We start from the raw sequence: 69,930 nt of genomic DNA, 5'->3' as shown, positions 1-69,930 counted from the left end.
TGAATTTAAACTTGGGCTTTGAGAGAGAATATGGCACATCACTGTAGAGTTACTGAGTGTAACAAAATCTACCATTGCGGTTTGGGATGCTCATAGTGGGAGAGGCTGAGAAGAGGGGCTTTGGGAGATCTCTCTGTACTTTGCTCAATTTGCTGTGAACCTGAAACTGTTCTAAAATACAAAGTTTGGCTAGGTGCGGTGGCTCTCACCTGTAATCTCAGCACTTTGAGAGGCCGAGGCACGTGGATCACCTGAGGTCAGGAGTTCGAGACCAGCCTGGCCAACACGATGAAACCCCCGTCTCTACTAAAAATACAAAAATTAGCTGGACGTGGTGGCACGCACCTGTAGTCCCAGATACTCGGGAGGCTGAGGCAGGAGAATCGCTTGAACCCGGAAGGCAGAGGTTGCAGTGAGCCGAGATCATGTACTGCACTCCAGCCTGGCAACAGAGTGAGATGCCGTCTCAAAATATAAATAAATAAATAAAGTATTTTTAAAAGGGTGGAGTCTGGGCGCGGTGGCTCACACTTGTAATCCTAGAACTTTAGGAGGCCAAGGTGGGCGGATCACCTGAGGTCAGGAGTTCATGACCAGCCTGACCAACATGGTAAAACCCTGTTTCTACTAAAAATACAAAAAATTAGCCAGGCGTGGTGGTGGACACCTGTAATCCCAGCTACTTGGGAGGCTGAGGCAGGAGAATCACTTGAACCTAGGAGGCAGAGGTTGCAGTGAGCCGAGATCGTGCCACTGCACTCCAGCTTGGGCAACAAGAGTGAAACTCCATCTCAAAAAAAAAAAAAAAAAAGGCGGAGGGAACAGGCTGCAAGGAGGAGAACAGCTCAGAAGTAAGCAAGCCAAGGTGTGCCTGGGGGTGGGCAGAGAGGGCAATGACTCAGCCTAAGGAATTCAACCGAGGCCTAGTGGGTGGCACACACTTCCCAATCAGCCTATGAGTGAGGGTTTATACGGAGACAGACTCTGAAAGGTGAACGAATCCATGGGGCTTTGAATCAAGTACATTTCAACTCCTTCCAATCCTGGGCTGCCTGCTTTTGACATTAACTTGGAGCAGCACAAGACCATGCTGGAGAAGGCTGGGAGTAAGTTTAGAAGGGAAGCTTTGGTCAAGCATTGTGGTTCACACCTATAATTCCAGCACTTTGGGAGGCCAAGGCAGGAGAATTGCTTGAGCCCATGAGTTTGAGACCAGCATAGGCAATATAGAGAGACCTTATCTCTACAAAAAAAATTTTAGGTTGGGCGCGGTGGCTCACGCCTGTAATCCCAACACTTTGGGAGGCCGAGGCGGGGGGATCACAAGGTCAGGAGATCGAGACCATCCTGGCTAACACGGTGAAACCCCATCTCTACTAAAAATACAAAAAAATTAGCCGGGCGTGGTGTAGGGCGCCTGTAGTCCCAGCTACTCGGGAGGTTGAGGCAGGAGAATGGCGTGAACCTGGGAGGGAAGCAGAGCTTGCAGTGAGCCGAGATCGCGCCACTGCACTCAGCCTGGGCGACAGAGCGAGACTCCGTCTTAAAAAAAAAAAAAAAAAAAAAAAAAAAAATTTAAATTAACCAAGTATGGTGGTGCACACATGTAGTCTCAGTTAGGAGGTTGAGGCGGGGGGATCACTTAAGCCTGGGAGGCTGAGGCTGCGACGAGCTATGATTGCACCACTGCACTGCAGCCTGGGTGACAGAATAAGACTCTGTCTCAAAAAATAAAAATAAAAAATAAACAAAAAGAGGACTCGGCTGGGAGACAGGGCTTGGTTCTGACACTTCATCTTCCCTGAACCCAGGAGAGAGCCAAAATTGGGGCTCCTCTTCAATGGGGGAAAAAAAAAAAAGAAGAAAAACAAAATGTATGTTTTTTTGCCGTGGAAAGAGGAAGAACTCAACAAAACCCAGAGTCCTGCTTGCCATCTCTAATTGCAGCCCCAGCTACCAGAAAGTTAACTTGTGGTTCCAGGGCAGTATTTTCCTAATCATCATAAAAATGAACATATATCTTTTCATTTGCCTCCCCCTCAACTAGGTCCAATTTTTTCCCCTACCAAACTGAAAAGGGAGAATTTCAGTCATTTTCTACTCTTTTACTCATGAGAATAAGGCCAGTTCATCTCCTTCTCTTTCCTTCTTTCTTTCTTTCTTTTCTTTCTTTCTTTCTTTCTTTTTCTTTCTTTCTTTCTTTCTTTTTCTTTCTTTCTTTTTCTTTCTTTTTCTTCTTCTTTCTTTTTTTCTCTCTCTCTCTTTCTCTCTCTCTCTCTCTCCTTCCCTCCTTTCTTTCTTTTTTTGTTATCTTTTTTGTTGTGGTTATTGCTGTCTCTTTCTTTCAGGGGAAAAATATGTGTTCTTGTTGCAATAGCTGGAGAAAGCTGAATAATTTTTTTTTTTTTGAGATGGAGTCTTGCCCTGTCGCCCAGTCTAGAATGGAGTGACATGATCTCGACTCACTGCAACCTCCGCCTCCCAGGTTCAGTCGATTCTCCTGCCTTAGCCTCTCCAGTAGCTGGGATTGCAGATGTGCACCACCACACTTGGCTAATTTTTGTATTTTTAGTGGAGACAGAGTTTCACCATGTTGGCCAGGCTGGTCTCGAACTCCTGACCTCAAGTGATCCTCCTGCCTTGGCCTCCCAATGTGCTGGGATTACAGGTGTGAGCCACCGCGCCCAGCCAAAATTGTTTGTTTTTTTTTTCCAGAATATGTGTAGAAAGCACGTTTCGGCCATCCTGCCGCTTATTGATTCACTTGACAAACTTGCTCTGGGTAGTTGGTGCGAGCCAGGGGTTAGCTGAGCCTTGGGACTCCAGGGATGAGTAAAACGTGAGCTCTACCCTCAAGAGGTTCACAGTATGGTTAAGACCCAGACAAGGCAATAGAAAATTCCAGACAGGAGCTGGGAGTGGTGAGAATGAGAAGGGCACGGTGTTTTCTGGGCCTGGTGTTTTCTAGGCACCTGGTAGGGGTCTCTAACCAGGACGAGCTGGGAAAGCGGTCAGGGAAAGCTTGGCAGAACAGCTGCTCCTTCCTCCTAAGGCTCATATTGGTGATCAAAAATCAATCATGGTTATCTTTTGTTGGAATGAACAAAAGGGGGACTCTACTAGTCCTACCAGAAGAAGTCATTTGCCACAGCCCGAGACTAGCTGGACACTTTGCAAATCTTAACAGGCCATTGGGAGGCTCTTGCATGAAATTCCTTCTGGGCCTCTGGGTCAGAGATTCTAGGGTATTTCATTTCTTTGGCAGAGATCAGCAGACCAGAAGGCCTACGTGTACACTGGAAAGCCCCCCAACCAAGGAATCCCTGTGCGACTTGAGGTAAACTATTTAACCACAGGCAACTGCCTCAGCTTCCTGTTTGGTCAAGAAGTGATAAGCAGCGAAACTTCATCTCCAATGGCCAAAAGCCCTGGGAATTGTGCTGCTGTGCTGGGCCTCTCTGCCTGGTGTGAAACAAACAATAACGCTTTGTTGAGCCTGCCTGAAATGCCCATGTGAAGAATGATTGTTGAATGCTTGAGATTTATGGAGATAAAAATTACAAAATGTCCTAGCTTGATTTACATTGATGGAAAAAGCAAAAAAGATACCTATAAGGCAGTGCATTTTTAAGATGAAAATTAAACCATACATTAAACAGAAAATATTTAAAATGTCAGGCACAAGTTAATACAGTGGAAGTTAACTGTTTCTCCATCTGACAAAGAGAACTTTTTTCAAAATCGGACCAGGCTATTGGACACCCAGGATGGAGTGCAATGGTGCAATCTCAGCTCACCGCAACCTCCACCTCCCAGGTTCAAGTGATTCTCCTGTCTCAGCCTCCCAAGTAGCTGCAATGACAGGCGCCCACCACTACGCCCGGCTAATTTTTTTGTATTTTTAGTAGAGACGGAGTTTCACTATGTTGGTCAGGCAGGTGCTGAACTCCTGACCTCAGGTGATCCGCCTGCCTCAGCCTTCCAAAGGGCTGGGATTAGAGGCATGAGCCACCATGCCTGGCCAAGATGTCTTTCTAATCAGAGCTAAAGTCCATCTCAGGTAGATGGGGGTTTGATAGGTGTCTAACCATTGTGGTCACCCTTATTCCTCATAGTTAGCTTGCCTTATTTATTTATTTATCTATTTATTTTTTTGAGACAGCGTATCACTCTGTCACCCAGGCTGAAGTGCAGTGTTGCAAACATAGCTCACTGCAATCTTAACCTCCTGGGCTCAAGCAATCCTCCCACCTCAGCCTCCCGAGTAGCTGGGACTACAGGCATGCACCACCATGCCCAACTAATTTTTGTATTTTTTTGTAGAGACAGGGTCTCACCATGTTGCCTAGGCTAGTCTTGAACTCCTGACTTCAAGTGATCCACCTGTCTTGACCTCCCAAAGTACTGGAATTACAGGTGTGAGCCACCGAGCCTGGCCCATAGTTAGCTTTAAAAGAAAAAACTGGGCTGGGTGCGATGGCTTATGGCTATAATCCCAGCATTTTGGGAGGCGGAGGCAGGCGGATCACGAGGTCAGGAGTTCGAGACTAGCCTGGCCAATATGGTGAAACCCCGTCTCTACTAAAAATACAAAAATTAGCTGAGTGTGGTGGTGCATGCCTGTAACCCCAGCTACTTGAGAGGCTGAGGCATGAGAATCGCTTGAACTGGGACGCGGAGTTTGCAGTGAGCCAAGATGGCGCCACTGTACTCCACCCTGGGTGACCACGTGAGACTCCATCTCAAAAAAGAAAAAAGAAAAAACTGGCAAGGTTTCCTGAGTCAAAGCACAGCCCAGACCCAGCAGGTGCGCCTCAAGGTAGAAGAGGTTAAGCTAACCTGAACAGGTAGATTCCCAGCATCTCTCTTTCCTTGCCCGCATGTCCCTGTGGCTTCCAGAAGAGCCTAATTTGAGCCTGTTTGGGGATCAGTGTTTGCACAGATCCCTCCCCCCTCACTCCTGAATGAAAGGAGGAAAAGGGCTGGGCGTGGTGACTCACGCCTATAATCCCAGCACTTTGGGAGGCTGAGTTCGGCAGATCAATTGAGGTCAGGAGTTTGAGACCAGCCTGGCCAACATGGTAAAACCACATCTCTAGTAAAAAAAAAAAAAAAAAGAAGAAGAAGAAAGAAAAGCCAGGGATGGTGGCACACAATTGTAATCCTAGCTACTCGAAAGGGGGAGGCATGAGAATTACTTGAACTCGGGAGGCAGACGTTGCAGTGAGCTGAGATCATGCCACTGCACTCCAGCCTGGATGACAGAACAAGACTGTGTTTAAAAAAAAAAAGAAAGAAAGAAAGGAAAAAGGAGCTTCATCACTTTGAGAAAAATAAAATGTCTTCAGAGCCTGTGCCAGTTGTTTGAAAATGTAGTATGTCTGCTTGTGGGAAAAGAAGAACTTATTTACCACTTTCTCTGTATCTGGCACCCCACTACATCTTTTGCAGGCATTATCTCACTGTGCATGGCTGAAGCTGTAGATGCCATCATTACCCTCATTTCACACCTACAGAAACTGAGGTATGGAAGCATTAACTGGTCTAGTCACGAGGGATTCTATGATGCCTGAGACATGTGACCTGCCCTCCAAGACCATAAGTGACAGACCAAGAATTTGATCCCATGTCCTGGTGGCTCCAGAGCCTGTGCCATTACCATTAGAGCAGTGGTTTCCTTCGGGGGTTCTCTTGTCCCCAGGGGACATTTGGCAACATCTGGAAACATTTTTGGTTGTCACAACTAAGTGGGTGCCTTCCTTTCACAAGTTTGGCAGGAAGACAGGAACAGACAGACCCCAGAGAAGGAAAAGAAGGCTGAGAGTCGGCCGGACGCAGTGGCTCACACCTGTAATCCCAGCACTTTGGGAGGCTAAGGCGGGCAGATCATTTGAGGTCAGGAGTTCGAGACCAGCCTGGCCAACGTGCTGAAAGCCCGTCTTTACTAAAAGTACAAAAAAAATTGCCAGGTGTGGTGGCAGGCACTGTAATCCCAGCTACTCAGGAGGCTGAAGCAGGAGAATCGCTTGAACCTGGGAGGCAGAGGTTGCAGTGAGCCAGATGGTGCCACTGCACTCCAGCCTAGGTGACAGAGTGAGACTCCGTCTTAAAAAAAAAAAGAAGGCTGAGAATAGAGTGGGCCCCAAAATGATGAAAATCAATTGCAGGGGCGGAACCTATTAGAAATGCTCAGGCAAAAGAGCAGAGCGTACTGCATCACAGGACAGCATTCACAGGCAGGCCTGGCGTCTGGGAGTGGAGTCCTTGAGACATTTCACTAAAGGACAGATGGTCAGTCCTCCTTCATGTTCTGACACAGCCCACCTTTTTAGTACCATCTGCCATTATGTCCCATCAAGCACACTGTGCTCCAACAAAGATGGCAGGAGATCATACAACATTGCTTTAGGAGTTGGGGCTTTGGCCTCACACCTGTAATCCCAACATTTTGGGAGGCCAAGGCAGGAGGATCACTTGAACCCAGGAGTTTGAGACCAACCTAGGCAACATAGGAAGACCCTTCTCTACAAAAACTAACAAAATTAGCTGGGTTTGGTGGCACACACTTGTGGTCCCAGCTCCTTGGGAGGCTGAGGTGGGAGGATTGTTTGAGCTCAGGAGATTGAGGCTGCAGTGAGCCATGATTGCACCATTGCACTCCAGCCTGGAGGACAGAGAGAGACCCTGTCTCAAAAACAAACAAACAAAACAACAAAAAGAAAAAGGAATGGGGGCTCTGCAGTCAGCTTTCAAGGTTTAAATCCTGGCTCCTTCCCTTTCCAGCTGTGGGACTTTGGACAAATTACTAAACCTCCCCAAACTTCAGTCTCCTAACCTTGGAAATGGGGATGATGAATTAAAAACTGTACCTGTGGCCAGGTGTGATGGCTCACACCTGTAGTCCCTACACTTGGGGAGGCCAAGGCAGGAGGATCACTAGTGGTCAGGAGTTCGAGACCAACTTGGCCAACATGATGAAACCCCATCTCTACTAAAAATACAAAAATTAGCTGGGTGTGGTGGCACGCACCTGTAATCCCAGCTACTTGGGAGGCTGAGGCAGGAGAATCCCTTGAACCCGGGAGGCGGAGGTTGCAGTGAGCTGAGATCATGCCATTGCACTTCAGCCTGGTTGACAGAGTGAGACTCTGTCTAAAACAAAACAAAACAAAAACAAACCAAAAAAACATCTGTGTCACAGGGTTTGTGCAGATGGAATAGAGAGATACTGCATTCAACCCAGAGCGTGGCCCCATAGTGTGGTCACTGAAGATAATAGTAAACCAAAGGGACAAAGGTCACTCATCACTTCCACCTGCCATCTTCCCCTTCACCTTCCCCAAGCAGCAGGACAGATGATTTCTCTATGAAGCCCTTCTTGGCCCCTTTCTCTAAACTATGATAGCGCTTCACTTGCACCTCTCTTTTTTTTTTTAATATAACAAACACTACATGCCTGCTGCCTGTGTTAATGCCTTTAAAATATGAACTCATGGCCGGGCGCGGTGGCTCAAGCCTGTAATCCCAGCACTTTGGGAGGCCGAGACGGGCGGATCACGAGGTCAGGAGATCGAGACCATCCTGGCTAACACGGTGAAACCCCGTCTCTACTAAAAAATACAAAAAACTAGCCGGGCGAGGTGGCGGGCGCCTGTAGTCCCAGCTACTCGGGAGGCTGAGGCAGGAGAATGGCATAAACCCGGGAGGCGGAGCTTGCAGTGAGCTGAGATCCGGCCACTGTACTCCAGCCTGGGCGACAGAGCGAGACTCCGTCTCAAAAAAAAAAAAAAAAAAAATATGAACTCATTTATTCCTCACAAAAGTCCTTGGGGGAAGCACTAATATCACTTCAATTTTACAGATGAGAAAATGTGCAAAGTAACTTGCCCAAGGCCATGTACCTGCAGCTAGCAGAGCTGGTGTGTGAACTTCAGCTGTCCACACTCAACCATTATGCCTCTTTCATGCCTCTTAAAATGCTGGATCTTGGACTGGGTTTTTAAAATGATCTTATCAGTATTCCTCGGATACACACACAGTTCCTCGGCAGTAGGGTCTGAGTGATCCTCTCCAGTACATGTTTATTAATGATTAAAATCACATTGTTGGCTGGGTGTGGTGGCTCACGCCTCTAATCCCAGCACTTTGGGAGGCCGAGGTGAGAGGATCACTTGAAGTCAGGAGTTCAAGACCAGCCTGGCCAACATGGCAAAATCCCATCTCTTATAAAAATATAAAAATTAGCTGGGTGTGGTTGTGGGCACCTGTAATCCCAGCTACTCAGGAGGCTGAGGCAAGAGACTCTCTTGAATCCAGGAGACAGAGGTTGCAGTGAGCCGAGATTGCACCACTGCACTCCAGCCTGGGCAACACAGCAAGATTCTAAAAAAAAAAAAAAATCCCATTGTTAATTGATGCAGTTTTTATCCAATACCAGAGGGCTGTCTACCTGGAACCTAATAAGACAGGAAACAGATTACTCCAAAGGCTAAAATGGCCAGGAATGATGCAGGAAATCTCTCTAACTGAAGGCAGCGGCAGGTGAATGAGGCTACATGGAAGACGGAAAGTAAAGTTACCTTGAAGCAGCCAGGCGCAGTGGCTCACGCCTGTAATCCCAGCACTTTGGGAGGCCGAGGCGGGCCGATCACCTGAGGTCAGGAGACCAGCCTGACCAACATGGAGAACCCCCGTCTCCACTAAAAACACAAAATTAGCCAGGCATGGTGGCACATGCCTCTAATCCCAGCTACTCAGGAGGCTGAGGTAGGAGAATCGCTTGAACCTGGGAGGCAGAGGTTGCAGTGAGCTGAGAACTGAGCTGAGCTGGGCAGCAAGAGCAAAACTCCGTCTCAAAAAAAAAAAAAAAGAAAAAAAAGAAAGAATTGCCTTCAGAGCCAATTATGAGGCCCTCAAGTAATGTTACCTTGAAGCCTAACCCTGCCTATAAGCTGGCACTAACTAATGCTTCTGAGCTTTAAAACTGAAACCAAGATGAGTGAGGTGAAATTCTGAGGGAACTCCACTCTGCTCTGTTGCTTTGACTTACGCCGTGCTTTACATTTTTACAGTGAAGTTTAGTTATGAGCCAAGCTGCCTGTGTGCAGGGACTAAAAGACACACGCCTACAATAGGAGAGCATGGGGCCCTCCAGCAAGGGGAAGGGAGAGGTGGGCAAAGGGCTGTGGGCATAAGGAGAAGAGAAGGCGACCCCTTGGCTTGGCTTTGCCCCCTCCCCACTCCCCTTTTGTTGACTTGAGCTACTGAAGCTTAAGTACTTAAAAACTGCAGGCTGTTGTAACGGTGGCTCATGCCTGTAATCACAGCACTTTGGGAGCCTGAGGCTCACTTGAGCTCAGGAGTTCAAGGCCAGCCTGGGCAAGATAGCGAGACCTTGTTTCTACAAAAACAACTACCCTGTAGTATGAGGGAGAAGAGGAGACGATGAGGGTGTGGATGATGTCATCTTACGAGTCGACTAGGGACAAGGTGCTGAGGCTGAACTCCATCAGACACACACGCTGGGTGGTCAGTGGTATGGAAGTTCGGGGTTTTTGCCCCACCACTCTACTTCTAGCCAGCGATGTGATTTTGGGAAGGTCTCTCCATCTCTTCATCTTTAGATCTATTAAATCACTGGAGTAGCCTATAGTATACAATGTTTTTAGTCCCTATTTCTTCTACCTTTTTTCTCTCTCTTCCTTTTTTTTTTTTTTTTTTTTTTGAGACAGGGTTTTGCTATGTTGCCCAGGCTGGTCTCAAACCACTGGGCACAAAGTGATCCTCCTACCTTGGCCTTCCAAAGTGCTGCGATTACAGGCATGAGTCACCATGCCTGGCCTTTTTCTAATTTTTTTAAAAATTGAGGTGACATTCTCCTAATATAAAATTAATTATTTTAAAGTTTACAATTCAGGGGTATTTAGTTAATTCATTATGTTATACCCACCTCTATCTAGTTCCAAAACATTTTCATCACCACAAAAGAAAATTCTGTACCTATTAAACAGTCCCGGCTGGGCGCATTGGCTCACGACTGTAATCCCAGCACTGTGGGAGGCCGAGGCAGGCAGATCACTTGAGGTCAGGAGTTCGAGATCAGCCTGGCCAACATGGCGAAACTCCGTCTCTACTGAAAAATACAAAAAAAAAAAAAAAATTAACTGGGCATAGCAGTCACACCTGTAGTCTCAGTTACTCAGGAGACTGAGGCAGGAGGATCACTTGAATTTGGGAGGCAGAGGCTGCAGTAAGCTGAGATCGCACCACTGCACTCCATCCTGGGCAACAGGGGGAGACTCCGTCTCAAAAATAAATAAATAAAATAAAAAATAAATAAATAGTTCCCATCTCAGCTCCTCCCAGTCCCTAACAGTTGCTGATTTGCTTTCTGTCCCTTTGGAATTACCTATTTTAGATGTTTCATATAAAAGGAAACACACACTATTTATTCTTTTGTGTCTGGCTTCTTGCACTTAGCTAATGTTTTCGAAGTTCATCTGTGTTGTAGCATGTATCAGTACTTCATTCCTTTTATGGATGAATAATATTCCATTGTGAACCACAGTACGGTTTTTTGTTTGTTTGTTTGTTTTGTTTTTTAAGATGGAGTTTTGTGCTTATTGCCGAGGCTGGAGTGCAGTGGTTCAATCTCAGCTCACTGCAACCTTTACCTCCCAGGTTCAAGTGATTCTCCTGCCTCAGTCTCCCAAGTAGCTGAGATTACAGGCATGTGCCACCATGCCCGGCTAATTTTGCAATTTTTATAGAGACGGGGTTTCACCATGTTGGTCAGGCTGGTCTTGAACTCCTGACCTCAGGTGATCCGCTCACTTCAGCTTCCCAAAGTGCTGGGATTACAGGTGTGAGCCACTGCGCCTGGCATACGTATGTACGATTTTGAGCTCTAAAATGATAATCTTCTTTTCTTTTCAATCATCTGCTTAACACAGACATAATTAAAACCAATTAAACAAACACAAGGAAGGTGTGAGGTGAAATAGTCGAAACACCTGCGTCCCCACATATCCAAGGCAGTCCTTTCCACATCTGGGGACTGGTACCCAGGGTGGCGCCTCATGATACCTGAGATGATTTTAGAAAATACACTGGGCGGCCGGGCGCGGTGGCTCACGCCTGTAATCCCAGCACTCTGGGAGGCCGAGGTGGGCGGATCACCTGAGGTAAGGAGTTCAAGACCAGCCTAGCCAACATGGTGAAACCCTGTCTCTACAAAAATACAAAAAAAATTAGTGGGGTGTGTTGGTGCACGGCCATAATCCCAGCTACTCGAGAGACTGAGCCAGGAGAATTGCTCGAACCGGGGAGGTGGAGGTTGCAGTCAGCCGAGATTGTACCTGTGCCAGTGCACTCTAGCCTAGGCGACAGAGTGAGAGTCTGTCTCAAACAAGAAAAGGGGGGGAAAAAAAAGGCCGGGAGTGGTGGTTCACACCTGTAATCCTAGCACTTTGGGAGGCCGAGGCAGGTGGATCACAAGGTCAGGAGATCAAGACCTTCCTGGCTAACATGGTGAAACCCCGTCTCTACTAAAAATACAAAAAAATTAGCCAGGTGTAGTGGCAGGCGCCTGTAGTCTCACCTACTCGGGAGGCTGAGGCAGGAGAATGGCGTGAACCCGGGAGGCGGAGCTTGCAGTGAGCCGAGATCACACCACTGCACTCCAGCCTGGGCGACAGAGTGAGACTCCGTCTCAAAAAAAAAAAAAAAAAAAAAAAGGGGGGAAAAAAAAGGAAACCAATTTAAAGAAAATAGTAAGTGATATTTGGTGATAAGAAGACTTGAAAAACTAAGCTGGTAATGGAATGACTAGTGATTGGAAAATACCAACTCAGACCAGATGCAGTAGCTCACGCCTGTAATCCCAGCACTTTGGGAGGCCAGGGTGGGTGGATCACTTGAGGTCAAGAGTTTGAGACCAGCCTGGCCAACATGGTGAAACCCCATCTCTAATGAAAATACAAAAACTTAACTGGGCGTGGTGGCAGGCGCCTGTAATCCCAGCTGCTCAGGAATCCCAGCTACTCATGAAGCTGAGGCAGGAGAATCGCTTGAACCCAGGAGGCAGAGGCTGCAGTGAGCCAAGATCACGCCACTGCACTCCAGCCTGGGCGAACAGAGCGAGACCTTGTCTCAAAAAAAAAAAAAAAAAAGAAAAAAGAAAATGATTGCAATTTGTCACACTTACTGTAAGGCCACCGTGTGCTTTTTATCTATGTTTGATGTGGTTGCTTCAAAGTACCACGCTCACCACTGAACACTTGCGCTTTACTAATTGACAAAAAACAAATTTTAAATTTGTCCCAATTTTCCCAATTTTGGGAAGAGAGGCCAAATGGAAGACCACACACAATTCTAACGGTTTTCAGGCCAGCAAAGCCTTGATGTGTCTAGCCCACTTAGCTTATTAACGGACTAAAACTGCGTTTGTAATTAATTCCATTTCATACAGAAGCCAGAAGTCTCTACCTGAGGCTGAAATAAGAAAGCGATCCTGTCACAGAAATAGTAGACACAGTAATCCACACAAGGTTAACAAAACAGTGGGAAATACAGAAAAAAATACCTAATTCCCCGCCTGGATTCGTTCTTTTTAGGTTGGGGCGACAGTAGGAAAACCACGTGTCACTTGGCCAAGCATTCAACCCTAAAGGGAATTCCTCCCTCAAGGTCCCCAGGAGGCAGGGAGGCGGGAGCTCCTCCAGCCCAGTCCCCTCCTCCGGCCCCGCCCCCCCGCCCGCAGAGGCCCTGCCCACCACCCCGTAGGCCCCGCCCCTGCGTCCCTGCCCACCCCGCGGCGCCCGAGTGCACTGAAGATGGCGGCTGCTGTAGGAAGGTTGCTTCGAGCGTCGGTGAGTGGCTGTCGGCTGGGGACAGGCGCGGAGACACTGGTGGCTTCGGGAACGTGCTTCCCAGACAGGGTCCCGCGCTTCTGGGCTTGAGGGCCATTTGCCCTTCTTGGAGGGTTTCCGCGGGTAACGGACCCAGAGGCCTCCCCCGGGGAAGGTTCCATGCGCCTGCGCAGAACCGCCCTTCTTCAGTCCCTCCTCGAGGTCTCTTCCCCGAGTCCCTCCTCGTTCGCCGTTCCGGGTCCCCAGGCCCATCTCCTGACCCTGCTTCTGCCACCGACCCTGTGACCTTGGGCAGTCACCTTCGCTTTTCTCAGCCTGTGTAGTTAAGATGGAAAGAATGATGCCTACGTCAAGGCGTTGCTGTGAACAGCCCCTTAAATACTGGATAAAAACGCGCAAAGTGCTGAACAAATTACAAAGGCGTTCCCTCCCAATCCCGCTCCCGCGTGTTTCTGCTGCTGTTTCTTGCTTAACTGTGGGCAATGCGTCGTGCTCTTTTGGTACACGGCTTTCTCTGGTGGGGTTCAACACACTCCCTTTCGTTCTCCTGAGTCATTTTGAACATTAAAGTTGAGCAAACCGGCAGAGTGCGGTGGCTCATGCCTGTAATCCCAGCACTTTGGGAGGCCAAGGCGGGCAGATCACTTGAGCCCAGGAGTTTGAGACCAGTCTGGACAATAATAGTGAGACCTTGTCTCTACAGAAAAAAAAAAAAATAGACGGGCGTGATGGTCAGTGCTCCTGGGGAGGCTAAGGTGGGAGGATCACTTGAGCCCAGGAGGTCGAGACTTCAGTGAGCCCAGATCGCGCCACTGCACTCTAGCCTGGGTGAAAGAACGAGACTCTGTTTCAAAAAAAAAAAAAAAAAAAATTGAGTAAACATTTCCCTTGAGCCTTTTCCAGACTCCCAGAGACTGAACTTGGCTCTATTTGTTTACTGGTCGCTGGTCCTGGAGGGGCCTTGTTTTTTTCTAAGGAAAACCTTGACATGGTAGAACATACTCAGCAGATAGTGCTGGGAAAAGCCTGCCCAAGTCCCCTGGCTTTTGAACCCTGTGTTGCTTTTAAGCGCATGGAGTTTGATTTTTTTTTTTTTTTGAGACGGAGTATTGCTCTGTCGCCCAGGTTAGAGTGCAGTGGCGCGATCTCGGCTCACTGCAACCTCCGCCTCACGGGTTCAAGCAATTCTTCTGCCTTAGCCTCCCAAGCAGCTGGGATTACAGGTGCCCACCACCGCGCCTGGCTAATTTTTGTGTTTTTGGTAGAGATGGGGTTTCACCATCTTGGCCAGGCTGGTCTTGAACTCCTGACCTCGTGATCCACCCGCCTTGGCCTCCCGAAGTGCTGGGATTACAAGCGTGAGCCCCTGCGCCCAGCCCGTCTTTGTTTTCTTATAGTTCCCCTCTACCTTCCAGTCTCCTGGGAGAAGGAAGCAGAAGGGAGTGTTAAGAATGTGCAGACCCAATCCATGCTCTTAGTTTGGGGTTTGCTATTTGGTTCACAGGAACAGGGACAGCTGAAACCACCCTTGGCACGATGCCCTTTCAGCCTTCAGTCACCAGTACAGAAAAACTTTCTAATAAAAAGTTTCTCTTTCCAGGTTGCCCGACATGTGAGTGCCATTCCTTGGGGCATTTCTGCCACTGCAGCCCTCAGGCCTGCTGCATGTGGAAGAACGAGCTTGACAAACTTACTGTGTTCTGGTTCCAGTCAAGCAAAATTATTCAGCACCAGTAAGTGTTATGTGATGTCTTGGCTGGAGCCAGGTAAAGGAAAAATGAACCATGGTCTTTGGACAGCGGCTCTGAACCCTGGCCATATGTTACACTCATCTGGAAGCTTTCAGAAACACAGCACTGCCCCAGTCCCACCCCAGACAAATTAAGTCAGTCTCTGGGGTGAGACCAGGACATGCTGGGTAATTCTAGTGTGCAGCCAGGGTTGAGAATCACTGAGGCAAACTGCCCTTGTCACATTTCCATGTTGGTTGCCAGAGCTTCTAATCCACTGTGTTGAGGAGGGGGTTACTGGGAGCTCAGATGCCTTCTGGATCTACTGTCTGAAGAGCTGTGAGTGGTGGGCAGCCTCTGGGGACCTGAGAGGGCAGCTGCTCTAAGATTCAAACCTGTGTACTGGCCCCATATGGCCACTTAGGAACCAGACCTGTCTAATGGTATCTTCTGTAATCCGAGTGAAATTTAGCTGTTTCTTGAGATTTACATTCCCTTCTCTAGGATATAGGCTTTGCTAAGATCAGCCTCAGATAATGAGTGATATTTGAAAATAGCTTGTCTGGATTTGACTAGCCTTTGAAAAAGCACGTATTTAATATGTAATGGTTTGGGGGCATATATATTTTAGTAAAGCCTTTGTGGGCTAAATGTTCTAAGAGGTTTTGCAATTTTACTACCGTGGAGCTTTAAAATATTTCTAGTAGTGATGTGATACCACAGGCTTAAAATTTACTCCACTGGTTTCAAATCCCCATCCCCATCCCCAGCAGCTCCTCCTTTTTCTGTTCGTGGCAGTCTCAGGCATTTTGACATCGGAACTACTCTGTCCCTCATTCCCAGGTAGAAGCAAGTCCTTCTCAGTTTTGACACTTCTCTTGCATCCATTCCTTTCTGTTCTTTCTGCCCTATCCCTCCCCTCAATATGCGTAAGAGCACTGAAATCGAGGCTGGGCGCGGTGGCTCACACCTGTAATCCCAGCACTTTGAGAGGCCAAGGCAGGTGAATCACTTGAGGTCAGGAGTTCAAGACCATCCTGACCAACATGGTGAAATCCCGTCTCTACTAAAAATACTAAAAAATTAGCCGGGTGGGTGGTGTGCTTCTGGAATCACAGCTACTCGGGAGGCTTAGGCAGGGAGGCGGAGGTTGCAGTGAGCCGAGACTGTGTCACTAGGTGACAGAGCGAGACTCTTGTCTCAAAAAAAAAAAAAAAATTAAAAAAAATCACTGAAACCACCTCCAAACATGTCTCTCCCTTTCTCCTGCTCCTCTTTCCCTCCTGCCAGACTGATCTTTCTAAAAACTGCCATCTCGGCCAGGCGCAATGGCTCACGCCTGTAATCCCAGCACTTTGGGAGGCCGAGGCAGGCAGATCACGAGGTCAGAAGATCGAGACCATCCTGGCTAACACGGTGAAACCCTGTCTCTACTAAAAATACAAAAAATTAGCCAGGCGTGGTGGCGGGCACCTGTAGTTCCAGCTACTCGGGAGGCTGAGGCAGGAGAATGGTGTGAACCCAGGAGGCGGAGCTTGCAGTGAGCCAAGATCATAGTACTGCACTCCAGCCTGGGCGACAGAGCAAGACTCCGCCCTTAACTCTTATCTTTCCTGTTAAGAAGACCCAGCAGCCTAGTATTTAAGGATTCTTGCAACATGGCCTTCAACCATTCCTGCCTGCTGCCTGCTCTTCACTCCGTACCCTTAGACACTCTCTGTTCTCATTAGACTGTGCCACAGGCTGCTCCAACACATGCCCTGTCTTCCTTCCTGCTATTTCCTCCATGCCATCTGCCCCATCCCATCTAGACTTGACAAAATCTGAACCATATTTAAAATCCATCTCTAGTCTCATGTCTTCCTTAATTCTATCCCTACTATCTTTGTCTTCCTTTTTTTAAGTTTCCATAGCACTTGGAGTTGAATTTGTACACAATCTAAAACTATAGAAGGAGAAATTACAGTCGGCCCTCTGTATCTGGGTTCTGTATCTGTGGTTGGTTGAACTGAAATTATTGGGAGGGAAAAATGGATGGTTGTGTCTGTACCGAACACAAAGACTTTTTTCTTGTCATTTCCTAGACAATACAGCTTAACAACTATTTCCATAGCATTTACGTTGTGTTAGGTATCATGAGTAATCTAGAGATGATTTAAGTATAATGGAGGGTGTGTGTAGATTATATGCAAATCACCATTTTATGTAGCAGACTTGAGCGTCTGTGGATTTTGTTATCCTAGAACCAATCCCCCACAGGTGGCAAAGGATGACTGTACAGTTGAACTGAATGTTTTGATTTATACTACTAATTATCATGAGAAGTTTAAATAAAATCATAAGTGCTTGACGTAGCAAATGATGAACTACATATGAGTGTGGGTTTTTTTCAGGTTCCTCATACCATGCACCTGCTGTCACCCAGCATGCGCCCTATTTTAAGGGTACAGCCGTTGTCAATGGAGAGTTCAAAGACCTAAGCCTTGATGACTTTAAGGGGAAATATTTGGTGCTTTTCTTCTATCCTTTGGATTTGTAAGTGTAATTTCTATGATGCTTTCGTGTCATTCTGAGAGCAAGCACATATCCTGTTCCCGCACTGAATTGTCTACCCCTAGATACTCTTGTGAAAGGAAGGATTCTGTCTGACCCTTTATCACCCGTGGCCTTGTTGATTACAGCTGGGGTCTGTAGCTGGTTTACAAGTGATAAACTTCAGGGGTGGGATAGTGTGACTCTGTGCTCTGCAGTAGTGCTTCCCTAAGCCAGCGTATGAAAGTTTTCGCTGGTCTGGGGAAAAATGAGAAAAGTAGGCATAATAAAACGATTTTTTTCAAAAAGCAACTTCATTGAACTGTAATTTTTTTCCTTAAAATGTATGTTCCCTTTCCCCATTTTTTGATACAGTTCCTAAAATAAAAAGGTGAGGGGAGATAATAGTACTTTTGCAGCGCAACACTATAGTCCAGTGAGGACGGTTAACCGTTTTGCCTTTTTTACCCTTAGCAAGTTAAACTAGTTGCTAGACTACTAGTTGTTAAAATCCTTGCTTTTGAATTATTTAATGAGAATGTCTCTCCTTTTTTTCCAGCACCTTTGTATGTCCTACAGAAATTGTTGCTTTTAGTGACAAAGCTAACGAATTTCACGACGTGAACTGTGAAGTTGTTGCAGTCTCAGTGGATTCCCACTTTAGCCATCTTGCCTGGATAAATACGCCAAGAAAGGTATCGCATTGCACCCCTAGCTTTTGCTCTTACGAACTTGCTTGGAAGAATCTAAATTTCTAGCTATGCTGCTGGACTATCGAGATTAAATTACTCAAGGGGTTTTTTTTTGTTTGTTTGTTTGTTTGAGACAGAGTCTCACTCTGTTGCCCAGGCTGGAGTGCCGTGGCGCGATCTTAGCTCATGGCAACCTCCGTCTCCCGGGTTTGTGCCATTCTCCTGCCTCAGCCTCCCGAGTAGCTGGGACTACAGGTGTCTGCCACCATGCCCGGCTAATTTTTTTTGTATTTTTAGTAGAGATGGGGTTTCACCATGTTAGCCGGGATGGTCTCGATCTCCTGACCTCATGATCTGCCTGCCTCGGCTTCCCAAAGTGCTGGGATTACAGGCGTGAGCCACCACGCCCAGCCAATTAAAAAAAGATTAAATAAATAAATAAAGAATTAGAAAAAGCACTTGTAGTCCCAGCTACTCAGGCGGCTGGGGTAGGATGATTGCATGAGCCCCGGAGTTTAAGGCTGCTGTGAGCTGTGATCACGTCACTGCATTACAGCCTGGTGACAGCGAGACTCTGTGTCTTTTAAAAAAAAAAAAAAAGAAAAGGAAAAAACAATTTGAAAAGGCCTATAGTATTACCCAGGTTTAAATCTTCCTTCTGCTCCTTTCTAGCTGTGACCTGGAACAAGTTACTTAACTTTTTTGTGCCTCAGTTTCCTCATTTTGATGATACCTACTCCAGGGTGGTTTCGAGGAGGCAGTAAGTTAATAGCAGTGCTTGGCCCATTGTTCAATTACTGTTCCCTGTTGCCATTACTGTTGGTCTCAGACAGTGTGGTACACGGTTAGGAATGCTTTGAGGCCACGCCGTCTTGGCCCATTGTTCAATTACTGTTCCTTGTTACCATTACTGTTGGTCTCAGACAGTATGGTACACGGTCAGGAATGCAGCGAGGCCGCGCCGTCTTGGCCCATTGTTCAATTACTGTTCCCTGTTGCCATTACTGTTGGTCTCAGACAGTGTGGTACACAGTCAGGGATGCGGCGAGGCCGCGCCGTCTAACAGTGGTGTTTGCGTTTTGATTAGAATGGTGGTTTGGGCCACATGAACATCGCACTCTTGTCAGATTTAACTAAGCAGATTTCCCGAGACTACGGTGTGCTGTTAGAAGGTCCTGGTCTTGCGCTAAGGTAAGATCCTGTTTCTGATGAACTTAAATTATTTTTCATGTTTAGTATCATTCTACTTCTTAGGGGATTTATGTAGACCTTGGTAAAGCATTTTTAAATCCAGAAGATCCTGGCTGGGCATGGTGGCTCATGCCTGTCACCCTAGCACTTCAGGAGGCCAAGGTGGGAAGGTCACTTGAGTTCAGAAGTTCAAGACCAGCCTGAGCAACATAGTGAGACCTCGTCCCTGTTATATTTTAAAAAGTTAAAATTTATAATAATCAAAAAATCCTTAATTTTAGTCTTTAATAAGCACTGATAAAATGCCTCTTGCAACGATTGGCGGTCTCTCAGAAATGCTGAGACATGCGTGTCCCCTCCACCACCTTGGGTCTGTTTCTAAAGTAGGGTATCTGCGTCTTGAGGCCACATTGCTCCATACTCCCTGACTATGTGGGAGCCGCTTCCATGGGGACACACACCTGACAGTGAAGCCATCAGACTGCAGAAGGGGGGACTAGCAGGGTAAGAGGTAGTCTCTTGGAATGGTGACCATTTTCAGCCCTGGAGCCAAACAGTCCTGGGTTTGATTTTTTTCTTTCTTTTTTTTTTTTTTAAACTCAGCTACTTTTAATAGCTATGTGACTTTGGGCAAGTGATTTGATTTAACCTTGTTGAGCCCCAGTTTTTCCATAACTAAAATGAGGAGGTACCTCACAGGTGGGTGTGAGGATTAAATAAGTGACACAGCTAGTTAGCATAGTTACTGGCAGCAGCTGTTAGGATTTCTGCCCCAGAATGTCATTTCTATCTGTATTCAGTCCCTTATTAAACCTTTATTCCTTTGAGTGTGAAAAACTTTCAGTCCTCAGCAGCTCCACATTCAAACATAACCTTCCTGGGAGGGGTGAGAACTTGGGCCTTAGAACTGGCATCTTGAAGTCTGCTGAGAATAGGAGTGAAGAAGGGATTGGGCAGAACTTGACCTCCAGGAAGGAAGAGAGGGCCCTCCTTTTGATATGCTGTGCCTCACAGTTTTGCTGGGGGCTGGTCAGCTTAAAGCCAGCTCACCTGCCTCTTTTGTAGGTGATCTCTGGCCTGCTCCTCTTGGGTTACACCTTGGATTTTAGTGCTGGGTGGCATCTTAGAGTTTGGGCCTTTTTCTCTCTCTGTCTCTCTTTTTTTTTTCTCTCTTTTCAAGATGGAGTCTTGCTCTGTTGCCCAGGCTGGAGTGCAGTGGCGTGATCTCGGCTCACTGCAACCTCTGCCTCCTGGGTTCAAGCAGTTCTCCTGCCTCAACCTCCCGAGTAGCTGGGATTACAGGCACGCGCCACCACACCCGGCCAGTTTTTGTATTCTTAGTAGAGATGAGTTTCACCATGTTGGCTAGGCTGGTCTCGAACTCTTGACTTTGTGATCTGCCTGCCTTAGCCTCTCAAAGTGCTGGGATTACAGTCATGAGCCACCGCACCTGGCGGGTCTTTTTTTTTGTTTGTTTAACTGTAAAGAGATTATCAAAAGAATGCCTAGGTCTTTCAGAATTGGCAATGGCCAGAGAAAGGGTACTGGCTATTTTTCTCCTACGGTCCCCTTCCCTATGAGAACTCACTAATTTTGCAGTTAACGTCCGTACCCGTTTTAATACCGAGATTAACAAGAGAGAGAAGCTGAGTCTGGCTTATAAGATAAGACTTTCAGGAGTCTGTGGGCCCTGCTCTGTCCCAGCTCTGCCTCTGCTTCTATTGGTGGACTTCAGCTGGCTGCACCCTCTGGGAACAGTTTCACCTGAAACCCCAGGCCCCTAGTGCCAGACCGAGGGTGGGAGAAGCACCTTTTTACCCTGACTTTTCTCTAACCTGCCTTTTCCATGAGTGATTGATACCTGGAATTTCCACATCCTTTTAAGACAGACCGTTAAAATCTGTAGGTTAAATAACTGGACACAGTGACACACACCTATAGTCACAGCTACTTGGAAGTCTGAGGTGGGAGGATCAGTTGAGCCAGAAGTTCGAGGCCGCAGCCTGCTGTGATCACACCTGAGAATAGCACTGCATTCCAGCGTGGGCAATATAGTGAGACGCTGTATTTAAACTAAACAACTAAAAAAACTTCTGGGCTAAACATATCTGCATCTGTCACAGTAACACCAACACAGAAGATAAACACAGACCACTGTGGTAGCGTGGTTCATCTCATTACATGCTGCTACATGATGAAAAGTGATTGGCATGGTTTTCTGTTTTGTGTAGACTTACAGCCTGTACATTCTTTCTACAAAGATTTTTCCCATGGGATTTCCCCCCATTTACCCAAGAATTCATTCATAATAAACAGTTGTTGAATCCAGATAAAATACATATCTGTCTCTTCCCAGTTGCCTATGAATTTCTTGCCAAGATGTGATACAGTAGCTCAAAGAATGCTTGCCATGTCACTAATAGTCTTCGCTCTGTCTAGTTCAGTGACTTTCCGACACTGTAACATTCAGGGCACTGTGTGAGTTTGTAAATGTGACCATACTGCAAGCTTTTTATGGTGACCTGGTCCAGTACTGCCTTTGTTAAAGCATCTGTCATCAGTAAGAGATAATATACTTTTTGCACAACAGTGAAAACCCTACCTTTAAGCATATGATTATGCTTAATATTTTAGTAAAAGAATTAAAGACCTAAAGGGTAAGAAGTTAGACTGTTCTAGTTCTGGTACTGTTGAGGCACTGACGAGGATAAACGATCATGCAGAGGTCTCTTCATAATTGACCCCAATGGAGTCATCAAGCACTTGAGCGTCAATGATCTCCCAGTGGGCCGAAGCGTGGAAGAAACCCTCCGCTTGGTGAAGGCGTTCCAGTATGTAGAAACCCATGGAGAAGTCTGCCCAGCGGACTGGACACCAGATTCTCCTACGGTAGGTTTTTTCCCCAAAAGCAGTGAGGTCCATGTTCTCTCAGCCTCGAGAGCTATTGACCTGAAGTATCCACAAAAGGGAGCCCACCCTTGGAGCAAGCGTGCAGATGATGTGCAAATGGGTGAAGCTGCTGTGGGGTAGGGGGGTGGGGTGGGGAGCCAGAAACCAATTATCAGAGACAAGCAGACTCTTTTTTTTTTTTTTTTTTTTTTTTTTTGAGACGGAGTCTTGCTCTGTCGCCCAGGCTGGAGTGCAGTGGCATGATCTCGGTTCACTGCTAGCTCCGCCTCCTGGGTACATGCCATTCTCCTGCCTCAGCCTCAGCCTCCTGAGTAGCTGGGACTACAGGCGCCTGCCACCACACCCGGCTCATTTTTTTGTATTTTACTAGAGACGGGGTTTCACTGTGTTAGCCAGGATGGTCTCGATCTCCTGACCTCGTGATCCACCTGCCTCAGCCTCCCAAAGTGCTAGGATTACAGGCGTGAGCCACCGCACCTGGCCTAGAGACAGGCAGGCCTTAATGAAACTTTGATCTTTGTGTTTTAAAGGAAATCTTTAAAAGTTTAAAGAACTTTAGGTTAAAAATTGGGGGATTGCTATTCAGTTTTGGGCATATTTACCATATTATTATGGTAAAGTCACAGTTACCTAATTAAGCTTTTGTATTTTCAGATCAAGCCAAATCCAGCTGCTTCCAAAGAGTACTTTCAGAAGGTAAATCAGTAGATCGCCCATGTGTATCTGCACCTTCTCACCCCAGAGAAGAACCACAGTTGAAACCTGCTTTTATCATTTTAAAGATGGTTATTTGTAGAAGGCAAGGAACCAATTATGCTTGTATTCATAAATATTACTCTAAATGTTTTGTTTTTGTAATTCTGGCTAAGACCTTTTAAACATGATAGTTGCTAGTACAAGGAATCCTTTATTGGTAACGTCTTGGTGGCTGGCTAGCTAGTTTCTACAGAACATAATTTGCCTATATAGAAAGCGATTCTTAGATCATGTCTTCAGTGGAAACAGTCTTCTGTCTTAGCCTTACTTGAGTCTTGCCTATAACAAAGTAGAGCAACATGTATTGAAAGCGTCTGATCAAGGGTCCTGAAATTTTCAATTTGAATGTCTTTGTATTAAACTGAATTTTCTTTTAAGCTAACAAAGATCACTATTTTCAATTAGCCGTCTAACTCTTGCAATGAATGTTTATGTGATTGAAGCAAATGTGAATCATATTATTTTTAAAAGTGGCAGAGTGACTTAACTGATTATGCATGATCCCTCATCCCTGAAATTGATAGTTTATGTAGTCATTCTACTTATTTTATTCACTAGCTAACTTTGTCTATGTATATTTCTAGATATTGATTAGTGTAATTGATTATAAAGGATATTTATTAACTTCAGGGATTGCATTTTGAAATTACAATTATTTTCTTTGCTGAAGTATTCATTGTAAAACATAAAATAAACATATTTTAAAATATTTGCATTTTACCACCATTAACTGTTGGATCAACTTATTCTGGGCTCTCCTTTCCTTCTCAGATTACATCAACAAACATTTATTGAGCATTTACCTCAGGGGCCACAAAGAGAATAAGATGCTGGTTCCACACTCAAGGAACTCGGTTTAGGGGCAAGACAGGTTTAGGGGCAAGACAGATAGGGAAACATTTACTCATTGTTTCGGTAAATCCTTGAGTGCCTACCCTGCACCAGGTGCTGTTTTCCAGGCACAGGAGGAAACAAAGGACAAACCCCTGCTTTTAAGCTCTTACGTTCTACAGGGGAAACACAATACATGTAGTAAAAGTAGAGTGGAAGGAAAATAATGTGGAGTGAAGCTCTGCTGAAGCGGAGTTGCAGGTGTTCTAGACGGGGTTGTTAAGGAAGGCCTTAAGGGAGAGCCTGTCTCTGGGTCAATTTTCTGATCCGTAAAATGAGGACCATAATTGTACCTATCTCGGGGTTTTGATGAGCCTCAAGGGAGAGTAAACGTGTAGGAAGTGAGAGTGTTACTGGGATAAGAGGCTTCTAGGTAGAGGGCATGGAAAACACAAAGGCCGTAAGGCAAGAGTGGACTCAGAGTGGATGCAGATTTACTAGGATGCCGGTGACTAGGGCGGTGGTGGGGGTCCCAGAGTGCCTTTTGGCCAAGCCAAGGACTTGAGGTTCTGTTCTGGGGTGGGGAATGTCAGGAAGGATTTGAAAAGAAGCGTGACATCAACTTGTAGGATAATCACTCTGGCTCCTTTGTTAAAGACTGGACATAGCGGTCCAAAGTGGGGAAGCAGGCCAGCGGGCTGGCTTTGTGACATCCTGGAGGGTAGAGACAACAGAATAGAACAGCACGCTACTGCTGCACCGGTGCTTAGATGGATTTCTGCGGCATAAGGGTAGAAGTGGAGGGGACACCTTACTCAACTGGGAGGGTCAGGAAGGCTTCCTGGAAGAGGAGGAACCCTTGGAGGTTAAGAAAAGTGAGCGAGGCAAACTGAGCAAATATAGAAGCAGAGTCACACAGGCCTGAAGGACAACATGAGCCGATTTCCTGTCCCAGGAGGGGCAGGGCAAGGGAAGGAATTGGCCCGCTGGAGGTTAATGGCCAATACTGAGCACTTGTGAGAGCTCAGTGCTGTGTTAGGGATATTTTATTTCCTTTGATCCGAAACAAAACCCTGAGATAGGTGCAATTGTTATCCGCCTTTTGCGGATGAGAAAATAGACTTTGAGATACTGACTTGGCGAGGGTCACACACCTAGGCGGTGTGCTGGGTCCCCCAGTCCAGGACTCCGGAGGCCCCCTGAATGACCTAGGCACGCTTGTGGCTTCCATGAATTTAAGTGCACACACACAGACCCCACCCACTCCTGTGCTAGGGAAGGGCAGGTGAAGGAACTGAATTTGCCCCAACACTGGAAAAAAAAAACCAAAAAAACCTGTCGGGCTGAGGGATAGTGCACTGTGCCCAGGGCCCTATACTTGGTTTGATGCTCTGGTGTTACTCTCTTGAAATTCTCAGTAACTTGAATAAGGGGCACCGCATTTGACATTTTCACTGGGCTGAGTCCATGATGCCGCCGGCCTGACTGCGCAACACCATGCACCCTGAAATTCGCGGGCAATCGGAGGGATTTTCCAGGGCAATGACCACGGGTAGGGCGCGGCAGGAGCGCATGGTGAGGTTGCGGAGGGCCTCACTCACAACCTTTGGGGATCTTCGCATTAGATGCTGTGATATGGGGTTCCGATATTGACCCTTTGGGGCCTGGAGACGGCCCGGCTCCCCAAATGTGCGGAGGAGGGCAAGCAGGGTTGGGAAGACATGGCCTGTGGGAGAGCTGGGCTCGCCGGAACAGCGGGCGCGCAAGGGCCCCGAGGCGCGGTGACACGGGAAGTCGGGCGCGCGGGCCTGGGGCGGGAACTGCGGGTGCGCGCGGCCCGGGGCGGGGCTCGCCGCCCGGCTCCTCCTCCGCGCGCGGCCTGGCGGCGGCGGCCACTCTAGCCAGCACAAGATGTCCCTAGAACAAGAGGAGGAAACGCAACACGGGCTGCTCCTAGGATGCAGCGACGCCGTCCCCGCCTTCATTGAGCCCAACGTGCGCTTCTGGATCACCACCGTGCGCCAAGTACGGCCCCGGGCCCCGCGCGGCTGGGGGCGGGGAGGGGGCGGGCCGGGCCGCATGGTGTCGGGGTGGCCCCGGTGACCTTGGCCAGGCCACGTGGGCGCCCCCCGTCTCCGTTTCCTCGTTCCGGAGTTGTGCGGGGTACGCGCACCACCGGCCTTCACCCCTTAGGGCGCGGGAGGGGACGCAGGGGAAACCCAAGCTGCCCATGACCGCAACGTCATCCTCCAGATCGCCCTCTTGGAGGGGCCCAGTTCGCGCAGGTGGCTGCTCCCTACTCCCTGAGCTGTGGCTGAGCAACAGATTGGGGAGAAACAGGCCCTCCCACCTTGGTAAGCCCAGCCACTCTCGGTGAGAGCCCCGAGGCTTTGGGAAGCCACCCTTGGACAGGAAATAAGCAGGACTCACCTCCCTGCGGCGTCTAGGGCAGCACCGTCCAATAGAAATAAGATGTGAGCCTTACAGGCAATTAAACATTTTCCAGTAGCCACGTTAAACAAGATAAAAAGAAAAGGTGAAATTTTTAACAATACAGTACATTTAGCCCAGCAGGTGCAAAATACTAACGTTTCAACATGTAATCAGTACAAAACATTCCTGAGATATCTTACTCGTTTTTTTGGTGCGAAGTCTTCCAATCCAGCGTTTGTTACACTCGCAGCACATCTGGGTTTAGCCGCATGTGGCGAATCAGGGAGCCAGGGCTTTACAGGGTTCTCTTTTAGGCCTCTCCTAAAGTGGGGTCCAGCCCTGTTGTTTTAGGTGGGGAAATTGAGAAGGGACAGTGAGCTCCGGTTGCTCCAGCAGAACCAGGGCTTAAAGCCAGAACCACTACAAAGTTTGGGGTTTGCTGGAGCAAACCTCGTTTACCTAGTGTGACCCCAGCTGCACCATTGAGCCCTTAATGGGGCGTCCATCCTTTTTCACTGGAGTGAAGCCTTATAGCAAGCAGAGAGTGAGGCCACAGATTCTGAGATCTTCTAGGCCGTTGCTTTGAGGTCATATGTGAGATATGAACATAGGACCATTTGAACCCCAAAGTCTGGGATTTTCGCCCTCAAGGGCAATTGATACTGAGCGGTTAAGGGCAGAGACTGCTGAATCATTTACTGGCTGTGTTGCCTTGAGTACATTCATGAGTCCCTCTAAGCCTCAGCTTCCTCACCTGGAGAATGGAGAGGTTGGGAGGATCCCAGGAGTTGATGCCAGTAAAAGGCAGATCACAGACCCTGGCAGGTTCTCAAAAAAAAAAAAAAAAAAAAAAAAAAAAAAGCCAACTGTTACTACTATGTCTTTATTTTTCTGCTGCTATTAATCTCTCTTGCTTTTCTCCCTCATAAGTCCTTTATTCGACGATTTCTTCAATGGACAGAATTATTAGATCCTACAAATGTGTTCATTTCAGTTGTAAGTATTGTCTTCAGAGCTAATGAATTTCACATTTTATTTTGAAACTTAAAGACCGCGTGTCCCTTTTTTTTTTTTTTTTTCAGACCGAGTTTTGCTCTTGTTGCCCAGGCTGGAGTGCAATGGCACCATCTCAGCTCACAGGAACCTCTGCCTCCCACGTTCAAGCGATTCTCCTGCCTCAGCCTCCAGAGTAGCTGGGATTACAGGCATGCGCCACCATGCCCGGCTAATTTTGTATTTTTAGTAGAGACAGGGTTTCTCCGTGTTGGTCAGGCTGGTCTCCAACTCCTGACCTCAGGCCCAGCCCACATGTCCCTTTTAAAAGCAGTTGAAATAACAATCTGCATATATTATTGTGTGTATTCCTTCTGAATGAGCTTGTCAGATTGGAAGGGGTAAAGAAAAGCATACATCTGACCATGTGCCATGCCTCATGCCTTTAATCCCAGCACTTTGGGAGGCCGAGGCACATGGATCACCTGAGGTCAGGAGTCCTAGACCAACCTGACCAACATGGTGAAACCCCCATTTCTACTAAAAATACAAACATTAGCTGGGTGTGGTGGCAGGTGCCTGTAATCCCAGCTGTTTGGAAGGCTGAGGCAGGAGAATCACTTGAACCCAGGAGGCGGAGGTTGCAGTGAGCGGAGATCGCGCCACTGCACTCTAACCTGGGTGACAAGAGCAAAACTCCATCCAAAAAAAAAGAAGAAAAAGAAAAGCGTACATTTGTTTAACAGGTAATATCAGGCCCAGGCCGGGTGATTCAGAGAGAAACAAATCTTCCACATGATGGAGGACAGACTGGCTAAACTGACATCCTGGGCGACAACAGTGAAATTCTGTCTTTAAAAAAAAAAAGAAAGAAAATGTAATAAAATTAGACGCAAATATAACCAGATGTTTACAGTTGTTAATTCTGGGTGAGGGGATTATAGTGTATAGCCATTCTTTGTAATTTTTGTATTTAATTATTTTTTCTCAAATTAAGAAATGGAGGCTGGCTCGTGTCTATAATCCCAGCACTTTGGGAATCTGAGATGGTAGGATCTCTCGAGAATAAGAATTTGAGACCAGCCTGGGCAATATAGCGAGACCCTATCTGTACAAATAAAAATAGAAAGTTAGCCAGGTGTAGTGGGTTGTGCCTGTAGTCACGACTAATTGGGAGGCTGAGGCAAGAGGATCACTTAAGCCCAGGAGTTGGAGGCTGCAGTGAGCTGTGATCACACCACTGCACTCCAGCCTGGGCAACAGAGGGAGACTCTGTCTCTTAAAAAAATAAGAAAATAAAGAAAGAAAAAGAGGTAAGACTGAACTGATTAGACGTGGAAGTGGGTGAGGGAGAAAGACTTCCGGGTTTCTGACATGCATAGCCAGGGGATGGTGGTAACCATTCAGTGAGACAGTTGACATCAGAGAGTGGGGGAGGTGACAGCACGATTGCGGGCAGCTGCTGGAGCATCTAGGAAGAGGAAGGCGTAAATCTGAATGGTACTCAGGGCTATCCTAATGGCTACAGAGCCTAGGGCACCTTGTGGCTTGAAATCAGGCATGCAGTTGAAGTCCAGTGCATGCTAGTGAGTGAGCTGGTGATTCCTACATCTGGGGATAAACCTGAACAATTTGAGATCATTACTTGATTTCTTGATGTCTAATTTTAGGAAAGTATAGAAAACTCGAGGCAACTATTGTGCACAAATGAAGATGCTTCCAACCCCGCCTCGGAGGACCAAAGGGTATGTTCCATGTGCCCAGGTCTGGCTGGTTGAAGGCTGGGTGTAGTTGCTCTCAGATGGTTCTGCCTGCATGGTCAGGTGGAATTTGGCCATTAATCTCTCTCTCCATCTCTTTTCTTTCTTTTTTCCTTCCCTTGGGAGCCACTGTTCTATTGGCTATTAATGCTGTCATTGTTATATACTGCCCAGAGGACCAGCTTTACAAAACTGGGTTAGTTTTTAAAATGTAGTTAGAATTTTGTCCCATAAACCAGACAGCAAGATTCCTCCTATGCAGTGGACATTTGTGGGGATTCCCTGCAGCTGATTCCTGGAGGCCCATGGCAAACTCCAGAATTCAGACAGGCCTCTGACGTCAGAATTTATTCTGCACTGCAGGCGGTGTTCCTGCTGATAGGCTCAAACGAGCCTGTCGAGGTTCCTTATCTACCTCGCAGTGTGTGGGGCTTTCTGGAGCTCACAGACACCAGTTCCTCAAGGCAGCCTCTGGAGAGCTCACATATTTAACTTACTTTTTCTAAGAATGTGTTGGGGACCCTGGGCTGACAGCTTGGCTCTGTTGCAAGTAACTTGGCTTATGGCACAGTGTGTCGTCAGCACACGGCCTGCTCTGCTCTGAGCCAGAGGCAAGCCGGATTCGGGGACTCATCTGAGGCATAAGTTAGGTGTTGGTCTTCTCCAAGGGTAGAGACAGGACTTTTTAATGTTCTGGTCAGTTTCTCTGTGTGGCTCATCTCTGCTTGCCATTAGTTCATTTGTTTATTCATACGATCCATTGATTTTGATTTGTTCTGTCGATGTGGTGGAAAACAGCTCTGGACTTCACTTTCTGAAAGATAGAGCAAAGGTGGTCCCAGAAATGAGACTGGCAAAGAGATTCTTTGGTGCTGAGCCACCTTTAAAAGCCTTTTTTTTTTTTTTTTTTTTAAGGCTGGGTGTGATGGCTTACCCCTGTAATTCCAATGGTTTGGGAGGATGACTTGATGCCAAGAGTGCAAGACCAGCCTGGGCAGTATAGCGAGACCCCATCTCTAGCTGGGAATGGTGGCATGAGCCTGCAGTTTCAGCTACTCAGGAGGGTGAGGTGGGAGGATCGCTTGAAGCCAGTAGTTCGAGGCTGCTCTGCAGTGAGTGAGGATTGTGTCAGTGCACTCCAGGCTGGGTGACAGAGCAAGACCTTGTCTCTTAAAAAATATTTAAAATGAAACAAAGCTGTTCTTTTTTCTCCTTTAAGATACAAGAAGCTTGGAAGCGGAGTCTTGTAAGTTTCAGTCCCTTCCTAATTTTTAGTGTCCTAAAATAACGAAACCAGACATCTTTGCATCTCTCCTCTTGCATCTAACCTTGCATCTCTCCTCTTGAAGGCCACAGTGCATCCCGACAGCAGCAACCTGATCCCCAAGCTTTTTCGACCTGCAGGTGAGTCGGCTCTAATTTTCAGAAGTGGGTTGGGAAGATGTAGTTTCTAACACTTAGAAAACTCTGCCTGCCGGATCACCTGGGGTCAGGAGTTCGAGACCAGCCTGGCCAACATGGTGAAATCCCATCTCTACTAAAAATGTAAAAATTTAGCCGGGCATTGTGGTGGCACATGCCTATAGTGCCAGCTACTCGGGAGGCTGAGGCAGGAGAATTGCTTGAACCTGGGAGCCAGAGGTTGCAGTGAGCTGAGATCGAGCCATTGCACTCCAGCCTGGGCAACAGAGTGAAACTCCATCTCAACAAAAAAAAGAAAAAGAAAACTCTGCCTGCTTTGCTTCAATTATTTTTCCCCCAGCAGGATTTCTTTTTTTCTTTTTTTTTTTTTTAAACAGAGTCTCGCTCTGTCACCCAGGCTGGAGTGCAGTGGCACAGTCTCAGCTCACTGCAACCTCAGCCTCCCGAGTAGCTAGGATTACAGGCGCCCACCACCATCCCCAGCTTGTATTTATATTTTTAGTAGAGACGGGGTTTCACTACGTTGGTCAGGCTGGTCTCGAACTCCTGACTTTGTGATCCGCCCATCTTGGCCTCCCAAAGTGCTAGAATTACAGGCGTGAGCCCCCATGCCCAGCCATGTTATAGTAATTTTATGTACATACTTTGTTATTATTATTATCATTTTTAGAGACAGGGTCTCACTCTGTTACCCAGACTGGAGTACAGTAGCACCATAATAGCTCAAAGCAGCCTCCAACTCCCAGGCTCAGCGGATCCTCCTCTCCTCAGCCTCCTGAGTCGCTGGGTCCACAGGGTCATCCTGCCATAACCTTCTTTAAATGTTTTGTGGAGATGGGGGTCTCACTACCTCTACAAAATGGAGGCTGGTCTCAAACTCCTGGCCTCAACCCATCCTCCAGCCCCAGCCTAGCAAAGTGCTGAGACCTTGACCCACCATTTTATTAGAAAAAAAAAGAATGAGTGGAAAAAGTCCTTTGAGGTCTGTGCCTTGTGGAAGCTGGGGAAGAGGTGCTTAGGTGGGTGGTCCCCTTCTGGCCCCCTCTGCCTGGGCAACTGCGGTCACTGACACCTCCTCTCTTCTCCTGCCAGCGTTCCTGCCTTTCATGGCGCCCACGGTGAGCAAGCAGACATTCGCCGTTAGGAGACTATGAGCTTGGGAAGATGGCCACTCTCCTCCTAACCTCGGCTGTGTCCCTCCAGCTCCAGACCCCTGTCCCATGACTGCCTGATAGATGGTTGTGGACCCCCACTGATAACCCATGGCTGCCATTCATATGTCGTTGTCTCCACTCCCTCCCCCTCCCCACACCCTCCCAGTCAGGCATCCGGGCCTCTGGAAGGCCACAGCTTGGCAAGGTCATCCCTTTCCCAAACACCAAGTATGCACAGAGCACTGGAGAAGCGGCCAGTGAGTTAGGATGCGCTCCCTGCACAAACCCCTCGCCACCAAGTCCTCGTCTGACACAGCCCCTCACCTGGGACCTGGCATTGTCCCCGTGGGGCTTTCCCACCTTAGTCCTCGGAAGGTGCTTTTTGTTTTGTTTTTTTGTTTGTTTTTTGAGACAGAGTCTCGCTCTGTCGCCTAGGCTGGAGTGCAGTGGCACAATCTCAGCTTGCTGCAGGCTCTGCCTCCCGTGTTCAAGCAATTCTCCTGTCTCAGCCTCCTGAGTGGCTGGGATTACAGGCGCCCGCCACCACGCCCAGCTAGTGTTTTTATTTTTAGTAGAGACGGGGTTTCGCCATGTTGGCCAGGCTGGTCTCGAACTCCTGACCTCAGGTGATCCACCCACCTTGGCCTCCCAAAGTGCTGGGATTACAGGCATGAGCCACCATGCCTGGACCGTTTTTTGTTTTGTAAAATACGGTCTTGCTCTGTTGCCTAGGCTGGAGTGCAGTGACACAATCATAGCTCACTGTAACTTCAAACTCCTAGGCTCAATCGATCCCCCTACTTCAGCCTTCTGAGTAGGTGGGACTACAGGTACTCACCACCATGGGGCTAATTTTTTAATTTTTACCAGAGACAGAGTCTTGCTACATTGCTCAGGCTGGTCTTGAACTCCTGGGCTCAAGGGATCCTCCCAGTTTGGCTTACCAGAGTGCTGGGATTATAGGCGTGAGCCACCACTCCCAGCCCAGGAGGTACTTGTCCACATCACAGGCTGGCTCCTGTCTGCTTCCCCTAGCAAATATGTACTACTTCTTTTTTTTCTTTTTTTTTTTTTGAGACGGAGTCTTGGTCTGTCTCCCAGGCTGGAGTGCAGTGGCACGATCTTGGCTCATTGCAACCTCCACCTTCCAGATTTAAGTGATTCTCCTGCCTTGGCCTCCTGAGTAGCTGGGATTACAGGTGCGCACCACCACACTCGGCTAATTTCTGTGTTTTTTGTAGAGACAGGGTTTCACCATGCTGGCCAGGCTGGTCAAGAACTCCTGGCCTCAGGTGATTCTCCCACCTCAGCCTCCCAAAGTGCTAGGATTACAAGAGTGAGCCACCACGCCCAGCTAACAGATGTGTACATCTTAGCCACCCTGCTGTACTAAGGCCCTTGAGACGGCCTGCTGTGTGCTCCTGGATGTCCTTAGAGCTGCTAGTTTGGTGCTTGGCAGGTGCTCTCACTCAACCTTGTCTACCAACTGGCAGCCCCTGTACCCACCACCAGCCTCTCCTGCCCCAGCTCCGTGGGGCTCAATTCTCCGTCTCCCCTGGGAAGTTCTTTGCTACCGCAAGTTCTCCCTCCACAGAAACACTTGTAACTGTGTTCCACTTTCTTCTTAAAAGGTATTTTTGTCAATGATGCCACCAAAAGGGATCAAGTCTGTGATTTTACCTCAGGTAGCCATTCTTCCTGTTTCACGATTACTAAATTCTGTGATGCTTGAAACCAAACTGCGATCCATTTGCCCCTCTCTCGGTAGGTTTTCCTCTATACCTACATGACAGCGTTCAACAGCATCAATGGAAACAGAAGTTATGTGAGTATTATGAGACGCAGAGGGTGTGGGGTTTTCTGTTATTTCTTTTGGAATTTGTTGTATGTATTTGTTTTAAAATTATCCTTGCTGGATAAAACTGTGGTATTTGCTAAATAAGTACTTTTGTTTCTCCTTAGACTTGTAAACCACTAGAAAGATCATTATTAATGGCGGGAGCCATTGCTTCTTCAACCTTCTTAGGAGTAAGTATTTTTAGAATCTGTCAAATCTTCTTTATTCCTCAGAATCCAGGAAGCTTTATTTATTCTAGTTACAAATTTATGTTCCAATTTAAACAATTTAGAAAGTATGAATAGGAAATAAAAGTCGCCTGTAATCCTATTATCCCAAAATAATCATGTTAATAGTCTAAGTTTCCAGGCATATACATGGTACTGGTATCTTTTTATTTTTTTCTATTTTCTATTTTCTTTTTTTTTTTTTTTTTGAGACAGAGTCTCGCTCTGTTGCCCAGGCTGGAGTGCAATTGCATGATCTCAACTCACTGCAACCTCTGCTTCCTGGGTTCAAGTGATTCTCCTGCCTCAGCCTTCCGAGTAGCTGGGATTATAGGCACGCGCCACCACACCCAGCTAATTTTTTGTATTTTTTAGTAGAGAAGGGATTTCACCATGTTGGCCAGGTGGGCAGGTCACCTGAGGTCAAACTCCTGACCTCAGGTGACCTGCCCACCTCAACCTCCCAAAGTGCTGGGATTACAGGCGTGAGCCACCACACCTGGCCAGTACTGTTATCTTTTTAAAAATTGTTATATAAATTGTGTGTTATAAATATGTTATATAAACTGTGTTATATAATTTGTGTATTGCCTTGGATGTCAGGACACTGTACTGGTGAAAGATGGAGATGTTAGCATCAGACAAGCCTGGGCCTTCATCCTGGCTCAAACCTTTAATGGCTCTGTGACTCTCGAGAACTTTCTTTTTTTTTTTTTTTTTTGAGATGGAGTCTTGCTTGTCACCCAGGCTGGAATGCAGTGGCGCAATCTTGGCTCACTGCAAGCTTCGCCCCCCAGGTTCACGCCATTCTCCTGCCTCAGCCTCCCGAGTAACTGGGACTACAGGCGCCCGCCACCACACCCGGCTAATTTTTTGTATTTTTAGTAGAGACGGGGTTTCACCGTGTTAGCCAGGATGGTCTCGATCTCCTGACCTCGTGATCCGCCCGCCTCGGCCTCCCAAAGTGCTGGGATTACAGGCGTGAGCCACCGCACCTGGCCAACTCTCGACAACTTTCATACCTCTCTCTAAGCCCCTGTTGACTCCTTAGATGAACAGGGAGAGGACCTCCATGTTGCAGGAATTTGAAAAATACATGAAGGGCCCTGGCAGCGGTCTGACCTGTAACAGGAACTAGGTCAGGGCGGCCTCTCTGCTAGTGAGTAGGTTCTGCTGATTTTTCAGTCCCATGAAATAATGATTTTTCTCTCTTCTTTTCTAGGTAGTGCCTCACTTTATCCAGATGAAGTATGGCCTGACTAACCCTTGGATTAAGAGACTCTTACCTGTGGTCTTCCTCGGTGAGCAAGAAGGGCTGGAGCCTGCAGTCTGGGCGGGGGCTGTCTTTGTGGTCTGTGAGCCTTCCTTCATCTCCAGAGGCACCTGGCTGCCTTGGCACATTGTGACTGATGACAGGTGGCCTTTGCGGCCCTGCAGGCCCCCAAAGCCCAAATTAGGTCCTTGCTCTGAGAGGTGACACTTTCTGTAAATACCCACATTAATGGCCAAAGAATGAACACAAGACTGGAAACGCAAATTACAGTTTTTTCTTGAGACGGAGTCTCGCTCCGTCACCCAGGCTGGAGTGCAGTGGCGTGACCTCGGCTCACTACAACCTCTGCCTCCTGGGTTTAGACAGTTCTCCTGCCTCAGTCTCCCGAGGAGCTGGGATTACCGGTGTGCGCCACCATGCTCAGCTAATTGGTTTTTTGTATTTTTAGTAGAGATAGGCTTTCACCATGTTGGCCAAGCTGGTCTTGAACGTCCAGCCTCAAGTGATTCGCCTGCCTCAGCTTCCCAAAATGCTGGGGTTACAAGCATGAGCCACCACGCCTGGCCCTACATTTTAAAGACTATCTATATAAACGTTCTACATACATTATTTTACTTAATCCCGACAACAACTTATGGATAGGAAATATTATTATTCCTATTTACAGATGAGGAGACTGAGGCACAGGGAGGTGAAGTAACTTGCCTAGAGTTACACAGCAAGCAAATGGTTAGTATAGGGATTCCAACCCAGTGGGGTGACAGAGATATTAGCTGAATATTTTGACTCTGCCAGCCTGCAAGTTTACTATGTCATGCTCCAAATTTGAGTTTGGGAATCATAGCAGTTTGAAGAGTTGGCAGACTGATGTCAGTGGTAAAATTGAGGAAATGGTGTTATAGAACCCTTACAGCTTTGGCCGGGCATGGTGGCTCACACCTGTAATCCCAACACTTTGGGAGGCCATTGTGGGCGGATCACTTGAGGTCAGGAGTTTGAGACCAGCCTGACCAACATGATGAAACCCCGTCTGTACTAAAAATACAAAACTTAGCCGGGCCTGGTGGCGGGTTCCTGTAATCCCAGCTACTCTGGAGGCTGAGGCAGAAGAATTGCTTGAACCCAGGAGGCAGAGGTTGCAGTGAGCTGAGATCGCACCATTGCACTCCAGCCTGGGCAACAAGAGTGAAACTCTGTCTCAAAAAGAAAAGGAAACCTTACAACTTAAGCAAAGGTGAGGGATATGTTTCCAGGATCCCAGGGTTTCTCCTGGAATCCGGTAAGGAAGCAGGGGTGCTGGAAACTGGTCCCAGGCTGTGGTCAGGATCCAAGACTGAGTGGTCAGCAGCTCTGAGCCTAATTCCACAGCCCCAGGAGAGCACCTGGTTGGCCCAGCCTGTGGCAGGTGTCCACCTGAGGGTCGAGAAAGGCCAGCTGTCAGAGAAAGAGGCTTGCAGTAGGCAGACACCCAAAGAGAGGTTCCTTTGCTGGAACAAGACTCACCCCCGTGTTGGGTATTCTTTACTTCTTTACATCTACAGTGCAAGCCAGTGGAATGAATGTCTACATGTCCCGAAATATTGAATCCATTAAGGGGATTGCGGTCATGGACAAGGAAGGCAATGTCCTGGGCCATTCCACAATTGCTGGGACAAAGGTAAGAGACACGATGGAGCTATAGCTGCTTGCCTTTTGGGCAAAGACTTGACTTTTCTGTTTGGAAGCCAGTGACAAATTCATGTCTACCTTCAACCTTTCTTTACCCATCTTTCCTTAGCGTGCTGAGAGAGAAAGTTTTCATTTTGCCCCCTGATGTGTAAAAGACGGGGCATTAGTCTGGGTTCTCTGGAGAAACAGAACCAATGGGATATATGTACATAATCTTTCTTTCTGAGACAGGGTCTTGCTCTGTCGCACCGGCCTGGAGTGCAGTGCTGCAGTCTTGGCTCACTGCAACCTCTGCTTCCCTACCACAAGCGATCCTCCCACCTCAGCCTTTCAAGTAGCTGGAACCACAGGCACACACCACCACATCTGGCTTATTTTTGTATTTTTAGTAGAGACAGGGTTTCACCATGTTGGCCAGGCTGGTCTCGAACTTCTGGCCTCGAGTGATCCACCCACCTTGGCCTCCCAAAGTGCTAGGATTACAGGCGTGAGCCACCATGCCTGGCCCCCAATTCCTTTTTGAAATCTCTCAGAAGAAAAGCATGTACCTCTGTCTCCATTGTCCCTCCCATTCACTCCTGAGTTTAAGTGATCCTCCCACCTTGGCCTCACAAAGTGCTGGGATTACAGTTGTGCGCCTCCACACCTGGGCAGTGCATGTCTATTAAGAGATTTTTTCTAAAGAATTGGCTTGCACAATTGTGGGAATCTGCAGAGCAGGCCTGGAGGCTGGAAACTTGGACAGGAGCTGCTGCTACAGTCTTGAGGCAGAATTTCTTCTTTGAGAAACCTCAGTTTTTGCCTGTAAGGCCTCCAACTGATTGGATGAGGCCCACCCACATTGTGGAAGGTAACCTTTTTTTTTTTTTTTTTTTTCTTTTTGAGATGGAGTCTTGCTCCGTCACCCGGGCTGGAGTGCAATGGCGTGATCTCGGCTCACTGCAACCTCTGCTTCCCAGGTTCAAGCGATTCTCCTCCCTCAGTCTCCCGAGTAGCTGGGATTACCAGCTACCACCATGGGATTACGTGCATACCACCACACCCAGCCCATTTTTGTATTTTTAGTAGAGGTGGGGTTTCATCATGTTGGCCAGGCTGGTCTCGAACCCCTGACCTCAGGTGGTCTGCCCACCTTGGCCTCCCAAAGTACTAGTTACAGGTGTGAGCCATTGTGCTTGGTGGTAACCTGCTTTTCTTAAAGTCAGCTGATTGCAGATGTGCTCCATGTCTGCAGAATACCCCTACAGCAACAACTAGATGAGTGCTGGATTAAATAACTGGGTACTGTTGCTATGGTGACCCATGAAGCTGACTGCCACAGACAGGCATCTGACAAGTGCTAGGCACCTTTGAGAGTGAGATCCTGTCCTTCAAGTTTAATATCTGCCCTCCCAGTGTGTGCTGATTGGGGGCCACTCCCCTCCCAGCCTGCTCTGCACTTACAGAGGTCAGTGGACACCCCTCTCTGGGGTTAAGAGAAGCCCTGCTTCTCCCACTTCAGCAGATGTCCTTATAGTCTTCATTGCTAAGGACTACTTTCATCAAGAATGGATTTAGAAAATTGAATTTTCTGATCCAAAACTCCTTTTCAAGGCCTCAATTTTGAATGCTTTTTACTATTAGTTTCTTCTTCTTCTTTTTTTTTGAGACAGGGTCTCCTTCTGTTGCACAGGCTGAAATGCAATGGTGTGATCACAGCTCTCTACAGCCTCAACCTCCCAGGCTCAGGTGATTCCCTCACCTCAGCCTTCCAAGTAGCTGGGATTCTAAATATGCACCACCATGCGTGGCTCATGTTTGTGCTTTTTGTAGACGTGGGGTTTCACCATGTTGTCCAGTTGTGTCTCAAACTCCTGGGCTCAAGTGATCTGCCCACCTTGGCCTCCCAAAGTGCTGGGATTGCAAGGGTGAGCCACTGGGCCTGGCCAAAGTACTCTTTCATTCAGTTCAGCACAGTGACTACTGAGTGCATTCAGCTGTGAGAACCTAGTATAGTCTATGGTGTTTTCATTTTGGGTGTAGACTTCTAAAATAATGTTTTTAGCAGGTGAGATCTTTTTTGGTCCCTGTGAAATGACTTTAGCTGAAGACTGTAGTTGTTTGCAAATGACATATCAAGCAGAGTGGAACAGCCCTGATACAAAGTGAAGAGACTAACCGGGCTTCTGGCAGTGGGGGATCCCGGGGACTCCCTTAGCCAGCCAGGGTACGTCCCTCTACTGGCCAGCGTGTTGGTGGCAGAGGAGGTCAGAAAAGATGGCTGTTCATTCCATCGGTAAATATGTCATTATTCAGCTCACCAAACGTATTACGATTTAAAGTAATCCTATCACTGACTGACAAAGCTGAATTATAAACCATCAGATACATGCTAATGGTATTTCCACCAGACCATCTAGTAGCATAGCTCCTTACCTAAACGAATTGTGACAGAGACAAAATAATTATAAGTAACAGAGAAATTGCTGCCAGAAAAAAAATAGGTCACAAGTTTGAAATGAAGGTTCCGGACCTAATAAACCAACCGTAAGTTGGATCACTCACAGTCAGTCAGGAGTTTGAGACCATGCTGGCCAACACGGTGAAACCCCATGTCTACTAAAAATGAAAACATTAGCCAGATGTGATGGCGGGTGCCTGTAATCCCAGCTACTCGGGAGGCTGAGGCAGGAGAATCACTTGAACCTGAGAGGTGGAGGTTGCAGTGAGCCGAGATCATGCCATTGCACTCCAGCCTGGGCAACAGAGCAAGACCCCATCTCAAAAACAACAAACAAACAAAAACAAACCACCCAGGACTGCATTTGTGCTTTCCCCTGGGGAAAGAAACAACACCCGAAAGAGACATTTTTTCTTTTTTTTTTTTGAGACGGAGTCTCGCTCTGTCACCCAGGCTGGAGTGCAGTGGTGTGATCTCGGCTCACTGCAAGCTCCGCCTCCCGGGTTTACGCCATTCTCCTGCCTCAGCCTCCCGAGTAGCTGGGCCTACAGGCGCCCGCCACCTTGCCTGGCTAGTTTTTTGTATTTTTAGTAGAGACGGGGTTTCACCGTGTTAGCCAGGATGGTCTCGATCTCCTGACCTCATGATCTGCCTGTCTCGGCCTCCCAAAGTGCTGGGATTACAGGCTTGAGCCACCACACCGGCTGAGACATTTTTTCAAACACCTTCATTGAGATATAATTTACATACTGTAAAATTTGCCCATTGTAAGAGGAAAGTTTGATGAATTTTAGTGAATTTAAAACAATTGTGCAGCCAGGCACGGTGGCTCACTCATGCCTGTAATCCCAACACTTTGAGAGGCAGATCACTTGAGTCCATGAGTTCGAGACCAGCCTGGGCAACATAGCGAAACCCTGTCTCTACAAAAAAAATTTTTTTAAATTAGCTAGGCGTGGCGGGGTGCATCTGTAGTCCCAGCTACTTAGGAGGCTGAGGTGAGAGGAGCAACTGAGCCTAGGAGGTTGAGGCTGCAGCAAGCCGTTATTGCACCACTATACTCCAGCCTGGTTGACAGAAAGAGACCTTCATCTCAAAAAATAAAAAATAGGCTGGGCGCAGTGGCTCATGCCTGTAATCCCAGCACTTTGGGAGGCCAAGACAGGCAGATCACCTGAGGTCAGGAGTTCAAGACCAGCCTGGCCAACGTGGTGAAACCCCGTCTCTACTAAAAATACAAAAATTAGCTGGGCGTGGTGGCACATGCCTGTAATCCCAGCTACTCAGGAGGCTAAGGCTGGAGAATCACTTGAACCCAGGAGGCAGAGGTTGCAGTGAGCTGAGATTGCGCCACTGCACTCCAGCCTGGGCGACAGAAAAAGACTCTGTCTCAAAAAATAATACTAATAAATAAATGAAACAGTTGTGTGACCATCACCACAGTCCAATTGTAGAACATTTTCATCATCCTAAAAATGTCCCAAATGCCCACTCCTACCCCCAGCCCTAGGGAAGCACTGATCTGCTTCTTTTTTTCTTTTTTTTTTTGAGTCAGGGTCTCGCTCTGCTGCCCAGGCTGGAGTGCAGTGGTGTGATCTTGGCTCACTGCAACCTCCGTCTACCAGGTTGAAGCAATTCTCCTGCCTCAGCCTTCTGAGTAGCTGGGACTATAGGCGCCCGCCACCACGCCCGGATAATTTTTTGCATTTTTAGTAGAGATGGGGTTTCCCCGTGTTAGCCAGGATGGCCTCAATCTCCTGACCTTGTGATCCACTGGCCTCGGCTTCCCAAAGTGCTGGGATTACAGGCATGAACCCCCGTGCCCGGCCACTGACTTGCTTTTGTGTCTTCTTAGTTTTTGCCTTTTCCAGAAATTATACATAAGTGAATCACACAGTAGTATTTTGTATCTTGCTTCTTTCACATTTGAGATTCATCCATCTTGTACCACATGTTGGTCATTTGTTACTTTTCACTGCTGAGTAGTATTCCATACCTGGATGTGCTGCATTTTGCTTCTCTATTCCGCAGGCGGTGGATGTTTGGGTTGTGTCCAGCCTTGGGTTATCATGAATCAGGCTGCTCTGACGTTCACTTGCACATCTTTATGTACATGTGTGTTTGTATTTCTCTGCAACTCCGTGTGAACTTAAGGTGTTACTATTGCTGTGACTTATTTGTAAAGCTGGAGAGGAGAATGAGAGCAAATTTTTTTAAGTTTGTTCATTTATTTATTCATTTATTTATAGAGACAGAGTCTCCCTCTGTCGCCCAAGCTGGAGTGCAATGGTACGAATGTGGCTCACTGCAGCCTCAACTTCTTGGGCTCAAGCAAACCTCCTGCCTCAGCCTCCTGAGTACTACAGGTGTGCACCACCATACATGGCTAATTAAAAAAAAAAATGTTTGTAGAGAGGGGGGTCTTGCTATGTTGCCCAGGCTGGTCTCAAACTCTTGGTCTCAAGTGATCCTCCTGCCTTGGCCTCCCAGAGCGCTGGGAGGTGTGAGGCACTGCACCCAGTTTAAAGCAAATATTGAAACGGCAAGTTATTCCCAGCGCCTCGGCTTGGTGCTAGGCTCTGGAGGCACACACCCTGACCAGTGAGAGCCCCGTCTCCCCAGGAGCCCCAGCCTCCCAGCGGGAAGATAGCCTCAGGCTTGACTGGTTGTTTGGAGTCCATCTCACCAGAAGAAACTCCATTTTTGGCATGAGGGGCATATTAGGGTCAAAGAAAAGCTTTACTGGCCTGCTTTAAAAAAAAAAAGTCTTTTTTTCTCTGAAGAATAAATTGTCTGCAACTGTGCATAAGCAATAAGCATTCGTCTATCACTTCCCTGCCCGCGGAAGGTCATTTCCTTTAGCTAAAATTTCAGAAACTGCGTAACCAGCAATATCTGATGGTGAGAGGGCACTGTTGGTCCGATTTCAGGTGACTCGTGGCTATTATTCCCCCTACTGGCCCCATAAGCCACTCCTTTGCACACAGCGCCTCCTAATGACGGTGTCTCACCTGGGGTGTCCTCCCCATACACGGGACCAAGGGACAGAGACGGGCCTCACCCCACTGAGACGGACGCACGGCACACCAACAGCCATTTTTCCCTTCCAGAAGTCAAGCAATTTTACTTTATGTCCCTGAGACTTTTATTTTATTTTCTTTCTTTTATTTTAGAGACTGAGTCTCACTCTATTACCCAGGCTGGAGTGCAATGGTGTGATCTCGGCTCACTGCACCCTCCACCTCCCATCCCAGGTTCAAGTAATTCTCCTGCCTCAGTCTCCCAAGTAGCTGGGATTACAGGTGCCTACCATCATGCCCGGCTAATTTTTGTATTTTTAGTAGAGACAGGGTTTCACCATGTTGGCCGGGCTGGTCTTGAACTCCTGACCTCAGGTGATCTGCCCACCTTGGCCTCCCAAAGTGCTGGGATTACAAGCGTGAGCCACCACACCTGGCCCCTGAGACCTTATTTTTAAAACAGCCCTCCTCGGCTTCCTCTCTTTTGTGAGGGGAAAGGCATTCCCTGCAGAGGGAACCGCACAAGCGTGACTGTCACCCGCAGCAGGGCAGAGGTGTGAGCAGAGAGCAGGGGCTGGCCAGTAGGAGGAGCCTGGGAAGGTAGGTCAAAGCCAATCATGGGAAGCTGGAAGTGGAAGGACAGAGTTCAGGGAAGGATGGGTGCAGGTGTGCCTGCCCCTCTTGGGTATACCATGTGCTGTTTGTGGTGTATGTGTCTTACCCAGGGGTGGGTTCTAAAGTTAACATGCTAGCTACTTAGGAGCCTGGGGCAGGAGGATTGCTTGAGGCCAGGAAGTCAGGACCAGCTTGGGCAACATAGTGAGACCCCATCTCTACAAAAAATTCGAAGTTAGCTGGGTGTGGTAGGGTGTACCTGTGATCCTGGCTGCTTGGGAGGCTAAGGTAGGAGGATCGCTTGAGCCTGGGAGGTCAATGCTGCAGTAAGCCGTGATCATGCCGCTGTACTCCAGCCTGGATGACAGAGTGAGACCCTGTCTCTAAAAATAAATAAATAAATAAATAAATACAAGTAGTAAAAAAGTTAACGTGAGCTGTTTTATAGTCAAAATTTCCCTTACAAGTCCCTTAAAGTGCCCTTAAGGGGTACATGGTTTTGTGCATATTCACCCATACAGTAAATTGTATGTGTAAATGTTTAATGTGTGGAGTAATGTACATTATAGAAAAGATTGCAAACATGTTATAACCTGTACATAACACAATTTTATAGTACAACACTTTTAATTCGCTGTGAAATGGGTACAGACGGGCGACCTCGTGTGGGTCCCATGCCGTGCCCGTGTCCTCAGAGCTGGGCATCTGGAGGCTCCCCCACTGGCAGGTATAGGAGTTGCTGCCGAGCCAGGCACAGGACAGGCCGGTGGCGGAGATGTGGCTTGGACGGGAAATACGGAGTGAACCTCTGTGGCAAATCCAGCATTTCCACCGAGGAATGATTTGGTTCTCAGTGAGGGTCTGTCTAGAAGCCACCTTTGCTTGTACGTAGTGGATAGTTTATTTGGGGTCGTTTGGCAGACGGATGGAGACCACTGTGGAGTCGAGGAGGTAAATCCCCTCCCAGCTATTTCTGGCACCACGTGTGGCCGACCTGCACACACCTGTATGTGGAAAGGAACGTGGAAGGGATCCCCTCCGCCTCTCTCCACGGGCATCCCCTCCGCCTCTCTCCACGGGCATCCTTTTTCTGAGTGAGAAGGGAGGGTTGCTGTTGCCTGTCTCTGGCAGGAGTTGTGGGATCCCTAGAAATCGTCTTGCTCCTGTACTAAGCTTCTTTTTTGAGACAGAGTTTCATTCTGTTGCCCAATCTGGAGTGCATTGGCATGATCTCGGCTCACTGCAACATCCGCTTCTCAGGTTCAAGTGATTCTCGTGCCTCAGTCTCCTGAGTAGCTGGGACTACCGGCGCATAACACCACACCTGGCTAATTTTTGTATTTTTTGGTAGAGATGGGGGTTTCACCATGTTGGCCTGGCTGGTCTCAAACTGCTGACCTCAAGCGACCCACCTGCCTCAGCCTCCCAAAGTGCAGGGATTACAGGTGTGAGGCACCGTGCCTGGCCTAAGCTGTTTTCTCTTCATTTTTGCTAGGCTATTAGAGAAACGGCAGCATCCAGGACAGTGCTGTTTGGGACCTCTGCTCTGATTCCTGAAATCTTCACCTACTTTTTTAAAAGGTAAGAGGCATGGTCCTATCCCCAGGTAGGGATCTGAAAGTCAAATCCTTATAAAAACCTGTCAGATACTGACCGTGGTAGAGGGTGGAAGGAGTAACCTTCCCGTAAACACGCATCACAGCTAAGACAGTCAGATTGTGGCAGGCATGGAAATCCAGGTGCGTGGATTCCACCGAATGGGGAATCCAGCCCAGGCTCTGCCTCCAGTTACCCCGCGTCCTTGACGTGTCCAAGGACCTTCCACGGCCATTTCCTCACCTCTAGAATGAGGGGCTTGGATGACGTGCACGTTCCCCTGGCTCTGATGTGCTGTGAATATTGCTCAAGCCCGCCCCTCTGCACCCCCATTCCAAGCATGTTTTAAATTAGCTTCAACGACTCCGGATTCAGATTCATCCCTTTGAAGAAGCCAGAAATGGTCTATGAGGTGGAGGACCTGGGCATCCATCAGGGTTCCTGTGGCCCCCAGTATGAGAAGCCTAACCTACAAGAGCTCAGGCTCGAGGGGAGATATGGGGCTTTAGGGCCGGAACGGGCAAGGATTGCAGACCATGGCAGCTTGAACAGAAGCTCCCTTGCTGGGCGCGCCTCCCTGTCACCCTCGTGGGTGTTGGTTCCTTCTCTCCTGCCAGATTGGCTTCTTCATATTGATGAGGGACCCGTTTGCTAGTAACTCCCAGCTCATGGCCTCACAGCCTCCTGATCAGAGGTGGACTACAGCAAACCCCAGGGGAGGCAGGAATGTCTTCCCCTCAGGGCAGACTCCTGGGGAAGGATTCTGTAGGCCTGAGTTGGGTTGTGTGCCTGAGCTGCAGTGTGGCGAGGCTGGGATTCGCCTGCTAGGACCACACACAGAGCACATTTCCAAGGAGGGATGGGATGGCGCAGTGGCTCACGCCTGTAATCCCAGCACTTTGGGAGGCTGAGGTGGGCAGATCACCTGAGGTCAGGAGTTTGAGACCAGCCTAGGCAACATGGTGAAACCCTGCCTCTACTGAAAATACAAAAATTAGCCAGGCGTGGTGGCGGGCGCCTATAATCCCAGCTACCCAGGAGACTGATGCAGGAGAATCGCTTGAACCCAGGAGGCAGAGGTTGCAGTGAACCAAAATCACACCATTGTACTCCAGCCTGGGCGACAGAGGAAGACTCTCTCAAAAAAAAAAAAAAAAAAAAAAAAAATAAAAGAGAAAACAGGCCTTGATCTAGCTGTTCAGGTACAATAAAAAGAAAAAAGAACAGGCCCTGATCCAGCTGTTCAGGTGCACTAAAAATAAACATTAAAAAACAAAGCAAAAAAAAACCAGGCCCTGATTCAGCTGTTCAGAAAATAAACAAGCCCTGATAGTTTCACATCACTAGTGAGCCATGCCTTGTCTCTTACAGGACCCAGTTTTTCCTGAAAAACCCAGGGTCATTGTGGATCCTGAAACTGTCTTGTACTTTCCTGACAATGGGACTGATGGTGCCAGTTTCTTTTAGTATATTTCCACAGATTGGACAGGTAAGTGCCCCCATTCCACTTTTCTCTCAAAGTTTTTTATTTTGCAGTTATAAGAGTAAAGTAAATAAGTTATTCTTACAAATCTGCAAAGTTTATAAAAATATAAAACAAGACCAGGTGCAGTGGCTCACACTTGTAATCCCAGCACTTTGGGAGGCCAAGGTGGGAAGATTGCTTGAGCCCAGGAGTTCAAGACCTGCCTAGGCAACATAGTAAGACCCTATCTGTACAAAAAATAATACACAAATTAGCTGGGTGTGGTGATGCACATCTGTTGTCCCAGCTGCTTAGGAGGCTGAGGTGGGAGGATCACCTGGGCCCAGGGTTGAGGCTGCAGTGAGCCGTGATTGCACCACTGTACTCCAGCCTGGGTGAGAGTGAGACCCTATTTCAAAAAAATAAAATAATAAAACAAAATACAGTTGACTTTTGAACAGCTTGGGGGTTAGTAGTCAAAAATCCAAGTATAACCTTTGACTCCCCGAAAACTTAACTATTAATAGCTTACTGTTGACCGGAAGGCTTACCAATAGCATAAAAAGTCAAGTAACACATATTTCATATTCTATATGTGTTATATAATGTATTCCTACAATAAACTAGAGAAAATAGAATGTTATTAAGAAAATCAGGCCGGGCGCGGTGGCTCACGCCTGTAATCCCAGCACTTTGGGAGGCCGAGGCGGGTGGATCATGAGGTCAGGAGATCGAGACCATCCTGGCTAACACGGTGAAACCCCCGTCTCAACTAAAAATACAAAAAAATTAGCCGAGCATGGTGGCGGGCGCCTGTAGTCCCAGCTACTTGGGAGGCTGAGGCAGGAGAATGGCTTGAACCTGGGAGGCGGAGCTTGCAGTGAGCCAAGATCGCACCACTGCACTCCAGCCTGGGCGACCAGAGAGAGACTCCGTCTAAAAAAAAAAAAGAAAAGAAAAGAAAATCAGGCCAGGTGCGGTAGCTCATGCCTGTAATCTTAGCACTTTGGGACACTGAGGCGGGCAGATAACTTGAGATCAGGAGTTCAAGAGCAGCTTGGCCAACATGGTAAATAAAACTCCAGCTCTACTAAAAATACAAAAATTAGCCAGGTGTGGTGGTGCCTGTAATCCCAGCTACTCAGGAGGCTGAGGCAGAAGAATCGCTTGAACCTGAGGATGTGGAGGTTGCAGTGAGCCAAGATCATGACATTGTACTCCATCCTGGGCGACAGAGTGAGACTCTGTCTCAAAAAAAAAAAAAAAAAAAAAAATCATAAGGAGGAAAAAATATATTTACTGTTTATTACATGAAGGTGAGTCATCAGTTTCAGTAAGGATCAAGGTCTTCATCCTCGTCATCTTCATGTCGAGCAGGCTGCGGAGGAGGAAGAGGGGTTGGTCTGGCTGTCTCACGGGTGACGTAGGGGGATGAAAATTAGTGTATAAGTGGACCTGTATCGTTCAAACCTGTATTATTCAAGGGTTAACTGTAATGATATTTATATTTAATTCTATCCCTCAATTCTCTTGGTGCAGTTTTGGGTTCTGTTTTTCTTAACACTATTTCATAAGCATTTTTTTCTGGGGCATAAAAAGAAATGTTTTAAAACTACTTAATTAAAGAAATTTTAAATACTCCAAAATGTTCTCTAACTACGCCCTCTCCAATAGAACTTTCTGCAGTGATGGAAATGTTCTATAATAGATTGGTGCTGTCCAGTATGGTAGCCAAGAGCTACATGTGCTACTGAGCACTTCAGGAGAGGCTGGTGTGACTAGGGAATGGAATTGTAAATTAAGTTAAATTTTAAATTAGGTACTCTTGTGTGCTTAGTGGCTATTGGACAGCCCAGTTCTGTAGATAATTTCTAATATAATTTATTATGAGTCAGACCGCCTGGACTCAGATTCCAGCTTCTCCACGACCTTGGTCAACTTGCTCCATTTTCTTATCTGTTAAAGAGAGCTGAAGATAATGGCATCTCTACCAAGGGTTGTTGCTTAGTAGGCAGCAAGGACATTTTTTTTTTTTTTTTTAAGTCAGAAAGCCAGTTTTTTTAATTTCCAAAGCTCTGCCATAAATTTCTAGCAGATGTCAAGGACATTATTGATGCTAGCAGATATCAGCAATTTCTTGGCTAAATATTTTAAGTGCTTGTTTCTGTCACTATAAATATATATGTCCTCAAAAGCATTTATATTTATGGAATGATCTTGCTCAGAATCCACATTTTATAGGTTTAGGTTTTAGGATCATTCATTCAAGCAACTTTGCCAGCACAACATAGAAGTTTCAAATTATTTTAGATAGTTATGCTTATTACTATGCTATGGGCGAGGGGTTGGGGAGTGAGGCAGCATCTCAGAATAAAATTTCAGGCCAGGCATGGTGGCTCATGTCTGTAATCCCAACACTTTGGGAGACCAAGCTGGGAAGATTGCTTGAGGCCACGAGTTCCAGACCAGCCTGGGGAATGCAGTGAGACCCCGTTTCTACATAAAATGTCATAAAAATTAGGTCAGGGGCTGTGGCTCATGCCTGTAATCCCAGCACTCCGGGAAGCCCAAGTGGGAGGATCACTTGAGCCCCGGAGTTCAAGACCAGCCAGGGCAACGTAGCAAGACCTCGTCTCTGCTGAAAATAAAAATTTGGCTGGGCACGGTGGGTCACACCTGTAATCCCAGCACTTTGGGAGGCCAAGGTAGGAGGATCACTTTAGCTCAGGGTTTGAAACCAGCCTGAACCTCATCTCTATTCTGAAAAAAATTAAAAAGAAAAAATAATAGTAATAATTAGCCAGGCATGGTGGTATGTGCCTGTAGTCCCAGCCACTCAGGCAGCTGAGGTAGGAAGATCACCTGATCTTTGATCAAGGCTGCAATGGGGCCACAGAGTGAGACTCTGTCTCAAAAAAAAAAAAAAAAAATTAGTGGGGTGAAGTGGCACACAGCCGCAGTCCCAGCTACTCAGAAGGCTGCGGTGAGAGGATCACTTGAGCCCAGGAAGGAGAGGAAGAGTTTATCCCCAGTGGAGGATGGGAAGGGCTGAATGGGCACGTGAGGCTGCAAGGAACAGGCAGGATGCTGGGGGCCAGGTGGCAGGGCCTGCACAGCCAGGCCGAGGAGGTGGGCGGCAGGTGAGTCATTCAAGGTTGGAAGGGGCAGAACTCCCAGAGGCCAGAGTGGAGGCAGGAAAGGGAGTCAGTCACACACATGACCCCAGATGCCAAGACTTGCTTGCTGGACTTTGAAAATATCCTGTTGGGGTCAGGCGTGGTGGCTCATGGTTGTAATCCCAGCACTTTGGGAGGCCGAGGCGGGTGGATCACGAGGTCAGGACGTTGAGACCATCCTGGTTAACACGGTGAAACCCCGTCTCTATTAAAAATTCAAAATATTAGCCAGGTGTGGTGGCGGGCTCCTGTGGTCCCACCTACTTTGGAGGTTGAGACAGGAGAATGGCATGAACCCCAGAGGTGGAGCTTGCAGTGAGCCGAGCTTGCGCCACTGCACTCCAGCCTGGGCGACGGAGTGAGACTCCATCTCAAAAAAAAAAAAAAAAAAAGAAAATATCCTGTTGGCTCAAGGCGGGCATGGAGGTGCTTAGATGAGATAAGGAGTTACTACTAATTTTGTTGCGTATGATAATGGCATAGTGACATGACATGAGAATTGCCTTAAAATACTCAAGGGAAAAAACCCTACTGCTGGGTGTGGGAGGTGCTTGATGAAATGAGATCTGCAAATTGTTAATAGTTATTCCTGAGTGAGCACATGTGAGTTCATTACATTCTTTCCACATTTGTTTTTTGTTTGTTTGTATGTTTGAGACAGGGTTTCTCTCTGTTGCCCAGGCGGGAGGGCAGTGGTATAATCATGGCTTGCTGCAGCCTTGACTCCCAGGCTCAAGTGATCCTCTGGCCTCAGCCTCCCAAGTAGCTGGGACTACAGGAACGTACCACCACACCTGGCTCATTTTTATTTTTTGTAGAGACAGGGTCCCACTGTATTGCCCAGGCTGATTGCAAACTCCCCACCTCAAGCAATCCTCCTGATCTTGGCTCACTGTAACCTCTACCTCCCAGGTTCAAGCGATTCTCGTGCCTCAGCCACCGGAGTAGCTGGGATTACAGGCACCCACCACCACGCCCGGCTAATTTGTGTATTTTTTGTAGAAACGGGGTTTCACCATGTTAGCCAGGCTGGTCTCAAGTGATCTACCCGCCTCAGCCTCCCAAAGTGTTGGGATTACAGGCATGAGCCATTGTGCCCAGCCATCTTAAAACTTTTTAATGGAAAGTTTCAATTATAAACAAATATAGAGATAAGTAAATAACAATAATAGGCCAGAGGTGGTGGTGCGCGCCTGTAATCCCAGCTACTCGGGTGGCTGAGCTACGAGAATCACTTGAACTTGGAGGGTAGAGGTTGCAGTGAGCTGAGATGGTGCCACTGTACTCCAGCCTGGGCAACAGAACAAGACTCTGTATCAAAAAAAAAAAAAAAAGCTTAAAAAGTTTCTTTACTACTTGGGTGATTTAAAAAAAAAATAGGCTACATTTTCTGCTATAGATTAGACATTATTGAAAAAGATAGACTGAAATGGTGGCTTTTAGAAAATGATTTTTTTAGCTTGGCTTCTAAGGCAAGAAAAACTATTAATAGAAATATTGTGAATTTAACTATTTTTCAGATACAGTGCCGTAGTCATGAAGAGAAAATTCAGCCTTCAACAGAAGAAACAGAAATCTTTTATCACAGAGGGGTGTAGGCATGAGTTTCAGGTGAATTTATGTGCTTCCTGCTTGAAAACCTTCACCTCTCCAGGTTCGGTTTAGAGAACTCTGCCAGAGGTCTTCTGGGGACCCCAGAGGTGTCTGTGCTGACAAGGTGACTTAAAGTTCCACACTGAGATCACTCCCAGGCTGGCATGTCTGGGGTTTTTAAGGCTGGCTGGAGAAGACAGTGGGAGGGTGCCCCGTCTGACATCCCTGGGGTTGCTAAGGAGATGGTTGGAGTGGGGATTGGCCTGCGAAAGGATACTATGAAATCACTAATTACCTAATAAACCTGTCTCAAGTGGAGTATTTGAAGAAAGAACACAAAGAGTCCACCGTGCCCAGGACACAGGCGTCCAATGGATAGGCCATTTCAAGTGGAACACGTACCCCTGGGGCGCTGTTTATGGCCTCTGACCCCAAAAGCAATCTTGTTTCCTTACTCAGCGTCCTCCAATCTAGATGGCTGCTTAAAACCTTTGCTGCCCTCTGCCCAGTGCCTCCTTTCTCCTCTCTGGAGGCTGAGGCACGAGAATCACTTGAACCCTGGCGGCAGAGGTTGCAGTGAGTCGAGGTCGCGCCATTGCATTCCAGCCTGGGTGACAGAACTAGACTGTGCCTCAAAAAGAAATAAACTGCTTGTCACCTGCCTCATTAGAGACTGGATCTTGCTGTCACCCAGGCTGGAGTACAGTGGCACAACCATAGCTCACTGCAGCCTTGAACTCCTGGGCTCAAGGGACCCACCTGCCTCAGCCTCCTGAGTGGCTGGGACTACAGGCACTGCCACCACGCCCGGCTGTAGCCAGACCTTAAAAGAGTTGTCGCCTTCACAGTCTCTGCCCCATCTCCAATTCTACTAAGACTGCTCTCATCCGTGACCCACCTGAATGTGGCACTGCCACACTGCTGGGCACTCAGGCTGGTCACTGAGCTGCTTACTTGGCTGCACTTTGCCATATGGATGTCCCAGACACCTCAAACTCAACCCATCCAAACTTGAAAGCAGCTCTCCCTCCCAGTCTCAGGAATTGACACCACCACCTACCCAGGTGCACCAGACAGGATCACTGGAGACGCCCTCTCCCCACCTTAACCCCAGCGTATTCAGTAGACGGGGCCCAGTACATGGAGTCTGGAACCCATGTATGCCCGCTGCTACCGCCCAGCGCAGTCCAACAGCGTCCCCTGCTGGCACTGCCTGGCCCATCTCCTGCCTACTCCCTCTGGTTCACATTCCTCCTGCTCTTCTAAATCACACCTGCTGAACAGTTTTTTTTGTTTTGAGACGGAGACTTGCTCTGTCACTCAGGCTGGAGTGTAGAGTGCAGTGGCATGATCTTGGCTCACTGCAACCTCCACCTCCTGGGTTTCACGCGCGTCCGTGTGAAAAGACCACCAAACAGGCTTTATGTAAGCAATAAAGCTTTTTAATCACCTGGGTGCAGGTGGGCCGAAAAGAGTCAGTGAAGGGAGATGGGGGGCCGTTTTATAAGATTTGGGTAGGTAGTGGAAAATTAGTCAAAGGGGGTTGTTCTCTGGCTGGCAGCGGTGGGGGTCACAAGGTGCTCAGTGGGGGTGCTTTTGAGCCAGGATGAGCCAGGAGAAGGAATTTCACAAGGTAATGTCATCAGTTAAGGCAAGAACAGGCCATTATCACTTGTTTTGTGATTCTTCAGTTACTTCAGGCCATCTGGATGAATACATGCAGGCTTGGGCTCAGAGGCCTGACACTGGGTTCAAGTGATTCTTGTGCCTCAGCCTCCTGAGTAGCTGGGACTACAGGTGTGCACCAGCCACCACATTCAGCTAATTTTTGTTTGTTTTTAGTAGAGATGGGGTTTCACCCTGTTGGCCAGGCTGTCATCTGTCCTCGTGATCCACCCGCTTTGGCCCCTCAAAGTGCTGGGATTACAGGCATGAGCACCGCACCCGGCCTGAAAAGCCTTAAATGGCCTCCCAGTGCGTCAGGATCAAGCCCACATTCCTCACCACAGCAAGCCTTTCCCATACTCATATCCTGCCACTCCCTCCCCTCCCTCTAGACCCTTCAGGTCCTCACATGGGCTGTGGTCTCTTCTCCAGACCTTCACACAGCTGTTTCCTCTGGTCTGAGTAGATGTCTTCTTATGCTTCAGGTCTGACTTTGACATCGATCACTCCCTCTGAGAGGCCTTCCAGGATTGACAGCACTGAACTGGGTCCCCATCTGTGTGCTCCGATACCACTCTGTTTCACACATCACGCCTAGCACTAGCCGCACGACAGCAGCCTGTTTGCTGACCCTATTCCCCAAGCGGACTGTGCGCAGCACTGCGAGAGCAGGGACTGCTGCCCATAAGGGTAGCCCAAAATACAACACAGGCATGGCCCAGAGTAGGTACCTCAACATTTGAGTATTGGACTAACGTTTTCAATGCACCCTACCCCAAATTACCAAAGAATTATCTGTGGTTTTGTTTCCCCAAGGCCAGAATGACGGTTAATTTCCAAATCTGGTGAGGAGAGTTTCACAACAGCCTAAAAGGACAAAATCAGTAAATAGCTCAGTCTGACCACAGGCTGACACTAACCAAAATTAAAGTTAGAGAACAAGATGGGCAACAGCTGCAGGTGGAGGTTTAACCACTACCAGATGACAGAAATGTGAAGGCACCTTCCAAGGACAGGAGACTGAAGTTACAGAGGCAGCTCCAGGAAGGCGAGTGGAGGAGGGCTAGGGTGGGAGGAAAGGGTGTGTGGCGAGGGACAGCTTGAACTTTTTTTTTTTGAGACCGATTTTTTTTTGAGACCGAGTCTCATTTTGTTGCCCAGGCTGGAGTGCAATGGTGCAATCTCGGCTCACTGCAACCTCCGCCTCCCAGGTTCAGGCAATTCTCCTGCCTCAGACTCCTGAGTAGCTGGGATTACAGGCACCCGCCACCACACCCAGCTAATTTTTGTACTTTTAGTAGAGACGGGGTTTCACCACGTTGGCCAGGCTATTCTCAAACTCTTGATCTCAGGTGATCCGCCTACCTCGGCCTCCCAAAGTGCTGGGATTACAGGCATGAGCCACTGCGCCCTTGGCCATCTTGAACTTTCAGACAGGTCTTTTAATAATTCCCTAGTGCCCTCACAGTTTTTTTTCTCCGTTTTCTTTGGAATGAGCAGAATTAGAGAAAGGGGACAATTCGTCACCCACCTAAAAGTAGTTGAATATCAAAATATTTCCATTTTATTTCTGCATCATAAATTTATAATTTTAACAACTTTGATCATTAGCTAATATAGTAATACAAAAAAATGAGGAAAAAGATGTTAGTATTTTTCATTTCCATAAAGTGCAGATTTAATTTTCAATTATTTGCCTTAGTAAACATCGTCTTATTTCAGGTCCTCCCCTGCCCTCACTCAAAAAGGGAGGGTGTTTAATTTTTATTTAACAAATATGTAATACCAAGAAAAAAAAGAAAGATCCAATAATGTTTTTTGCAAACATGTTTCCAGGTAAGATTTCCAAGGACATCAGTACTGAGTGAAAGTAATCCTTACAATCAACATGAATGACACACTAACAAGCACGGAATTGAGGCCTCCATGCTGATTTGGCAATGTTAAGGTCTCCAGTTGTGAAAAAGGTACATAAATGAATACAAACAGTTGGCTTGACATGTGGCCAAATTACTTTCACCAAAGTTGTTGGAAGCCTTTCTCTGGTTTTGGCCCCTGTAGGAAGTTAATCTCATATTCCCTTAGCAATAATATAAGGTCACTGTTTCAGTCCTACACACTGGTATATTCAATGGGCTTCTTAGTTTACCACATAAGGACTGGCACCTTTTTCAAAAGAATATTGCTAACAGGGTTAAATGAGTGCTAATGGCTGAACGTTTGCCAAATGCTTACATCTGTGATAGTATAAATATGGATTATTAAAGTTGTCTACTCAAGTATAAAATATATGCAAAACTCTCATAATATAGGCAAAATATTCAAAAGCCGGGAAAAACCTTTTTTGTTTGTTTTTTTAACTTTTACAAGAAAGTGCAACTGCGGGCTCTCTTGAATGATCTTCTAGACAGTTCCGCAGAAAACTTAGCAGTTGGGCTCAGAAAGTAGAGTTCCTCAGGAGGAATTAAAGTTCTTCCTAGAATACAAAGGGACATTTCAGGCAGCTTTCTGAAAGTAAACCATTTGCTTATGACTACACAGTGAGAAACTGGAATGTGTAATAATGAAGGCTTTCGCATTTGTCATAATGTGCTTTTTTTCTCTTACCCCAGGACCTCTAGCTGTTTTCTAATGTTATATAAAGTAGTAACAGCACTTTGTCCAGCACTGACAGCAGGCAGGAAACTAATCAGCTAGGAGAAAATCAGAAGTATGTTCATGTGTTTCACTGTTTTTCAGGTCAAATCTCAATACCTGCAAATAAATCATTAAAAATATATAACAGTTTCTCTGTTATTTTCAGGACTTTATGTAGTTAATGGATAATCAGAGTGAAAGAGGGCTTTCTATCAGTCATCAGTGATACATTCTGTCACACAGTCAGATTTTCAGCATTTGTTCGGCTGCTGCTAGATGATAAAGGAAGTTTTCTGTTGCTGGTGGAAATCGTTTTTGCTTTAGTGCCTCCAAATTAAGGACTCTCTTTTCTCCATCAGCCGAAACTTCTGAAAATGGTGCTAGGTTGGTAAAGATTTCTCTTGTTTTTAGAGCAATATCCTTTAATAGAACAGGAAAATATGCAACATGTTAGTATCCGAAATTTGAATATTTACTCTGTAGAATTCTTCCTGCTATTTTTTTCAGACTGTCTATAAACTATGAAAAATGAGCTCGGCATGGTGGCTCATGCCTGTAATTCCAGCACTTTGGGAGACCGTGGCAGGAGGATGGCTTGAGCCAGAAGTTAGAGGCTGCAGTGAGCCATGATTGCACCACTGCACTCCAGCCTGGGCAACCCTGTCTCAAAAATGAACAACAAAAAAGGTAACTCCTTTTTTTGTTGTTTTTGAGACAGGGTCTTGCTCTGTTACTCAGGTTGGAGTGCAGTGGTGCAATCATGGCTCACTGCAGCCTCGACTTCCCAGGCTCAAGTGATCTACCCACCTCAGCCTCCTGAGTAGCTGGGACTACAGGCTTGCGCCACCACACCCAGCTAATTTTTTAATACTTTTTGTAGAGATGGGGTTTCACCATGTTGCCCAGGCTGGTCTCAAACCCCTGGGCTCAAGCGATCTGCCCACCTCAGCCTCCCAAACTGCTGGGATTATAGATCTGAGCCATTGCACCTGGCCTGATAATTCTTTTTAAAGAAAAAAATTAGGAAAAATGAAACAAATTAACTTAGAAAAATCATATTTTTATTATTTGGTTTTTTTTTTTTTTACCATTTTAGCCATTTTCTGAGTGTATAATTCAGTGGCATTAAGTACATTTGCAACGATGCACAACCATCATCCGTATTTCCAGCACTTTTCACCATCACAAACAGAAACTCTGTACCCATTAAATAACCGCATTTCCCCTCGCTTAGCCCTGGTAACCTCTGCTTTCTAACTCTGTGAATTTGTCTGCTCTAGATAGCTCATATACGTGGAATCATACAACGTTTACCCTTTAGTGTCTGGCTTACTTCATTAGCATGTTTTCAAGGTTCATCCATGTTATAGCATGTATCAGAATTCTATTCCTTTTTTCGCCCCCCAACAAAAACCACATTCAAAACATTCCATTCCTTTTTCAGCTGAGTAATATTCTACTGTATATAAAGACTGCATTTTGTTTGCCCAGTCATCTGCTGAAGGACACTAGGTTGCTTCTGCCACCTTTTAAAGGCTACTGTGAGTAACACGGCTATGGATATTTCCATACAAGTACAGTCATGCACCACATAATGACGTTTTGGTCAACCAGGGACCACATATACAATGGTAGTCTCATAAGATGATAATGCTATATTTTTACTGTATTGTTTCTTTTTCTTTCTTTTTTTTTTTTTTTTTTTTTTTTTGAGATGGAGTTTCGCTCTTGTTGCCCAGCCTGGAGTGCAATGGTACAATCTCGGCTCACTGCAACCCCCCGCCTCCCGGGTTCGAGCAATTCTCCTGTCTTGGCTTCCCAAGTAGCTGGGATTACAGGTGCCCACTACCACACCCGGCTAAGTTTTGTATTTTTGGTAGAGACAGGGTTTTGCCATGTTGGCCAGGCTGGTCTCGAACTCCTGACCTCAGGTGATCCACCCACCTCGGCCTCCCAAAGTGCTGGGATTACATGCATGAACCATCAGGCCCGGCCAAGTCCCTGCTTTCAATTATTTGGGGTATATACCCAGCAACAGCATTGCCAAATCATATGGTAACTTGATGTTTAACTTTTTGAGAAATGCTGCTACTGTTTTTTGAAGGAATCTCTTCCCAAAAGTCCTTGTCTGCCTGGGATAAGTAACCCAGCACCTGCCACGCAGGCTTTATTCCTTTTGGGTGGCTGAGGACTCACTAAAGCGCTCATTAAAATCATGTCTTCTGGCCAGGCATGGTGGCTCATGCCTGTAATCCCAGCACTTTGGGAGGCCGAGGCGGGCGGAGCACTGGCTCCAGTCAGGAGTTCAAGATCAGCCTGGTCAACGTGGTGAAACCCCATCTCTATTAGAAATACAAGATTAGTCACGTGCGGTGCCAGGCACCTGTAATCCTGGTGCCTGCTACTTGGGAGGCTGAGGCAGGAGCATCATTTGAACCTGCGTGGTGGAGGCTGCAGTGAGCCAAGATTGCACCACTGCACTCCACCCTGGGTGACAGTGAAACTCAATGAAGAAAAAAAGTAAAAAAATCATGTCTTCCTTCTTGTTTGCTGACATCATTAATTCATGCATATATTTTTGAACCCTCACAGCATTCCCAGCACTTTCACTTGCCCTCCCCAAGGTCACATATATTATACTAAGTCATCTAGGTAGCACTTTTAGTCTGTGAACAACACAGTAATGCAAAACTCAAGTTCACATATGTTGCCGATATTGTAAGAGTATGTCTTTACTCTAATGCTGGGGGTTAGGTGGGCAGTGAGGATTCACATGGTAGGAAGGCAGCAGCCCCAGAGTCTCCAGTGTTCAGGTCCTCAGGGCAAGATCAGCCCACTCTTCCTGCTCACAGCTAGCCAGGCCATCAGCACTGCAGAGAAATGGCCCCTCTCATCTTTCTGCTGACATGTCACCTCCTTAGAGAGCTGGCCTACCCCTCCCCCAGTATTCTCCACCTCAACCCCTTCTATCACAGCACCTATCATGGGTTGTAATTATCTTGTCATTCATTATTTTCTGTGCATCTACTCCACTGAAGTACAGGCTCCGTGAGGGCAGGGATTTGCTCACCACTGCATCCCCACTGCCAGTGCAATGCCTGACAAACAGAGCTCAAGAAACACTGAGTAAATGAATGGATAAATGGAGAAGGCGCCAGGTTGGGCTGAATGAGTATAGCCCGCATATCAGAGGTGCCCCTGTGCCCCCAGGGAGGACAGGTGCAGACAGAGACAGTCCTTTTGGGCCCTCCAGCCCCAGGTTATGAGTCAGGCATCTAGATGAGGCAACGCTGGAAGTTTATCCTTCAGGAGAGGAGCAAGGAGCTGGGAACAGGCCAAATGCAAGGAGCTGGGCAGGCTGCAGGCCACTATGTAGAAAGTACAAGAAATAAAACCCATTTGCCATTCCAGTTTGGCAAGGGCAGAGCAGGTGCCCACTGGTCCACATGGACTCTGGTCCACGTGCCAGGTAGACCCCAGCAAGGAGCTGGCTCTGTGGCATGTGGCAACAGTCACTAAGCGGGACAGGAGTCTGACTGCATTTCTGTTGTCCTGGAGACACGCAAAGCCAAATTTTGACAATCTATCTAGTTCCCCATGTTCAGCAACAACCTCCCCTTTATAATTTGTTCCTCCAGGGAAATTCTCCTAGGAAGAGAGAACGCACTGGCTGGCCCAGAAAAGCCTTCCAGACCACTCGGGAGTTACATTTCTGTTTGCCAACGGTCGGCGTCAGCACCAGCCCCAGTGTATACCTGCCCTCGAGCCCGGTAACTAACTAGATCAGGCCAGCCTGCACCTGCTTGTCCATCATCGCTGTGGCCGTCTGCAAACCCTCCTCTAAGCACCTGCCCGCTGGCCTCTCCCACAGCCCCCCACTCTGCTGATGTGCACACCTCTGCCGCACACCACCCAGCGGCACCGGGTCAGGACTTCTAGTAAGTCAGAAGGTGAGGGAGTTACCTGTATCACCTGGCTGTCTGATTTCTCTGGATCTTCTGCAGACTGAACAATTAGCTGACCCATTTCTTTGTGCAGTTTGCCCATTGCCATGGCCTCTGGTGAGATCAAGAAGGTGAATATTTAGAAATTGACATAATAAAAACTAATCATGCCATCTATCTGAAAACTTGAAAGACCACACTGAGGAAATTTTCAAACAGCAGCTGACAACCTCCCACATGTCCATTTTATCACTAGCCACAAATATGACAACATGCTGGGAGGAAAGGCATAATATAATCGTGATTTATACTTCTTGGCCAACATAAAAACAAATCACACCAAACCAGATTTCCCCTTCACACCCACCTGACCAGAACTTTTATTTTTCTTCCCAAAGCATAATGAACAATTCTGACTACAACTAAATTGTGACTATAAGCCAAGAGCCTGACCTTCTAGTCCAGCTCTTTTCAGTTAAGAAATTTATCTTTTTGGTGGGAATATTGTGAAAGAGGAGTTTCCTGTCAGTTCTGCAGAAGACAGCTGGGCACTCAATTCATTTAGGTTCTTAGAAATGAGCAAAGGAAGCCACCTAAATTAGCTTGGTTACAAACACTGCTACTGTCTGCACTGAGGAGGTTAACAGAAACTTGTTTGTCACTTCAAGAGACAAACTCCATTCAAACGGTGCTGATTAGGATAAGCCCATTTTATAGACACAGAGCAACACAGGGCAGCAGGGAGATGGCCACTTTTTCTGGTCCTAACGCTTCAGCTGCTTAAGTGGCCTGGGCCACAGCCAGTTTTCTTTCACTTTCGCTTGGCAAAAGGCAGTTATTTCCTAAAGATCTGAACCCACAGTTTGAATTTTTTACCATGAGTGTGCATTATGTTTGCAATTTTACAATGAATTAAAGGAAAGTCAGTTATGGTTCTATTAATTTGAAGTTGTTCAATAAAACCTCACATAATTGAATCTAACAATTCCCAATTCAATTCCCAATCAGTCAGCATTCAGCTGTCCCCACTTTTAGGAGAAAGATAAGTGACAAAACAAAGCTGTTAGCAGTAATCCCATCTAAAACCACTACCTGAGTAGTGCTCTGGGCTCAACACACATTTAAGCCAATCTTTTCTACTTTATGTAGCTGTAATTTGGGACAATTTAAAATGTCTAAGAATGCTACTCTAACACTAGTACACCCTTTCCTGATCTTTAGCTCTAAGAACAGTTTCATTCCCTTGTGCTTACCGAGACGTGCTTCAAAAAGATTTTCCATACTGGAGTCACATTTAACCCTGTGTAGTGATAAACGTCTACATATTCTTTGATACGCCTTTCTTCAAGAGTTGGAGACTTACTCCTTTCTCCTTAAATGTTGACTAAACTTAGTGATTTGCTTCTAACAAATAGCATATGGAGGAAGTAATGATGTGACTATCAATGTCTTTATCAAGACAAGATTATAAAACGCACTGTGGCTTCCATCTCTCTCTTGGGTCACTCACTCTTGAGGGAGCCAGCTGTCATATTGTAAGAACTCTCAAGCAACCCTATGGAGATGCCCATGGCAGGAGGAACTGAGACCTCCTGCCAACAGACATGCACGTTGAAAGCGGGTGTTCTTGCCCCAGTGGAGCCTTCAGATGACTGTGGCTCAGGGATATCGTGACTGAAACTTCCTGAGCCAAAACTACCTCTAGATAAGCCATTCCTGATTCACCAGAACTGTGAGATAAATATTTGTTGTTTTAGAACATGATGGCTCACACCTGTAATCCCAGCACTTTGAGAGGCTGAGGTCAGTGGATCACTTGAGGTTAGGAGTTCAAGACCAGCCTGGCTGACATGGTGAAACCCTGTCTCAACTAAAAATACAAAAATTAGGCCAGGCGCAGTGGCTCACGCCTGTAATCCCAGCACTTTGAGAGGCTGAGGCAGGCGGATCACGAGGTCAGGAGCTCAAGACCAGCCTGACCAACATGGTGAAACCCCATCTCCACTAAAAATACAAAATTAGCTGGGTGCAGTGGTGGGCACCTGTAATCCCAGCTACTTGGGAAGCTGAGGCAGGAGAATCACTTGAACCTGGGAGGCGGAGGTTGCAGTGAGCCAAGACCGTGCCATTGTACTCCAGCCTGGGCAACAGAGTAAGACTCCAACTTGAAAAAAAAAAAAATTAGCCAAGCATGGTGGTGCATGCCTGTAAACCCAACTGCTGGGGAGGCTGAGACATGAGAATCACCTGAATCCGGGAGGCACAGGCTGCAGCGAGCCAAAATCAGGTCACTGCACTCCAGCCTGGGTGACAGATTCCACCTCAAAAAAAAAAAAAAAAAGAAGGGAATATTTGTTGCTTTAAACCACCAAGTTCTGTATGACTCAGAGACATTTCAAAATTAAGAAAATAAACCGCTAAGTTCTGAAGTAATTTGTTACGTGGCAATAGATAATACACCTTGTTTAAACACAAAAGTGGTGAAACAAGATGAACAGACTATTTAACTTCTTAGCATATACTTTGCTTTGTAAGCACCCGGGATGTTCTGCTCATATGTCTGTCTGCAGGAATAAATGTTGTGTTCTAGACACGGAAATCTCCATCTTCAGCAGAGTGGGTAAGCCAGCCCTCAAATACTGGTTTTAGAGAATCAGCCTAAAAATGTACAACTGTTTGGCTTATATCTTGTATCAAGAACAGAACAGAACAGAGAACAAACCTTTTGCAAGGGGAGCAATGGTAATCTCACTCTCTGCCAGATTCACAAACACATCATAGAGGTCTGGTCTGTTGCTCACCTCCAAGTCTACAAATCCAGCGATGTAACCTGCATCATAAACATGACCAACCTTACTGGAGTAGGAAGAAATATGGTGAACCCATCAAAAGCATTGGGTCTAAAAGCTCATTAACTGCTCTCTTTCACTGCTTTATTCATTTGGGAACATTAGCTGCACCCTGTGGCAGTTACTTAGACTACATTATTATCAGTTGCCTGAAGAAATTCACACAACTCCAAATATTCCAAAATCATCCGTCAGTGTCAAAGACAAGACTGAAGTAGGGCATTTACTTTCCAATCATTGCTCTTGGGGTCAAGAATGATAGCTGGGGCAGAAGGCAGCAAGGAATCTCTTGACTGATGTTCCCCCTTCAGGTCTTTGCCTTCAGGAAATCAATGCCAAATGCCTGGGTTCTCAGGGTAGAAATGGCATCATCTTTAAGGATTCAAGGCAAATCAGGAATTAGCAGACCTCTGGGATTGGTGTTAGAACAATGATTCCCAGATTTTTTTGATTTCACAGAGCAATACAATTACCAAAAAAAAAAAAAAAAAAATTATCTGAGGAGTGACTGGTATGGTTTGGATCTGTGTTCCCACCCAATTCTCATGTCGAATTGTAATCCTCAATGTTGGAGGTGGGGCCGGCTGAGAGGTGACTAGATCATGGGGGTGATTTCTCATGAATGGTTTAGCACCATCCCCTTAGTGTGGTTCTCATGATTGAGTTCTCACAAGATCTGGTTTAAAAGTATACAGCACCTTCCCCCACCTTCCTCCTGCTCCAACCATATAAGACGTGCCTGCTTCCCCTTCACCCTCTGCCATGATTGTAAGTTTCCTGAGGCCTCCACAGAAGCTGAAGCCACTATGCTTCCTGTACAGTCTGCAGAACCATGTGCCAATTCAACTGCTTTTCTTTATAAATTACCTAGTATCAGTTATCATTTTTTTTTTTTTTTTTGAGACAGAGTCTCACTCTGTAACCCAGGCCAGAGTATAGTAGCATGATCTTGGCTCACTGTAACCTCCACCTCCAGGGTTCAAGTGATTCTCCTGCCTCAGCCTCCTGAGTAGCTGGGACTACAGGCATGTGCCACCACGTCTGGCTAATTTTTGTATTTTGAGTAGAGACGGGGTTTCACCATATTAGCTAGGTTGGTCTCAAACTCCTGACCTCGTGATTCACCTGCCTCAGCTTTCCAAAGTGCCGGGATTACAGGCGAGCCACCGCACCCGGCCTTTTTGTTCATTCGTTTTTGAAACAGAGTCTCTCTATTGCCCAGGCTGGAGGGCAGTGGCGCAATCTTGGCTCACTGCAACCTCCACCTCCTGGGTTTAAGCAATTCTCCTGTCTCAGCCTCCTGAGTAGCTGGGACTACAGGCATATGCCACCACGCCCGGCTAAGTTTTGTATGTTTAGTAAAGACAGGGTTTCACCATATTGGTCAGGCTGGTCTTGAACTCATGACCTCAGGTGATCCACCCACCTCGGCCTCCCAAAGTGCTGGGATTACAGGTGTGAGCCACCATGCCCGGCCTTCAGTTATTTATAGCAGTGCAAGAACACACTAATACAAGGACCAATTTATCATTCCTAGAGTTTTACTTTAAAAAACAACAGGTGGGGGCAGTGGCTCACGCCTGTAATCCCAGCACTTTGGAAAGTCGAGGTGGGAGGATCACTTGAGGCCAGGAGTTTGAGACCGTCCTGGCCAACATGATGAAACCCTGTCTCTACTAAAAATACAAAAATTAGCTGGTGGCCAGGAGCGGTGGCTGATGCCTGTAATCCTAGCACTTTGGGAGGCTGAGGCGGGTGGACTGCTTGAGCTCAGGAGTTCCAGGCCTGCCTGGGCAACATGGTGAAACCCGAAACCCCATCTCTACTAAAAAAAAAAATATATATATATATATATAAAATTAGTTGGGCATGGTGGCACATGCCTATAGTCCCTGTTACTCGGGAGGCTGAGGCACGAGAATCGCTTGAATCTGGAAGGTGGAAGTTGCAGTGAGCCAAGATCACGTCACTGCACCCCAGCCTGGGTGACAGAGCAAGACTCTGTCTCAAAAAATAAAATAAAATAAAATAAAATAATTAACAAAACAACAAAAACAAAACCTACTACTGAGAGCCAGACCCAGGCCCACCCATGAATGAGAAAATGTGACAGATGACAAGTAATATTACTCATTACTGAAAAAAAAAAAGAGATTATTCAATAAATGTCCTGGTCTAAGTGGTTATCTATAGGGTAAAAAAGTTCAGTCAGATCCCAAACTCACACACTACACAAAAAATTATTCCAGATAAATTAATAACTTAACTGGGAAATAAAAAACATTTAAAAATTTTGGGCCAGGCACAGTAGCTCACACCTATAATCTCAGCACTTTGAGAGGCCAAGGCGGGTGGACTGTTTGAGCTCAAAAGTTTGAGACCAGCCAGGGCAACATGGTAAAACCTTATCTCTACAAACAAACGAAAAAAAATACAAAAATTAGCCAGGCACGGTGGCACATGCCTGTAGTCCCAGCTACTTGGGAGGCTGGGGTAGAAGGATGGCTTAAGCCCAGGAGGTGGAGGTTGCAGTGAGCTGAGATTGAGCCACTGCACTCCAGCCTGGGCAACAGAGCAAGACCCTGTCTTAAAAAAAAAAAAAAAAAAAGAAAAGAAAAAGAGAACGAAAAATTTTCATAAGAAAATGGCCGGGCACAGTGGCTCATGCCTATAATCCCAGATTCCAGGAATTGGAGACAAGCCTGGGCAATAAAGCAAGACCTTGTATCTAAAAAAAAATACAGACGGCTGGGCGTGGTGGCTCATGCCTGTAATCCCAGAACTTTGGGAGGCCAAGGCAGGTGGATCATCTGAGGTCAGGAGTTCAAGACCAGCTTGACCAATATGGTGAACCCGTCTCTACTAAAAATACAAAAATTAGCCAGGCGTGGTGGTGGGTGCCTGTAGTCCCAGCTACTCAGGAGGCTGAGACAGGAGAATTGCTTGAACCAGGGAAGTGGAGTTTGCAGTGAGCTGAGATCGTGCCACTGTACTACGGCCTAGATAACAAAGCGAGACTTCGTCTCAAAAAAAGACAGGCAATAACAAACGATGGCAAGGACGTAGAGAAAAAGAACTCTTGTACACTGTTGGTGGGAATGTAAATTAGTACAGTCACTTTGGAGAACAGTATGGAAATTCCTCAAAAAACTAAAAATAGAACTACCATATGATCCAGCAATCCCACTACTGGGTATTTACCCCCAAAAAAGTAAATCAGTGTATCAAAGAGATACCACCACTCCCATGTTCATTGCAGCACTGTTCATAACTGCCAAGATTTGGAATCCAACCAAGTGTCCATCAGCAGATGAATGGAAAAGAAAATATGGTACATATACACAGTGGAATATTATACAGCCATAAAAAGGAATGAAATTCTGTCATTTGCAACAACATGGATGGAATTGGAGGCATCAATGTTAAGTAAAAGAAGCAAGGGCAGAAAGACAAATTTTGCATGTTCTCACTTATTTGTGGGAGCTAAAAATTAAAACAATGGAACTCAGGGAGATAGAAAGTAGAATGGTGGGTACCAGAGGTTAGGAAGGGTAGTGGGGAGAGGAGGAAAATTTGGGATGGTTAGTGGATACAAAAATATAGTTAGAATGAATAAGACCTAGTATTTGATAGCACAATAGGGTGACTACAGTGAATAATTTATTGTATATTTAAAAATAACTAGAAGTTGGCTGGGCACAGTGGCTCACACCTGTAATCCCAACACTTTGGGAAGCTGAGGCAGGTGGATCACCTGAGGTCAGAAGTTTGAGACCAGCCTGGCCAACATGGTAAAACCCCATCTCTATTCTCTAACAAAAATACAAAAAAATTAGCCGGGCATGGTGTGCACACCTGTAATCCCAGCTACTCGGGCAGCTGAGGCAGGAGAATCGCTTGAACCTGGGAGGTGGAGGCTATAGTATGCTGAGATTGTGCCACTGCACTCCAACCTGGGCAACAGAGTGAGACTCCAACTCAAAAAAAAACTAGAAGTGGAATCACAACGTTCCTAAAACAAAGAAATCATAAATGCTTGAGGTGATGGATACTGCAATTACCCTGATGTAATCATTATATACATTGTAGGCCTGTATCAGAACATCACATGTACCCCATAAATACATATACCTATTATATACCCATAATAATTAAAAAGTTAAGATGAAAAAAAAAAGTCACTGGTAAACTTTTAAGACTAGAACTTTACAAGTTCTGCTGGGCACAATGGCTCATGCAATCCAGGCACTTTGGGAGGCCGAGGCGGGAGGATCACCTAAGGTAAGGAATTTGAGACCAGCCTGGCCAACATGGAGAAACCTTGTCTCTACTAAAAATATAAAAATTAGCTGCGCATGGTGGCAGGTGCCTGTAATCCCAGCTACTAGGGAGGCTAAGGCAGGCGAATTGCTTGAACCCAGGAGGTGGAGGTTGCAGTGAGCCGAGATCACACCGTTGCACTCCACCCTGGGCAAAAAGAACAAAACTCCATCTCAAGAGAAAAAAAAAGAACTTTACAAGTATAATTAAAAAAATTTAAAAGACGGGGTCTCCTGTGTTGCCCAGGCTGGTCTGGAACTCCCGGGCTCAGGCGACCACCCCATCTCGGCCTCCCAAAGTGCTGGGATTACAGGTGTGAGGCACTGTGCCCAGCCAAAAACAGGTTGCATTTTGATGATGGCTGAACAACAATGTGAATGTACTTAATGCCACTGAACTCTATGTTTAAAAATGGTTAAAAAGGTAAATGGAGCTGTGCGTGGTGGCTGATGCCTGTAATCCCAACAGTGTGGGAGGCCAAGATGGGCAGATCGCTTGAGTTCAGGAGTTCAAGACCAGCTTGAGCAACATAGGAAGACCCGGTCTCAAAAAAAAAAAGTAAATCTTTTTTTTTCTGGAGACAAGAGTCTCGCTCTGTCGCCCTAGCTGGGGTGCAGCAGCTCAATCTTGGCTCACTGCGACCTCCATCTCCTGGATTGAAGCGATTCTTGTGCCTCAGCCTCCCAAGTAGCTGGGACTACCCATCACCAAGCCTGGCTAATTTTTTTTTTTTGTATTTTAATAGAGATGTGGTTTTACCGCATTGGTTAGGGTGGTCTCAAACTCCTGAGCTCAGGCAATCCACTTGCCTCAGCCTCCTAAAGTGCTAGGGTTACAGGTATGAGGCACCGCGCCCAGCCAAGAAAAGGTAAATTCTACATGCATTTTACCAAAAAAAAAAATTTTTTTTTTTTGAGACGGAGTTTCACTCTTGTTGCCCAGGCTGGAGTGCAGTGGTGTGATCTCGGCTCACCACAACCTCCGCCTCCTGGGTTCAAGCGTTTCTCCTGCCTCAGCCTCCCAAGTAGTTGGGATTACAGGCATGCACCACCATGCCCGGCTAATTTTTTGTATTTTTAGTAGAGACTGGGTTTCTCCATGCTGGTCAGGCTGGTCTTGAACTCCCGACCTCAGGTGATCCACCCACCTTGGCCTTCCAAAGTGCTGGGATTACAGGCGTGAGCTACTGCGCCCGGCCACAATTTTTTTTTAAACTAAAAAAAAAAAAAAAAAATGTAAGGGCAAAAAATTGATTGCATGTGCCAAAGAAATAATAAAGGATCAGTATTCCACTTAGGAATGCACAAAATAAAAACAAGTGGAATAAAATTAGTGGGGCATGGTGGCACATGCCTGTAATCCCAGCTACTTGGGAGGCTAAGGCAGAAGAATCGAAGGCAGAGGTTGCGGTGAGCTGAGATTATGCCATTGCACTCCATCCTGGGCAACAAGAGTGAAACTCCGTCTCAGGAAGAAAAAAAAAGTGAAACAGTTCCTCCCCTGGGATCCTCTTGTCTACCTGTGCACATCTGCAGGGCTTCCAGCTCATCGGCATTGAGGTGCACGTAAGAGTGAAGGATGGTCCAGTCCTGTCGGTGCCACACCAGGGCAGGCAGAGTCCTGGGGAATCAAGGCAAGAACTCAAGTTGTTGCTGGTCCACACCTTAAAGACTCAGCCTGCCCCTTCTCCTCTTCCTGAGGAGGAAATGAAGAGGGTAGAGTTTATAGCTAATCAGGGACAGAGGTGAGACCAAGTCCCAAATGTGTTAACCTCTGGGCTTCAAATTAAAGCAATGCAATGTTTTATTATTTATTTATTTTTTTGAGACAGAGTTTCACTTGTCACCCAGCCTGGAGTGCAATGGTGCGATTTTGGCTCACCGCAACCTCCACCTCCGGGGTTCAAGTGATTCTCCTGCCTCAGCCTCCCAAGTAGCTGGGACTACAAGTGCCTGCCACCACGCCCGGTTAATTTTTGTATTTTTAGTAGAGATGGGGTTTCACCATGTTGGCCAGGCTGATCTTGAACTGACCTCAGGTGACCCGCCTGCCTTGGCCTCCCAAAGTGCTAGGATTACAGGTGTGAGCCACTGCACCCATCCTCTATGCAATGTTTTAAACTCTGCTCTTGGGGATCAGATCAGCTACAGAAAGCTCAAGGTGAAATTTCAAAAGATCCCTGTGGTAGCAAGGAGTGATGCTTCTAAGGTTTTCCTCTGAACATCCCACTCTAGAGACTGCCATGGAAAGGGAGTCTGAAGGTAAAATTCAAAGTTACCTCTGCAAGCAAGAAATTTTCTGGAAGTCTCCTGTTTATATTTAAAATTCTAGTAAAACTAGCAAACCACGTGTGTTTGTTTTCCTGTAACACAGGTTTCTTTGAAAAAAACTTATGGTAGAATAATGACTGCAACAAGATGTATCAAATTTATCTGTGGCTTCATGAACCCCTGGTGCCCTGCTAAATATGTCAGAAGCTATGACCGGTCCCGTTTGAGTAGCATACGTAGAGGGGGAAAAGGTGATGGGATAGAAAATACAGGCTTTTGGACCCAGAGAGGGCAGGGTAAAAGTTCTGGCCCTCTCACTTAAAATCTGATGCAATCATGATCATAACAATAATAACTCCTAAAGTGTGTCTTAGAGGCTAGGTACATGTTAAGCTAGGTACATGTTAAGCATCTTACACAAATTATTTCCAGTCTTAAAAACAAACTTGTAAGGTAGATATTATGATCATTTTACAGATAAAGAAACACAGGCTCAGAAACAATCAATTCTTTTGTTTTGTTTCTGTGACAGGGTATCACTCCGTCGTCCAGGCTGGGCTGCAGTGACGTGATCATGGCTCACTGCAGCCTCCACCTCCTGGGCTCAAGCGATCCTCCCACCTCAGGCTCCTGTGTAGCTCGGGCTAAGGGTACATGCCACCATGCCTGGCTAATTTTTGTATTTTTTTATAGAGATGGGGTTTTGCTGTGTTGCCCAGGCTGGTCTTGAACTTCTGGTCTTAGGCAATCTGCTAGCCTCAGCCTCTCAAAGTGCTGGGATTATAGGGGTGAGCCACCATGCCCGGCCAACATTCAGTATCTTTTATGTGTTCACAGAGCTAATAAGTTGCCCTCCCAAGATTTCAACTCAGTTCTTTCTGACTATGAAGCCTTTGTTCTTTTCATTACCTTATACTTATCCTCTGCCAACCTTAATTTTCTCATTCATAAAACAGGGTAAAAATACTTCCTGGCAGGGTTCTTGTTACAAGTACATTCAATAATTTAAGGTATCTTATAAAATGCCTGGCATACAGTAAACCCAACACAAATGCTAGGTCCTCTTGCTTTTAAAAGAGGATCTGGCCGGGCACAGTGGCTCATGCCTGTAATCCCAGCACTTTAGGAGGCTGAGGCGGGAGGATCATGAGGTCAAGAGATCGAGACCATCCTGGCCAACATGGCGAAACCCCATCTCTACTAAAAATACAAAAAATAGCTGGGCGTGGTGGTGCGTGCCTGTACTCTCAGCTACTCGGGAGACTGAGGCAGAAGAATCACTTGAACCCAGGAAACTGCAGTGAGCCGAGATTGCGCCACTGCACCACTCCAGCCTGGCGACAAAGCGAGATTCTGTTGCAAAAAAAAAAAAAAAGACCTAATGGCTGGGTGTGGTGGTTCATGTCTGTAATCTCAGCGGAGGCAGGAGGATCACTTGAGCCCAGGAGTTCAAGACCGGCCTGGCCAACATAGTGAGACCCCAGAAACCCCATCTTGACAAAAAATATAAAATAAAATAAAAAAGAAAAAAATTTACAAGGACCTAGTAACAAGTTAGATTTAGTAAACAAAAACTCTTTAAAAATATGTATGGCAGGTGGGGGGGCTGTTAGAGGGGACGGGGCCTGGCAGACACCTCCTGGCCCTGAGCTGACCCCCCCTGGCAAAAAAATTATTAACAATAACAAAATCTATATGTATTTTGGCCGGGCACAGTGGCTCATGCCTATAATTCCCGCACTTTGGGAGGCCAAGGCATGAGGATCACTGGAGCCTAGGAGTTTGAGACCACCCTGGGCAACACAGCAAGACCCCATCTCTACTAAAAATGAAAATAAAATAAAATTTTAAAAATCTATATGTACTCTCAAAATAAGTCTTTGTCCTGCTCTAACATTTTTTAATTAAAACAAGAAAAAAAAAGAGTCTTTGATAAAATTGAACAGAAGGAACAATTTACCTAAAACGGGTCGGCAAACTATGGCCCATGGGCCAGCTGCCTGTCCTTGAAAATAAAGTTTCATTGACCACAGCCATGCTGAGTCATTTAAGTGCATGTCAT

General features: G+C 46.8%; 3 protein-coding genes across 8 annotated transcripts in view; 2 read left to right on the top strand and 1 right to left on the bottom strand.

Moving 5' to 3' along the window:
• The first annotated feature begins 12,764 nt into the window (after positions 1–12,764).
• Positions 12,765–23,406, top strand: PRDX3 (peroxiredoxin 3). 3 transcript variants are annotated; one of them, XM_025395463.1, is made up of 7 exons: positions 12,795–12,869; positions 14,470–14,602; positions 16,993–17,134; positions 17,691–17,826; positions 18,911–19,014; positions 21,738–21,903; positions 22,579–23,406. In XM_025395463.1, exons 1-7 carry the CDS (start codon positions 12,834–12,836, stop codon positions 22,630–22,632), a joined length of 771 nt encoding a protein of 256 aa, XP_025251248.1. In that variant the 5' UTR covers positions 12,795–12,833; the 3' UTR covers positions 22,633–23,406. The 3 variants fall into 3 exon arrangements, with proteins under 3 accessions (XP_025251249.1, XP_025251248.1, XP_025251247.1); XM_025395462.1 differs by having other exon boundaries at positions 21,738–21,907; XM_025395464.1 differs by lacking the exon at positions 21,738–21,903 and having other exon boundaries at positions 12,765–12,869.
• A 1,969-nt stretch (positions 23,407–25,375) lies between these two features.
• On the top strand, positions 25,376–50,517 carry SFXN4 (sideroflexin 4). 2 transcript variants are annotated; one of them, XM_025395461.1, is made up of 14 exons: positions 25,376–25,536; positions 26,875–26,940; positions 28,608–28,682; positions 29,917–29,943; positions 30,047–30,101; positions 31,212–31,237; positions 32,905–32,958; positions 33,042–33,098; positions 33,236–33,301; positions 34,560–34,638; positions 36,152–36,267; positions 43,849–43,934; positions 45,321–45,438; positions 50,111–50,517. In XM_025395461.1, exons 1-14 carry the CDS (start codon positions 25,423–25,425, stop codon positions 50,186–50,188), a joined length of 1,017 nt encoding a protein of 338 aa, XP_025251246.1. In that variant the 5' UTR covers positions 25,376–25,422; the 3' UTR covers positions 50,189–50,517. The 2 variants fall into 2 exon arrangements, with proteins under 2 accessions (XP_025251246.1, XP_025251245.1); XM_025395460.1 differs by having other exon boundaries at positions 33,236–33,305; positions 34,564–34,638.
• Positions 50,518–53,389: 2,872 nt separating this feature from the next.
• The window catches only part of FAM45A (family with sequence similarity 45 member A), a 31,557-nt gene continuing 15,016 nt past the window's right edge, over positions 53,390–69,930 (bottom strand). For all 3 annotated transcript variants that reach the window (XM_025395458.1, XM_025395457.1, XM_025395456.1), the window contains 4 exons: positions 67,118–67,218; positions 61,152–61,259; positions 58,449–58,543; positions 53,390–54,905 (listed from right to left, as the gene is read on the bottom strand). In XM_025395458.1, coding sequence (XP_025251243.1) covers positions 54,729–54,905; positions 58,449–58,543; positions 61,152–61,259; positions 67,118–67,218 — 481 coding nt within the window. In that variant the 3' untranslated portion in view covers positions 53,390–54,728. The remainder of the gene's footprint in view (positions 54,906–58,448; positions 58,544–61,151; positions 61,260–67,117; positions 67,219–69,930) is intronic.

Source organism: Theropithecus gelada, chromosome 9, assembly GCF_003255815.1.
Source record: "Theropithecus gelada isolate Dixy chromosome 9, Tgel_1.0, whole genome shotgun sequence".
NCBI classification, from domain to species: Eukaryota; Metazoa; Chordata; class Mammalia; order Primates; family Cercopithecidae; genus Theropithecus; species Theropithecus gelada.
This window is presented reverse-complemented; position numbering and strand designations above follow the sequence as displayed.

What these genes read in the sequence shown, in the direction of transcription:
- SFXN4 (XM_025395461.1), top strand. Translation starts at nt 25,423, where the DNA reads ATGTCCCTAGAACAAGAGGAGGAAACGCAACACGGGCTGCTCCTAGGA. An exon ending in TGCCTTTCATGGCGCCCACG is followed by an intron (nt 31,238 to 32,904) that starts GTGAGCAAGCAG and finishes TCTTCTTAAAAG; the next exon opens with GTATTTTTGTCAATGATGCC. An exon ending in TATTTCCACAGATTGGACAG is followed by an intron (nt 45,439 to 50,110) that starts GTAAGTGCCCCC and finishes ACTATTTTTCAG; the next exon opens with ATACAGTGCCGTAGTCATGA.
- PRDX3 (XM_025395462.1), top strand. Translation starts at nt 12,834, where the DNA reads ATGGCGGCTGCTGTAGGAAGGTTGCTTCGAGCGTCG. An exon ending in TTCTTCTATCCTTTGGATTT is followed by an intron (nt 17,135 to 17,690) that starts GTAAGTGTAATT and finishes CTTTTTTTCCAG; the next exon opens with CACCTTTGTATGTCCTACAG. An exon ending in GGTCCTGGTCTTGCGCTAAG is followed by an intron (nt 19,015 to 21,737) that starts GTAAGATCCTGT and finishes ACGATCATGCAG; the next exon opens with AGGTCTCTTCATAATTGACC.